At 43.0% G+C, this 60,948-nt stretch overlaps 1 protein-coding gene across 2 annotated transcripts; it reads left to right on the top strand.

Moving 5' to 3' along the window:
- The first annotated feature begins 1,718 nt into the window (after positions 1-1,718).
- Positions 1,719-17,682, top strand: C1d (C1D nuclear receptor corepressor). Of its 2 annotated transcripts, none has more exons than XM_045137502.1 (5): positions 1,719-1,773; positions 11,018-11,164; positions 13,131-13,197; positions 13,517-13,572; positions 16,456-17,682. In XM_045137502.1, the coding sequence occupies exons 2-5, from the start codon at positions 11,027-11,029 to the stop codon at positions 16,609-16,611; spliced, it is 417 nt and encodes a 138-aa protein (XP_044993437.1). In that variant the 5' UTR covers positions 1,719-1,773; positions 11,018-11,026; the 3' UTR covers positions 16,612-17,682. The 2 variants fall into 2 exon arrangements, with proteins under 2 accessions (XP_044993437.1, XP_044993438.1); XM_045137503.1 differs by lacking the exon at positions 1,719-1,773 and adding an exon at positions 1,796-1,826.
- Positions 17,683-60,948: the final 43,266 nt, after the last annotated feature.

Here is a 60,948-nt window from a genome sequence, read left to right as displayed (position 1 = left end):
AAAAAAAAGAAAGAAAGAAAGAAAGAAGAAAGAAAGAAAGAAAGAAAGAAAGAAAGAAAGAAAGAAGAAAGAAAGAAAGAAAGGAATAGGAACTCCAGGAAAGTCGTCAGCTCTAGAACCAAGTGCTTAGCCCCGTTGTTGTGGGCAGGTAGAGACTCGTCCCTGTTCTGATTTGCAGACGTGAGTCCTGTTAAATAAGCACAAATCTCTTCATAGACTGTATAAAGCCAAATGACCCAGGTTCAACTCCCCAGGACCCAGGTAAGCCAGATGCACAAGGATGTGCATGCATCTGGAGTTTGTTTGCAGTGGCTGGAGGCCTGGCACACCCAGTCTCTCTCCCTATCTCTCAAATAAATAAATAAAAATAAAATATTTATTAAAAAAAAAACAGCCTAAAAACAAAAACAAAGCAACAAAAATACTAGGAATTTTTCATTATCCGGTTAAAAGTCTGTCTTAAAATGAGTATTTTCATTCCTAAGAAAGTGGGAAGGGAGGGGACAGTGGATGTTTGCCGGTAGCCAGCACTGACACATGAGTATTTTCATTCCTAAGAAAGTGGGAAGGGAGGGGACAGTGGACGTTTGCGGGTAGCCAGCACTGACACAATGACCACATGGAGGCCTATGCCCCGACTTCATAAGCTGCGGGTTCTGATCCCACTTGAGGTCGCATAAACTGAATGTGGCGTCACAAATGATTGGCAGCGGTACAAGGCTTCTGAGTGTGCAATGACTAAGGATTACTTTAGAATGAAAGGGTAGTGAGTTTGAGGCGCTCCAGAGTTTCCCTGCGGCCTGTGACACACACAGCTCCTGGGCCACGTGCTGTGCATGCCGTTGCGGCCCTGGGGGCCTTTGAACACGGCCTGAAACACTTTAGTGTACATTCAAGACTACTGTTACGGTATGGATACCAGTGTTTTTACTGCACATGCATTTTTTTTGGAGCATAATAGTCTGATTGTGAAAAATAGTATTTTCATTCTTTTGGATTGTATTGATTTTGAATGTTTAATTTTAACTATCACTGTTTGAGTCGCCAGCTTGAGTTTCATTAAAAAACATTATTACATGAAATTTGGCTTGTAATTTTATTTATTTTTTTCTTTTTTTAGAAATTTTTATTAGCATTTTCCATGATTATAAAAAATATCCCATGGTAATTACCTCCCTCCCCCCCCACTTTCCCCTTTGAAATTCCATTCTCCATTATATTACCTCCCCATCACAATCATTGTACTTACATATATATAATATCAACCTATTAAGTACCCTCCTCCCTTCCTTTCTCTTCCCTTTATGTCTCCTTTTTAACTTACTGGCCTCTGCTATTAAATATTTTCATTCTGGCTGGTAATTTAAAAAAAAGTACAATTTCCAACAATTTCTGAAATGGCTCTCAACAAGTTTCTGCTATTTCATACCACATATTTATGTCAAGTGGCATTCTCCGTACTGTTTATAAAAGCCAAGCACTGAACGTATTCTGAGTCTTACAGTATCAAGCACTCAACCAAGACTTCACTTCGGGGGCGCTGGAGAAGCTGCTCCCCGCTTCGGGCACTTGTGCACGAAGAGCCTGAAGGCCCGGGTTCAATGCCACCGCGCGTGGGCGGGGCCGGGCGCGGGGGACTTCCGGCTCCCGGCAGCCGGCGGCGCCAGGCGGCGCCAAGCGTGGGAAAGGCGCCTGCGCGCGCGCCGGCCGGCGGCGGCCCGTGACGTCATCGCGGCGCGACGGCCCGCGGTGCTCGGCGCGGAAGGCGGTGAGGTACGTGCGCCGTGGAAAACGCGGAGAACGCGTGTTGCTGGTGATCCGTCAAGGCCCGTGTCTCCTTCCCTGGGGTTCCCGTGCCGTCCTCTGGCCAGGCCGGGCGGCTCGGGGGAAGGCGGGGGGCGCAGGGCCCGGGGAAGGCCGCTGTCGTGCGCGTCGCGGGTGGCAGGGCTGCGGGGCCTCTGCGGTTCGCCTTACTCTGGGGCTCCTCACCCCTCCTCCCCTCCTTCCCTTCTTTCTTCCCTTCCCTTCCAACCCCTTTTTATTGACAGCTTCCATGCTTACTGATAACGAACCATGTTAACTCCCTCCCTTACCCCACTTTCCCCTTTGACACTCCACTCTCCATCATATCCCCTCCCCCCTCAGTCTCTTTTGTTTTGATGTCGTGATCTTTTCCTCCTATTATGATGGTCTTGTGTAGGTAGTGTCGGGCACTGTGAGGTCATGGATATCCAGGCCATTTTGTGTCTGCAGGAGCACGCTGTAGAGAGCCCCTACCCTTCCTTTGGCTCTTAACATTCTTTCCACCGCCTCTTCCGCAATGGACCCTGAGCCTTGGAAGGTGTGATAGAGATATTGCAGTGCTGAGCACTCCTGTCACTTCTTTTCAGCACCATGATGCTTTCTGAGTCATCCCAAGGCCACTGCCATCTGAAAAGAGAAGTTTCTCTGACAGAAAGTGAGAGTAGCGTTAATATATGGGTATGGACATTAAGTGAAATGCTTACAAGGCAGTTTGGTGAGCATAATGTATGCATTTAGCCAGATAAAGGCAGGCATTACACTCTTAAGGCCCATAACCTCCCCCACCATAGACTTTGGTTAGGTTTTCAGTACCAGACATGTATTTCCTGGACTAGAGCTGGTCTTTTTTTCCCCTGCCCCTCCCGCTGTTAATTTTGCCTTGAAGGTGTATCTTGTTCCGATCTATCAGACTAATTGTAGACAACCAAGTCTCAGTGTGCACTTTTTATTTATCAATAACAGTAGGCCCTCTTGAAATTTAGAGAAGTGCTTGTGGTCGGGGGAGTTGCTGGCATGCATTGCTTTGTTGGAAGATAAAATGAGTTTGACAGTGGTTTTTCACAGTACTAAAAACAAAACTGTTAAATAACTATGTTCTTCATCACAATCAAAAGTGAGGTAATTTTCTCTTATTGGTTTTAACGTCAGAATTGTTCTCTATATATCCCAGTGGCTACTGTTTTCAGACACTTGATTCTTTAAGGTCCTACATTGGATTAGGTTTTTGGTCATTTCACTTTAGCAAAATAGCAACTACTAACCATAGCTAATGTTTTGAGTATTAGCTTAACAGAGCACTGCTCTAATCTTTATTTATTTTTGGTTTTCCAAGGTAGGGTCTCACTCTAGCTCAGGCTGACCTGGAATTCACTGTGGAGTCTCTGGGTGGCCTCTAACTCTCAGTAAGCCTCCTACCTCTGTCTCCCGAGTGCTGGGATTAAAGGTATCCACCACCACGCCTGGCTACTGCTCTAATATCTTTTTTTTTTTTTTTTCCTCCATGTAGGGTATCACTCTAGCTCAGGCTGATCTGGAACTCTGTATTCCCATGCTGCCCTTGGACTCTTATCTTCCTACCTCTGCTTTCTGAGTGCTGGGATTAAACGTTAAGAAAAGTGGTTACTAGGCGGTTTGGTGGGCATAATATATGCGTTACCCTCATAGGGCTTATAAGCTCCCCTGTCATAGACTCTTGACAAGGTTTTCAGAACTAGACATGTATTCTCCTCCCATGGAGCAGGCCTACAGTCCAATTTGAGAACAGTTACTGTTTCCCATAACAGACATGCCACTATTGCACCCATTGGCTCATTTGTCCTGGCTGGCCAGTCTTAAGACTTGCAATGTCCACTGCTATTTATGACCATTGATGACTTCTCTTTCCCAAGCACTGCATGCAGGTGGCCTTTTCAGCTTTCTGTCAGCCAGTCCATAGGGAGAAGGTTTTCAGCTCAGCTCCAACTTGATTTTTCAATGACCTGCTTCCTAAGCATGTGGAGTCTTCAGCAATAGGATTTTACCATTTAGTTTTGAGTGGGGGCACCTAAGAGCCTTGACAATGATCTATAATGGTTTGGGGGCATCAGTGACTTCCCTGGCCAACCAGTCACTGGAAGGCATCCCAAAAGGATGAGTTAAAAATATATATATTATGGGGCTGGAGAGGTTGCTTAGTGGTTAAAGCACTTGCCTGCCAAGCTGAAGGACCCAGGTTTGATAAGCCAGATGCACAAGTGGGTGCACACATCTGGAGTTTGCTTGCAGTGGCTGGAGGCCCTTGTGCACCCATTCTCTCTCTCTCTCTACCTGCCCATTTCTCTTTCTCAAATAAATAAAATTATAAAAAATGTTATTTTGTGTGTGTAGTGCATGCATGTGTGTGTTAGGACCTCTTGGCATGGCAAATGTCAGACACTAGAGTTAACTTTTTGTGTCTGGTTTATGTTGTGGGCTTGGGAATTGAACCCTGGCTGATAGGCTTTGCAGGTAGGTGCCTTTAACTGCTGAGCTATCTTCCCAGTCCCATGACTGATTTTTCTGGGAGAAACTATTACACAGAGAAAGCAAGGTTAGAGGAAAAGCTTATATTAATTGTATTGAGTTGTGAAAGAAGTACAAGTAGGTAGCTCTCTGTATTAGCAAAGAGGGGACCTTAACAGATTGTGGTGGGATAACTATTCACAAGAGTTCCATGAGGCTTTCTGGATAGGGAAATACGTTAATCTCTTAAATGATTCTACTGAGATATAGAGAAATGTAGCTGTGGCCCACTCAGCAATCTTCACACAGTACCCATGCCTCCTTTCCAACCAATGAACTGCCACATTCTTTTCCATTCTGGTGACTGGGCAGGGAGGCTGGCAGGCTTCAGGACACATCAAGCTTTGCAAGGGAGAGGAAGAACAAATCCGGAATAGAAACCAGGGAGCTCTTTAGGGGGGCCAGTGGGAGCCTGCAGAGACTGGCCTTGTTTGTTTTTTTTCAGAGTCCTTTCATTCATTTATTTGCTTATTAGAGAAGCAGATAGAATGGGCACGACAGGGCCTTTAGCTACTGCAAATGAACTCCAGACACATGTGTCATCTTGTACATCTGGCTTATGTGGGCCTGGGGAGTGGAATTTGCTTACTAAGACTTTGCAGACCAGCGCCTTAACTGCTAAGCCATCTCTTGAGCCCCAGAACCCTATCTGAATTGGTCAGCTTAGCTGTGTCATCCCCAGTTGTAAGCACTGTTAATCCTCAGTGTTCTTGACTTCACTGTTTGCTCTTCATTTTTACTGTTACATTCCCAAGGCAAGGACGAAAGTTGAAACTGCTGACAAGGAATAGATAGCTAAGCTTCAGTTATGGGCACAGAGCAAGATGTGTGACTTTCATGGCCCCTTCTCTAACCATTTAATGAGTTTGCTGTTCCTACTCTGTATCAGAATGGGCTGAAAATTTAATTAGAAAGCAGTGGGTTACCTTTATAACGGTCATGCCAGGATAGGACCAGTGGACACTCATGCTTTGGTTAGTTATGCAGCACATGGGATCCACTGTGGGGTCATCATCCTGTACAGCACCACTTATGACAGCCAGCCAGCAGGGAGGTAGGTCCAGCTCAGTCTCAGCATGATTCTTTGTCCCGTAACCAAGCAGTGGGGTCTTGTCACCTCGTTCTGGTGGGTCACCAAAAGCAGTGGCGATAACCTGTCTTGTTTTTGGTGTCTCTGGGCCTTCCTTAGCCATAACTCATAGGAAGGGATCCTGTGTGTTACTGGGATTTTCATTTAATAACTTGTGACTTTTGGTGGCAGCATTATCCATCACAAAAGTGTTCAAACTCTTTGTAAGTTATATATTTTTTAATTAGCTAACTAATAAGTTTCCATATATCTACATTTTTCTTATTTATTTGCAAGGGGAGAGAGGAAGAATATCTATTTTTTTTTTTTTCCAAGGTAGGGTTTCACTCTAGCCCAGGCTGACCTGGAATTTACTATGTAGTCTCAGGGTAGCCTCAAACTCAGGGCGATCCTCCTACCTCCACCTCCCGAGTGCTGGGATTAAAGGCATGCACCACCACGCCTGGCTAAGAGAGGAAGAAAATGGATGTGCCAGGGTCTCCAGCCACTGCAAGGAAGCTCTAGATGCATGTGCCACTTTATGCACCTGGCTGTACATGGGTTCTGGGGAATCGAACCTGGTTTGTTAGGCATTGCAGGCAAGTGCTTTATCTGCTGAGTCATCTCTCCAGCCCCCATATGGGTTTTTTTTTTTGTTGTTTGTTTGTTTGGAGGTAGGGTGTCACTCTAGCCCAGGCTGACCTGAAATTCACTATGTAGTCTCAGGGCGAACTCCTCCTACTTCTGCCTCCCGAGTGCTGGGATTAAAGGTATGTGCCACCACGCCTGGATCCCATATGGATTTTTCTATGCATCTTTAGTAAGTTTGGTTTGTCTTTCTGAGCCTGGTATAGTATAGTATGCTTAGTATAGTATTTTCCAGTTCCATCCATTTTCCTACAAAATTTTCATTTTTCTTTAGAGCCTAATAAAATTCCATTGTGTATATATACCTCATTTTCATCATCCAGTCATCAGTTGATGGTCATCTTACCTAATGTCATTTTGTAGGCATTGTGAATAGAACAGCAATGAAAATGTATCATGTGGTGGTGCAGATGTCTCTTCTAAAGTCATGTGTTCCGAATGATTTTTCACCAGCTGGTGGCAGCTGGGGAGGTGGAGCCTTGCTGAAGGAGGTGCGTTGGGGCAGGGTAGGGGTGTTATAACTAGCCCCTCATGGTCAGATTTTGGCTCATTCTGATGCTGCTATCCACCTGCTGTGGCAGAGTTGATGTCCAGACTGTGCCCATGCCATGCTTTCCCTTGACACAGTGAAGCTTCCTCGCGAGTTTGTAAGCCAGAGTGCTTTCCTCCCGTCAGCTGCCTGTGGCCAGGTGCTCTGTCCCAGTAGTAAGAAGAGGACTGCAGCAGACACTCGGGATCAGTGGAGTGGGGCTGTTGCTTCTTGAAACCTGACTGTGGCTTTGGCTGTTGTGGGAGGATTTGAAACCTTGGCCTAAGAGCTTCAGCACCTTGCAGTGCTGAAGGCAGAGTTTGATGGACTATTCAGGTCAGAGTTGAAAGACCTGAATGTAGTAAGAACTGCGGACTGGCTTATGAAAGGAAAAAGAGCTTTGTCTCAACTGGTCTTGAGGTGTTTGTATGAGGCTGGTTGAGCTCTTTCCATGTCCTGAGAATTCATGCAGGGTTGACTTTAGAACAAGTGGAATTACAGCACATAAATACGTGAAAGTTTGGGGCTGGAGATAACAGTTCAATTGCAATTGCTTGAGAGGTTAATTACCACCACTGAGATTGGACCAACCTCTTTCCATTGGGACAGCAGGAAGAATGCTGGCTCTTTTGAAAGTAGGGTACCTGAATGCTGAAGTAGTGTCCTGTTCTTCAAGGTTGGCTCTGTTTCCCCTGGACTAACAAATTTGATAGCCTACCTGCTACTGCGGGCACCTGGTACTACAGACCAATGCGGGACAGACAGGCTCATTGAATTCGCAGCATGGTTTGCGTGTTGGAGACGGCCAGTGGGAAGTGTGAAGCAGACTTGTTGAAGACCCTGATGGAGCCGAGGAAGAGCCATGGTTCCAGTGCAGACCCAGGGTGCTTGAGATGCTGGGACTGTGGCATGTCTGCCACGGCGAGCTGGTGGCTCAGGATGGAGTGTTTTCGGGCTGTGAGCAGTGCAGCTGGGGGGTGCAGTTGACTGTGGGTCCCAGATGGACGCGATACTGCGGGTTTTGATGTTGGCCCTGTTTCACATCTTGCATGCTCGGTCTCTCCTTGCTTGCTGTGTCCTGTGCTGTCTTTCAGCCCTGTGCAGCTCTGTATCCCATTGTTGACTGGGTTGTTTGGTTCTTAGTGTTCTTTTTTTTGGGGGGGGGGAGTTGCGATCTTAATCCTCTGTCAGATGTATACCTGGAAACCATTTTTTTTCCAATTCTTTAGGCTGCCTCCTCACTTGATGACAATTTCCTTTGCTGTACAAAACGTTTTTAATTTGTTGATTGTTGACCTTATTTTCTGAGTAACAAAGATTCCTGTTTAGAAAGTTTTATTTATTCCTACACCTGTTCTGTACTCCTTACTTTTTAAAATATTAAAAACTTTTTTTTTTAATTGGGGGAGGTGGTGGAGGGATGGCTTAGCAGTTAAGGCACTTGCCTGCAAAGCCAAAGGATCCAGATTTGCTTCTCAAGTGCCCATGTAAGCCAGATGCACAAGGTGGTGCACGCATTTGGAGTTTGTTGACAGTGGCTGAAGGCCCTGGCATGCCCATTCTCTCTCTCTTTCTCTCTGAAATAAATAAATAAAATATATTTAAAAAGAAAACTTATCTATTTGTGTGACTGTGTGTGTATGTGTGTGCCAAAGTATCTTGTTATTGCAAGAAAATCCATCTATACATAGGTGGCTAGGGAATTGAACCTGGGCCGGCCAGTTTTGCAGACAAGCACTTTAAACCCCTGAAACATATCCCCAATCTCCATTTTGACGTACTCTTTTCCTGTTTGTATTCCTTTATTTCTTCTCTTGTCTTAGTGCTCTAAGGCTTCAGGAACTCTTAAGACTTAAAAGCAGTAGGGGTGGGAGAGCCGACAGCCCTGTTTTAGTCCTCGTTTTCGTGGGGCTGCTTTGAGCCTTTCTCCACTTACTCTGCTGCTGCCTGTCAGTGTGCCAGCCACATGCGGTCTGTGTCATGAGCGTTGCCACATGCTTCCTCCATCAGTCTCCCCAGGGCTTTGTGCCACAAACACATGTTAGGTTCCTTTAATGTTATTTATTTGTTACAGATAGAGAGAGGAAGAGAGAGAACTTTACTGACTGAGCTCTCTCTCCAGCCCCTAATATCGTCTAAACAGTTAAGTGGTATAGGACTTATTCATACAGTTTTCTATTTTTTAAAATGTTTTTTGGTTTTTTGAGGTAGGGTCTCACTCTAGCTGAGGCTGACCTGGAATTCACTAGAGAGTCTCAGGGTGGCCTCGAACTCATGGCAGTCCTCCTACCTCTGCCTCCTGAGTGCTGGGATTAAAGGTGTGCATCACCACACCCGGCTCCATACAGTTTTCTAGATCTCAAGCCTTTTTGGATGGAAGTTGTTTGACCACTTTGTAGGTTTTCTCCTAGTGGTTAATGATCTGTGTACTTCTTTTGGTTTTGGAGTTGATATATTTTTTTTTTCCCCTCAGAACACCATCTTGTACACCTTTAAAATTTACTAGTTTGAAATTGTACATGAAGAGAGGATGAATTAAGTTTCTTTGTATTTGCACTAGATCCTTTACACTTTTATTTGGGCAACAAATCCTAGAGGCATCCTTTCACAGCTCTGGACATTGGCTTAGTTTTCAATCCTTTCAGAAGGATTTGGTAAGGGATTAGAAACAAATGCAGAGTTTCATTTAACTTTTTTTTTTTTTATTTAACTTTTTGAAATAGAAAGTCACAATTCTTTCCTGTATTCTCTTATATCATAGTCGTCTTCTTGTTCTTTTTTTTTTTTTTTTGAGGTAGGGTTTCACTGTAACTCAGGCTGACGTGGCATTCACTATATAGTCTCAGGGTGGTCTTGAACTCACAACAATCTTCCTACCTGTGCTTCCTGAGTGCTGGGATTAAAGGCATGTGCCACCATGCACAGCTTTGGTCATAGTCTTTTAGTTGTTGGGTGGAGAGCAGTTGGATAATATCTGTAGTTGTAAGTAGTAAGTCAGATGAAATTAAAAAAAAAAAGATGCCAGATGTGTCAGTGGGATCCACTCGCTGTGAGGCAATGTTGATGTATTGTGCCTGCATAGTCAAAGAGTACTCTCAAAGCCTAAAAGCTATAGAGTAACATCCAGAGCTGTGAGGGGCTTCATAGATCATGACGCCAGCTGCCTTATTTTATGGGTGAAGAATCTGAGGCCCAGAGAGACTTACTGATTTATCTGGGTGACAAAGTCTTTGATCAAGCAAGACTAAAAGCTCAACTGTCTTTTTTTACTCAGCTATGCTATTTGCTACTCACACATTATTGCTGTTTCTTTAACCATGTAATGAAGGAGGTATTTCTGCTAATAAAAAAATGTTTTTTAACCTAAAGATGTTACACATGACTTGGAATTGATTCTGAAATTTGGTTTCGGATGTTTTATGCAATATATTCTTTGGGTCTTGCTTTTCCTCACATAAAAATTATTGTAATATAAATGTGAATTTAAAATAATGGGCTGTTGGGTATGCTTTCCCATAAATGAAAGCCATATAGCTTATTTTCTCTACTTCTGTTTATAGACTTTGAGTTATAGATTCTGAATTTCTCATTAATCTTTTAAAGATGTGCTGGGCGTGGTGGCACATGCCTTTAACCTAGCACTTGAGGAACAGAGGTAGGAGGATCACTGAGTTTGAGGCCAGCCTGGAACTACAGAGTAAGTTCCAGGTAACCCTGGGCTATCGTGAGCTTCTGCTTTAAAATCCGCCCACCCCCCAAAAATAAATTTAAAGATGCTTAGGGAATATAAATATAAATGGGCTTGAAAATAATTTTAGTGATACATGCTAGATATTTTTCAGATCCAAGATTTCTAAGTTTTTTACTTTAATATAAACTAAGTCAATATCTAGATTTTAAAAGTTGTAAGCTTTTCAAAGAAAAGTACTTTGAAAAAAAAAAAGAAAAAGTGCTTTGCTGAGTTCTTCAGAGACAGAGGGACTGGACTCATCATACCTCACTGCTTGTTTTGATCTTTACCTTCAGCAGAAAGGTTGAAATGAGGGGCAGGGCAGGCTGGCCTCAAACTTGTAATAAAGTGAGGATGACCTTGAACTCCTGATCCTCCTGCCTGTACCTTTCAAATGCTGGGATTACAGCATGTACCACTGTGCCTAGTGAAAAGTCTAAGATGTTTGTCATTGATCCTTTATGTTGTTAGAGCTTTAAAAGCCTTGAGAATTTGACATGTCTGGTTTTAATAATCTTGGGTGAGTTCTTGTCTTTCCCCCCAAGAAGGAAGTACGAATGCATTTGCTCTGGAATTGTATCTAAGATTTGATTCACTGTTTTGACATTTTAACTCAGTGTTTTGGAAGTAAATGAAATTCTGAATTCTTTTGCAAAGTGCCATCTCCAACCTGAATTGTAAGAACTTATTTTTCCAGCTGGTCATAATGGCTGGTGAGGAGATCAATGGCGACTACCCAGTGGAAATCCATGAGTGCTTATCCACGTTTGAGAGCGCCGTCGGGGCGGTAGGCGACATGCTGAACACCACGATGTCTGCTTCTAGAAGTGAGCTGCTGCAGAAGGTATTTCAGAATGTCGTTTCTAAAAATGAATGTCATAAGACAGACTGCTCTTTGTGAAATATGGAAGAAACAACAGATTTGTAATATATGTATCTGTATTTCAATTTTATAACTGAAAATGCTCAGGCAAAACCAAAACAAAACAAAGCTCCAGCCTTAGGAAATACTTCCTAACCAGGTTGACTTTGGCTTGGTTTTGAAAAATAAGGAACACTTAGGGCATTCTTTTATCTCTTATCTTTGGCATGTGTGTATTATGATGACGTTAGTAGGGCTTCTGGAAATTCTATAGGACAAAACCAGTAAATTGACTTTGACAGTCTAAAACAAATCTCATTATGTTTCTTCTGTCTTTGGTATTGCCTGAGCATTTTATTCTCTCATTATATATCAATGTATCAGTGTTTACGTTGAATTACTTTTGACATAAAAACCAGATCATAACTCTTTTTTTTTTCAAGGTAGGGTTTCACTGTAGCCCAGGCTGACCTAGAATTCACTATGTAGTCTTAGAGTGGCCTTGAACTCATGTTGATCCTCCTACTTCTGCCTCCCAAGTGCTGGGATTAAAGGTGTGTGCCACCTTGCTCTGCTCAGATCATGACTTTTTTTTGTTGTTTGTTTTTTGAGGTAGGGTCTCACTCTAGTCCAGGCTGACCTGGAATTCAATATGTAGTCACAGGGTAGCCTTGAACTCACAGTGATCCTCCTACCTTTGCCTCTTGAGTGCTGGAATTAAAGGCATGTACCACCACTCCCAGCTTTTTTTTTAAAGATTTCTTTTTTAAAATTCTTATGTTTTGGATTTTTGAGGTAGGGTCTCACTCTAGCTCAGGCTAACCTGGAATTCACCATGTAATCTAGGGTGGCCTCGAACTCATGGAGATCCTCTTACCTCTGCCTCCTGAGTGCTGGGATTAAAGGTGTGTGCCACCACACCCTATTTATATGAGAGACAGGGAGAGGGAGGGGGAATGAATGGGCATGCCAGGGCCTCTAACCACTGCAGACTAACTCCAGACGCATGTGCCACCATCTGTCTTATGTGGGACCTGGAGAATCAAACCCTGGGTCCTTAGGCTTCGCAGACATGTACCTTAACTGCTAAGCCATCTCTCCAGACTTCAGATCATAACTCTTGAAATTAAAATAATTCAGAAGAATTTTGCTTAGATTGTATACATTCTTTGTCTAACTAAAGATAAAACCCTGAAGCAAAAAAATTTGTAGGACATTATTTCTAAATCACTTGACTTATTAAAGAAGATAAAAACCATTTCTTGAAGGTTTAAAGTGACGGGCTGTGGATATAGCTGTCAGTGAAGTCCTTGCTTGGTGAGCGTAAGGACCTGAGCTCTGACCCGCAGCTCTCATGTACGAGCCAGGTGTAGTGGTGCACACCTGTAATCCCCGTGCCAGGGAGAGGAGACAAGACCCTTGGGTCTTGCTGGCTAGGCAGCCTAGCTGAATTGGTGAGCACCAGGTTGAAGAGACCCTGTTGCAAAGAATAAGGCGGGGCTGGAGAGATGGCTTAGCAGTTAAGGCGCTTGCCTGCACAGCCTATGTACCCAACTTCAATTCCCCAGGACCCACGTACAGTTGGATGCATGAAGTGGCGCGCGCATCTGGAGTTTGTTTGCAGCAGCTAGAGGTTCTGGTGTGCCCATTCTCTCTCTCTCTGTGTCTCTCTCTCTCTCTGCTTGCAAATAAATTACAAAAATTAAAAAAGAACAAGGTGGAGAGTGACTGAGGAAACCACCATATGCCAATCTCTGATCTCATGCATGGACACACATGTACATGTTAACCTGCATATAGATGTGCCCAAAAATGTGAACATACATATACATGCCACATACACAGGTACATACATAATACACATACTGTATTCAAAACAAAGTTTTAAAATGTTATCAATTGATGTGCAAAATTTGTGAGTAATTTCTTTCTTTTTTTTTTTAACTAGTTGGATCCACTTGAACAAGCAAAGGTGGATTTGGTTTCTGCGTACACATTAAATTCAATGTTTTGGGGTATGTATGTTACATTGTAGTTAGTTCAGAAGCACATTTTTCATTGTCAAAAGTGATTTGCTTGTTAAGTGCTGGCAACTTACATACATTTATACTTTATGGAAATTTGAATAGTCATATTTAATTCTATTATATTTGAAGAGTAGATGACTATGAGCCACATAAATTTTGTAGTACATAGAGGTTGAATAATTTTAAATTGAATTAACCTATGCAACTTCCCTTTTCTGAGTAGTGTTTCTTTAGGTGTATAATACACATATTTGTATGTGAATATATATATTTAACCATTTTATGCTGTGCAATCTTTCTGTTGTAGTTTATTTGGCAACTCAAGGAGTGAATCCTAAGGAACATCCAGTGAAGCAGGAATTGGTAATTATCTTTATTTATATGTCTGTCTGTTATATAGGCTTCTTGAAATTTTAGTCATATTACCATTCTCACACTAATTATGGAGAACAGAATTGGAGGGGAAATGTTATAATTCTAGTAACTTTTATAGTATTTGGCCTATAAATTCTTAAAACCTATTCATCTTTTTTTTTTTTTTTAAGTCTTATGCAATTCTGAAAAGTATATTCAAGTTGATTTACTAGCAAAGACGGGAAAGTTTCTCTCTTACCTTTTCAATTCCTCCATTAACTCATTTTCTCAGCAGTAAAGACTCCAGTTCAGCAACAAAGCTAAAAGCTTTTTTGGCACCAGCTGCATGTGTATTGTCCAGTAGTTCTGCATTAGTGACATATTTACAACCTGTAATAAATCTTCTAGGTTTGTCTTTATATTCCATTTAGATGTTTAAGTACAACATATAAGATCTGATGTCTTGGAGTTTTTGCTGACTTCAAATATTAAATCATCCAATTTGAAGAGAAAAATTAGAAATGAAATGTGTGGGTTCTTCCTGACTTGGCTTTATGAATAAGAATTTTAATAAATTTATTCTTTGTGTTTATAAAATGTAGAGTAGATAGATAGGTGTGAAGTACAGTTGACATTGTATTCTTGTTCACAAGTTTTATAGTAGTTGATGTTGATGTTTACAACTTAGTAAAGCACATGGTCATTTATTTTCAAGTAAAATGAGTAAACTAGACTTATTGTCATTTTTTAAAAAATATGTGGGCCGAGGCCTTTTTAAAAAAAAGTTCTGGAAGAATAATTAATTTTTTATTTAAATACAATAGTTGTGAAAAGTATTCAAGGTAAAGGCATAAAGCAATATGATATGCAGATTGTTTGACAAATGATACTGGCTTTAAACCCTAAGAAACCTGGTGTGGTGGTACATTCCTCGAATTCCAGACCTCTGAAGGTTTAGGCAGGAGGATCAGAAGTTCAAGGTCATCCTTGGCTATATAGCAAATTCAGAGGCAGCCTGAGAGGGAGAAGATTGTATTGTCTATTTTAATATGGTTATCTGCTTGTAGCATTTCTCTTTTCCCTTCAATACTGCATTGTGAAAGGGTAAGACCGCTTGTCTTCTTTGTCCTGCAGAACATACCTTATGGAGAGTACATTAGTGTTCTGGGCAAAGACTGGCAAATAAAAACCATTCTAAAGCCTATTTGCCCTTTCTGATCTTGCAAGAGACATTGATCACAAATGGGGAAAGGGATTGGAAATAGTCACTTAATTCATTCTATGATATCTGAGTACCTACTGGGAATCCGGCTTTGTCTCCAAGGGAGATGGTTCCATGGGGAAAAGCTGAAGACTGGCAGACATCTTCTCAGAGGAGTGGAGGAAAACCATACACTTAGTATGATAAGCAGTAGACATGGATGATAAAAGCATGGGGAGAAAGAACAGGGTGAGGAGAATTGGAGCACTTGGGTAAGGTTGCAATTTTAAATGACATCAAGGCCTCTCTGACAAGGCTGGTAGTTGAGCAACTTGGGAGAGAGGGAGCATCCGCATGCGCGTTGACGACAGAGCCGTAACCTGGCACGGGCTGCGGGGCTGCGGGAGGGGCTGTGGGGCTGCGGGGCTGCGGGCGGGGCTGGCTGGGGTTCGCATGCTGCCCTGCTGCGTACTGGGAGGGCTGTGTTCCTGCGGCCTCAGAGCTACGGGGCATTGAAGATTCCAAGTGGCTACACAGCCTCTGGTCATGAAAAGTTCTAAGGTTTTGGGTTTTTCTTTGTATGCTTATGCAGCTGTCTTCATTATTTTAATGAAACTTGTTTATAAGTGGTGATCAATCATTTACTATATTTTATGATTTTCAAAATCAACTTCATTTTAGCATTTGAAGCATAGCTTAGCTATTGATTCTGATTAATAGTCTCAGAAGATTCACAGTGGCCCAGAACATGTTTCTTATATTGTAAAGTCTGATTAGCACTATATGTTTTATTAGAAAATTCATGTTCTTATCAATCAAAATTATGAAATTAAATAAAAGATCTCATTTTCATTCTGCCTGTTTTTAACTATGATGCGAGATAGTAACATAAGAAAGAGCTAACTCTTGAGAGATGGCTTAGTGGTTAAGCGCTTGCCTGTAAGCCTCAGGGCCCCGGTTCGAGCCTCGATTCCCTAGGACACACGTTAACCAGATGCTGGAGGCCCTGGCGTGCCCATTCTGTCTTCTCTATCTGTCGCTCTCAAATAAATAAACAAAAAAAAAAAAAAAAAAAAAAGAAAGAGCTAACATAGTGCTTTGTTTAATATCTGTTTAGAAGAATAACAGGAGAATTTAAGTTGTAGGTTGTCAATATATGAGAACTTATATTTTCGATTTTACATTTAAGACACGAAAAAGTTAATATGGAGATTTATCTTAATGCTAATTTAAAAAATATAACCACATATAAGTAATTTACTATTTATCTTAGGCTTAGTATGATTTGGTATGATTGTTTCTTTTTGAAAATACACAGAACCTTTATGATCTTGTTTTTTTTTTAAAGACAAGAGTCTCTTGTAACCCAGGCTGGCCTTAAAGTGGATATGTAGCTGGGCTGGCCTTGAACTTTTTTCTTTTGACCTGCTGCCTCCACTGCAAGTGTGGGGTTACAGGTGGGCACGAGCATGCCAGCCGAAGCCCTCGTCCGCTGGTCGTTCCTTGCCCCGTCAGCCGCAGGGTGGCGTGGAGCGCGTCTGTCCCGCTCACTTCCTTCTCTAGCACATCGCTCTGCCTGGCAGTGAGTCTTGGGCTGTTGACTCTCACTGCGGTTGAGGTAGGTGGTGAGACGTAGTGGGGTGAACAGTTCAGCAAACCCATTGCCTCCTTTTTGTTCCTTCTTCTGACAGGAAAGGATCAGAGTGTACATGAACAAAGTGAAAGAGATAACGGACAAAAGGAAGGCTGCCAAGCTGGACAGAGGCGCTGCTGCACGATTTGTGAAAAATGCTCTCTGGGAGCCCAAACCAAAAAATGCATCGAAAGTTGCTAAAAGAAAAAAATAAAAATTAACCTTTTGGTTTTGAGTTTATCATTTTTATCAGCTTCACCAAGTGGATGATCATGTATAAAATGTATTCCTTGTTGAAGTCACATATAAACTTACATTGTTTCAAATGCTGATTTTTTTTAAAAAAGAGATTTTTGGTTTTCTTAAAGTTTTTGATGTTGTAAGATACCTTATATTTGTAATTTACCATTTCTCTCTCTGTCTTTGTTTTTTCCGAGGTAGGGTTTCACTGTAGCCCCACTGACCTGGAACTCACTCTGTAGTCCCAGGCTGCTCTTGAACAATCCTTTTAGCTCTGTGACTAAAGGCGTGTGCCACCACGCCTGACTACCTGACTACCATCTCTTTTGATAAGACACTTAATATAGGTCAATCCTGAAAGTACCATTGTAAGCAATTGTGAAATTGAAATACTCTTTATACACATTTGTAGAATAATGATCATATGAAATATGCTGTGTATAGGCCAAAGTTATAAGTTCATTAATTTTAACCAATTTGTTTTAAGAATGTTTAAGAATGTTTTAAGAATACCTACTTCTCTCCTATGTAGTTAGTTCAACTTGTTTCCATGATTTTAGGAGTTAGTCAAAATGTGAAATTAAAATTTAAGATTATACTTAGTTCTTGGCATGTTGCTTCAATGTCCTGTTTAAAATTACATTCTCATTAACATTTGATGGGAAGTAAGGTTGTACGTTGATGGCAGAATTTTTGTCTGATACTCTTAATAAAGGTAACAGTGTGTAGCTGACTTATTTATTTACTCTTGTGACTAAATACACCTTCTGGATTAGGAAGGTGAGTTTCAGAAGTCCTACATGGTAGAGAAATTAATGAGTTTTGTTTGTTCTCTTGGTCTTCTTTTTTTTTGATTTTTTATTATATATTTTCTAGGCTGTATCATGTATTTATAAGTGTTTCAAACCAACTTTTGTTGTCACACTGTGTCCCTTAAGTACAAGAGAAATCCAAAAGAGATTACATTGTATATGTATTTGATTTATTTGTTTTTGGAATATTTGTCTCAGTAAATTCTGTATATTAAATCATTTTTAAAACTGTCTTAAGTCCATGAATTTTAATTATATACTGTAATGCTTTCAGTTTTAAATCAACATCATTGTGTGTAGGAATGCCAAGTTCAGGAAAGTACTTTAGGTTTTGAAAAAGGAGTTGTAAAATTTTTGTGATTAATTCTCCATGAGTAACCTTGACTAAATGGATTTGTTGATTTACGGTAGCAGATATTGGAAACAGTCTTAAAATGTAATGGATTTTTATAAAGCATGTTGAGTCTTTTCTATGATACATGATGAGGAAGTCACTGGTAGTTGTAGGAAGTCTTTTTGCTCTGATGTCAGGTAATTTTTGAAGTAAAAACACTTGAACATTTATAGTTCTCTCTTTTTCACAGTTTAATTTTCAGATTTCTAGCTACTTTTAAAAGTAATTCATTAGAGAAATAATAGCTTTATTAAGGTCAACTTCAGTGTGCATATCTTTATGCTGTTTTTTTGAAGAGAACCTTATGCCTTCTGTATATTTGTAAATTTTATAAAGAAAAAAAATTAGATGACAAATGTCACACTGTTGCAGAAAATCATTAGCTACAGTATTTGTTGTCCAACTACATCCTACTATGTTAGAAATTTAAATAATTCTTTCAGTGTTTATTTGTAGAAATAAATGATAACTTGAATCTGTATCATTTCAGCTGTTGAGGTCGGCTCTGGGTTGTTAGGTGACATCTATTGTGGTTGGCTCTGGGTTGTTAGGTGATGTCTGTTGTGGTCGGCTGTGGGTTGTTAGGTGATGTCTGTTGAGGTCGGCTGTGGGTTGTTAGGTGACATCTGTTGCTGTCGGCTGTGGGTTGTTAGGTGACATCTGTTGTGGTCAGCTGTGGGTTGTTAGGTGACACCTGTTGAGGTCAGCTCTGGGTTGTTAGGTGATGTCTGTTGAGGTTGGCTCTGGGTTATTAGGTGAACATCCAACCAGGCACAGCTTAGAGGAGGAAGGGGTCTATCTCAGGCTTACAGATCTAGGGAAGTTCCAACTGGGAGGAAGAGAAGCTGCTTCCACACATCCCAGCAGAGAAGCAGAACTACCACACAGCCAGCAAATACCAAAAGCAGCAAGCAGGAACCCCAGAGCTCACACCTCTCTGCACACCTTTGGGCTGGAACTCAGACCTGACCCCAGTGACACCTTAGGGCTGGACTCCAGGATCTGCACCCAGGTGGCTGGAGACCCAAGTTTCAAGTTTAATTTTAACACCTGAGTCAATGGGGGACATTCATTCAAACATGCACATCTCTAGCCTTTATGTTATTTTTATAATGTCTTGTGAAAAGTAGTCTTATTTGTGTTCAGTGTTTCTGAGTTACTGGGAAATTTGTTATCAACTGGGCACATTGGCCATAGTCAGAAGGGCATGGGTTGGTATATGTGTCTGTGGTGTGGATGTTAACATAATTTGTTCCAAATGACCGTGCTCAAAAGTTAGATGGCAATTACGTATTTTGTTAATCTGTTTATTAACAAGCTAGGAAGGTTGATGCCATAGATATTAACATTTTTTATTATTTATTTACAAGGAGAGAGAGAGAATGTGAATATGGGCATGCCAGGGTCTCCTGCCACTGCAAAAGAACTCCAGACACATGTCCCATTTTGTGCATCTGGCTTTATGTGGGTCGTGGGGAATCGAACCCAGGTCATTAGGCTTTACAGGCAAGTGCCTTTAATAGCTGGGCCATCTCTCCAACCCGCATTAGATATATATTTTTTTTTGGGTTTTTCAAGGTAGGATCTCACTCTGGCCCAGACTGACCTGGAATTCACTATGGAGTCTCAGGGTGGCCTCGAACTCATGGCGATCCTCCTACCTCTGCCTCCCGAGTGCTGGGATTAAAGGCGTGCGCCACCACGCCTGGCCGCATTAGATATTTTTAAGATTAAAATTGTAAAGTGTTACTCTAACACTAATTAATGAGATTACTATTTTAAGTCAGATGTTCTTGTTCATGGGTGCAGGGTAGGGGTTCATTTTAGCAAAGTAGAATATGTGGAAAGAAGACTTGAGGGTTGAATTTTGATTTATAGGCCTGGAATTTGGAGGAGGTTACGTCAAGTTGATGGATTTTTAAGAAACTGAAAATTAAAAAAATATTGTCTAAGTAGCTATTAAAACGGTCTGGTATTTCTAAATAAGGCTTTTAAAAATGACTAGAAATGTAGGAACTGTTTTATAATTGGGCAGTGTAGAAACTTAAGTAGATCGTTAAAGAAAAAGACACTTTGGAAATCACTCAGTTTATTATTCGGTTAAAGTTTAGCTTTATACAATAAATTAACAGAAATTCTAGCTTTATAAGTTGCCATTAGCTGAGAAATATTTGAATAGTCATTCTGAGCATCTGGTAATAGCTGAATTTGTTACATAACAGGAAGAAAATAAAGCACCAAGATCTCATTTCTGTCTTTCTAGCAGAGTCAGTAAGCTTGTTCAAATGTATTCAGTCAGTGGCCTTTTTTAAAATTTTTTTTTGTTTATTTATTTATTTGACAGTGACAGACAGAGACAGGAAGAGACAGACAGAGAGAGAGAGAGAGAGAATGGGCGCACCAGGGCCTCCAGCCACTGCAAACGAACTCCAGATGCGTGCGCCCCCTTGTGCATCTGGCTAACGTGGGTCTTGGAGACTCTAGCCTCGAACCGGGGTCCTTAGGCTTCACAGGCAAGCGCTTAACTGCTAAACCATCTCTCCAGCCCTCAGTGGCCTTTTTAACCCCAGTGATTGTGGCACTGCTTGTCTTGTGAGGATGTGATGTGAATGTACTAACATGAACATCTTCCTTTGCATTCTGGGCTAGAACTTTTCAGTTCTGGAACTACAAGCCATATACTATTTATTTTTATAAACATGTTATAACAAACATTGTTGTTAGCAATTTTGTCTGTATATATGGAATTAAAATAGAATTCTATACATTACTCTGCTTGATGAATTTGCTATTCTATTGCTTGCTTCTAGGATTTTCTTAAAATCCTTTGAACATTGTTTTGTTTTTGGATTTGTTTTTCTATCAAAGTGTACTGTCATAGATGACTTCTCTTAGAGCAGCTGTCCTCTTACTTGATCTGCCTTTAGATGTGTGTGTGTGTCTGTGTTAGCGCACATGTCCCATGTGCATACGTGTAGAGCATGGAGGAGGATGTTGGGTGTCCATTACTCTCCCTTATTTCCTCTGGGCAGGGTTTCTTGCTGAGCGCAGAGCTTGCTGTTTTTTAAATTAATTAATTTATTAGAGAGAGAGGGAAAGAGCCATTCCAAACAAACTCCAGATGCATGCACACTCTGGAGAGTTGAACCTAGGTCTTTAGGCTCCACAGGCAAGCACCTTAACTACTAAGCCATCTCTCCAGCCCTGTTTTTTGTTTAGATTAACAAGTGATCCTCCTGGTCTTCCCCCTGCCCCTCCCCCCTCCAGTACTGGGGCATGTGTGACTGCATTTGCCCTTCACAGCTTTACATGTGGGTCTTGGGGATCGAACTCAAGTTCTCGTTTGTGCAACAGGTTCCCCAGCCCCTTGGTCTGACTTTTTAGAGTGCTTATCAATTATGGCATCCTTTACAATTTTTAAAATTTTTGTTTGTTTTCGAGGTAGGGTCTCACTGTAGCCCAGGCTGACCTGGAATTCACTATGTAGTCTCAGGGTGACCTCAAACTCACAGCGATCCTCCCACCTCTGTCTCCCGAGTGCCAGGATTAAAGGTGTGCACCACCACGCCCAGCTCTTTACAAAACTTTTAAAAACTACATTTATGTTTTATTTATTTGAGAGAGAGAGAGAGAGACAGACAGACAGAATGGGTGTGCCAGTGCCTCCAGCCACTGCAAATGAGTTCCAGACACATGCACTACCTTGTGTATCTGGCTTGTGTGGGTCCTGGGCAATCGAACCTGGGTTCTTTGGCTTTGCAGGTGTGTGCTTTAACTGGTAAGCTATCTCTCCAGCCCTTATGGTATCTTTTGGGAGATGCTTGAGATTAAACCCTGGGCACTCTACAATTGAGCTACATTCTCAGTTATGCCATACCTTTTCAGTATAGGCAGAAAAGAGCAGTGACAGTAACTGAGGTTTACTTTTAAGTTCATCTTCCCTACAGGGCTAGGTGTTTGGCCTGTGAGCTTAGGGACCTGAGCTCAGCTCCCGAGCACCCACGTAAAATTCACCCAGAGGAAATGCTGAGTATTTAGACTATGTGTTTGGCCTGCGAGCTTAGGGATCCCAGGCGGGGTCCCAAGCACCCACTTTAAAGCTGGGTTTGGTGACACAAGCTTGTGATCCCAGCTCTGAGGAGGTGAAGATTCCCTAGGGCTTGCTGGCTAACTAGTCCAGCTGAATCTATGAGCTTCTGGTTATTTATTTATTTAAGAGTGACAGACAAAGAGGCAGATAGATAGAGAATGGTTGTGTTAGGGCCTACAGACGCTACAAACACACTCCAGACACATGTGCCACCTTATGCATCTGGCTTACGTGAGTCCTGGAGATTAGAACCTGGTCCTTTGGCTTTGTAGGCAAACGCCTTAACTGCTAAGCCATCTCTCCAGTCCAAAGGAGATAAATTAGTTAAGCATGTATATATGTGCACACATATGGTACGTTGTTTTGTGGGTTTTTATTTTTATTTATTTAAGATATTTGGTTTTTTTTTTTTTTATTTGAGAGTGACAGACACAGAGAGAAGGACAAATAGAGGGAGAGAGAGAATGGGCGCGCCAGTGCTTCCAGCCTCTGCAAACGAACTCCAGATGCGTGCGCCCCCTTGTGCATCTGGCTAACGTGGGACCTGGGGAACCGAGCCTCGAACCGGGGTCCTTAGGCTTCACAGGCAAGCGTTTAACCGCTAAGCCATCTCTCCAGCCCAGATATTTGGTTTTTTGAGGTAGGGTCTCACGTTAGCCCAGGCTGACTTAGAATTCATTGTGAGTCTCAGGGTGGCCTTGAACTCATGGCAATCCTACCTCTGCCTTCCAGTGCTGGGAGTAAAGGCACCACCTGGCTGGTTTTACTATTTTTGATTTTTTTTTTTTTTTTTCTGAGGTAGGGTTTCACTCTAGCCCAGGCTGACCTGGAATTCACTATGTAGGCTCACGTTGGTCTTGAACTCACAGTGATCCTCCTACCTTCTCTGAGTGCTGGGATTAAAGGTGTGCATCACCACACGTGGCTCAATATATATATTTTCTCTCTCTCTTTTTTTTTTTTTTTCAAGGTAGGGTTTCACTCTAGCCCAGGCTGACCTGGGATTCACTATGTAGTCTCAGGGTGGCCTTGAACTCATGGCGATCCTCTTACCTTTGCCTCCTGAGTGCTGGGATTAAAGGTGTGCACCACTACGCCTGGCTTCAATATTTTCGATTTTTTTTAAGGCATGTTCCAACACGCCAGGCTTTTTAAAAGTTTTTTTAAAAAATTTTATTTATTTGAGAGAGGGAAAGACGAAGAGGGAGGAAGGGAGAGATAGAGAGAGAGAGAGAGTGGGCGCACCAGGGCCTCCAGTCACTGCAAATGAACTCCAGATGCATGTGCCCCTTGTGCATCTGGCTTATGTGGGTCCTGGAGAATTGAACCAGGATCCTTTGGCTTTGCAGCGAAGCACCTTAACCACTAAGCCATCTCTCCAGCCCTCGATTTTTATTTTATTTATATTATTTTTTTATTTGAGTGAGAAAGAAAGATACAGAGAGAGAGAATGGGTGTGCCAGGGCTTCCAGCCACCTTGTGCATCTGGTTTACGTGGGTGCTATGGAATTGAACTGAGGTCCTTTAGCTTTGTAGGCAAGAACCTTAACACCTAAGCCATCTCTCCAGCCCAATATTTTTGATTTTAATTGTTAGGCTATTTGCAAAAATCCACAGAGTATGTAGTATTTAGTAATTTTGCCAGGGGAAAACTTCCATACAAGAAGGTATCATTCAATTAATGGTTTAAACTACTCAGCCTCCTTATATCTATGGTTTTTCTGCTCATTCAATCATTCAAATACTTAATTGAGCCCCTGTGCACCAGATTCTGTTTCAGGCACAGGAGATATACTTCTCAACATGATAGTAGTGATTGGAAAGTTGAAACTTCAAAACAAATTGCAGTGGCTTCAAACTAGAGCCCAACTCTGCTAGGCAAGCTCTTTAGTACTGAGCCATTCCTCAGACTGTCACCTTATTTATGAATGATGTCATTGCAGATACAACTAGTGTGTGTCCTGCTGGTATGTGACACATGTTCGTTTTCTTTCTTTGGTTTTTCGAGGTTGGGTCTCACTCTAGCCCAGGCTCACCTGGAATCACTCAGTAGTCTTGGGCTGGCCTCGAACTCAAAGCCTCAAACTCCCAGCTCTCGGCTCTGTCCACACTGTGATCTTGGACTTCCACTCTTCACATTTTTCTGTTGTAAAAGCTACCGTGTGTGTGATAGGCCTAGCAAACAAATTCAAAGACCATTAGATGAGAGAAACCATTAACAGCAATTATTTGAGTGTGAAAGTATGTGTGAGACAGGTTGACACACAGTGGAAAACACACTTCTGGAAAAATCCTGGAAGCTATGTAAACTTAGGAATATTTTTGAATTTGGGCAAAGATCTCCAGACTTATATCTTGAAATGTCAAGGGTCTGCTGTACTGATGAAACCATGACATTCAGAGCTTTCTCACAGATAATGTCAGTTATGATTGAATGTGCCATCTTTTAAACTTTGTTATCGTGGACTAAGGAACCTCATTTCTCTGAAGAAAATGAAACCCTGTTAGGTTTCCATGGAGAGGAAGTATTCACCAGCGTATTGTCCTGTACCGTGTAGTCTTTCCCTAATGGAATGCCGCAGTTAAGTCCAAATACTGAAAATATGTTTAAAACATCATTCATGCTTACGTAATTTGTACTTGTGGATGAACACATGCCACCTTAAAAATCCCACATGGAATTCATGTGGATAGGAATATTTTAAAACCGTGTCGCTCCCCCCCACCATTCTTAAACTGTGGTGTTCACTTTTTTTTTCTTTAAGCTTAGAAATCAGAATACAGGAGTGGGGTTTCACTCTTGTTTTGCTTTGTTTTTTGTTTTTCGAGGTAGGGTCTCACTCTGGTCCAGGCTGACCTGGAATTAACTATGTGGTCTCAGGGTGGCCTCGAACTCTCAGCAATCCTCCTACCTCTGCCTCCCAAGTGCTGGGATTGAAGGTGTGCGCCACCACGCCTGGCGGGGTTTCACTCTTAATAACTGGCTGTTTATGCTTTACTATTTTTTTTTTTGCTTAATCTTGATATCTATTGATCTTATGTACCATAGAAATATTTTTCTTTTCACAATTTTTATTAACATTTTCCATGATTATAAAACATATCCCATGGTAATACTCTCCCCCCCCCCCCCCCATTTTACTATTCTAAATGCTTTTACTGGTTTTCAGCTTTTAGAGTCAACCAGTAGGTAAAACGTGAATGAGAAGAGCATGAATGAAGTGGACCTGGGGAGTATTTAATAGACAGATATGACCTGGAAGTTGAGAGGAAAGAAGAAGGCATTTGCATGGTGAGAAATCCAGATGCTACATGAAATGGATGTACAGATGGGCTTCAGGATGTTTGAGGTTCAAGTTGCAAAGATGCTACAAGCATCTTTGGCTGTCAATAACATTCGTTCAAAGAAGCAGTCTGAGCATCAGACACAAATTAGTTTTCTGAAATTTTAGGCAATCAACCCTTAGTGATGGGGGGTAATATAAGTGCTAAAGTTTGGTAGTAAGATACTGTTTTGTATATAAGCACACATGCTTGTGCATGGCATGTGTGTATTTGCATACATGAAGTGTAGCCTGCAGTCGTTTCTCTAAATTCTGTCCTACTTTGGTTTTAATTTTAGACAAGTTGTGTCTTAAGTATAACTAGAAAATATCTCCTATTTGGAAATGGATTCCTTTCTAGTCTGCATTTCATGCCATGTAAAAATTTCTCAGGGGCTGGAGAGATGGCTTAGCGGTTAAGTGCTTGCCTGTGAAGCCTAAGGACCCTGGTTCAAGGCTCGATTCCCCAGGATCCACGTAAGCCAGATGCAAAAGGGGGTGCACGCGTCTGTAGTTCGTTTGTAGTGGCTAGAGGCCCCGGTGCGCCCATTCTCTGTCTCTCCTTTTCTCTGTCTATGTGTTGCTCTCAAATAAATAAATAAAAATAAACAAAAAAATTAAAAAAATTTCTCAATATTCACAATAAGTTTCAATACAAGAATAGGGATATCTTATGAAAGTGAATATGTGATGTTTGCTTTAATGCTAAAATGGAAGTGGGATTTAATTACACCTAATTTTCTTAAGGAGAGGCGAGTTCACAGGAAGTATGCCTGTGCTCTGTTGACTCACTGAGACCCGGATGGTTTGTAATAGGTCAGTTGTTTGCACTGTTATGTCACTTGGCATCAGGAGTCAGACATTTCAGAGATGAGGTGAAATACCAAATCTTAGACTCGTCCTAAGAAAAACACAACAAAATTAGGGCTTACCAAATTGGAATTGCTGGATTTTTATGCGTTGCCTTTGGAGACACGGATAGAGATGGACTGGACCTCACTTTCTTCGTTGTTGGCGTCACTAACATTTCATTTTAACACAAGTTGGCATTTTAACTTTTCCAGCTGCAGTTTTTCTACCTAAATAGGTAGCACTGGAAATATCTGGAATTCAATTCCATTCTTTCAGCGAGGCTTTTAAAGTAACTTGATTTAACTTTTGGAAAGAGTGTTAATTTGTGTTTAAATCCTCTTTCAGGAGTTCCCATGTGTAGCTTAATACAGATATCCTTATGCCTTGATGCACTGAGCTTAATTCTTATGTACTGCCTTGAGAGTAATCAGTTTAGGCTATACTTGTGTGAAATGTTTTTGCCACCCGTATTTTTCTTATGCAACTAAAAATGATTCATAAACTTTATGTTTTGAGGACAATGTTAGGTTCCCAGGAGGAAATAAGGTAGGAGCGCTCCTCCCTTCATGTGCACGAGCCTCTCTCACAAAGGACTAGGACGTCCTACCCCACAGTGGTTCAGCTGTCACAGAACGAGCCTGCGGTTGACACTGGGGCTCACTGTGTGTCCACTCTGGGTTTGGACAGATGTCATGCACCCAGCCCAACACTTGCCACCCTGGACAGCATCAGTGCCCTAAAGGCCTGTGGTGCTCGGCCGCTCTGGGCAGACTGCCTTGCTGACCTTGGCCAGTCCTGTTGACTCCGGGGTTTCATCTTTTCCAGAACACACCCCTGGAACCGTACCGCGTCTAGCCTTTCAGATTGTCTTTTACTTGGCAATGTACATTTTAGTTTCCTCAATGTCTTTCATGACTTAATCGTTCTTTAGTTCTTTTTATTTTGTTTTGTTTTTATTTTTTCAAGGTAGGCTCTCACTCCTCTAGCCCAGGCTGACCTGGAATTCACTATGTAGTCTCAGGGTGGCCTCAAATTCACTGTGATCCTCCTACCTCTGCCTCTCGAGTGCTGGGATTAAAGTTGTGTGCCACCATGCCCTGCTTAATAGTTCATTTAAAAAATATTGAATATTATTCCATTGTCTGACTGTATTAGTTTATCTGTCACCTACTGAAGGACATTTTTGGTGGCCTCCAAGTTTCAGCAGTGATGAATAAAGTTGTTATAAGCATCTCAGTATAGTTTTTTGTGGGACATTAATTTTCAGTGAATTTAGGTAAATACCAAGGAGCATAATTTCTGGATCATAAGTGAAAAGTATATTTAATAGCCTAAGAAGCTGCCAAGCTGTCTTTCAAAGTGGCTGTATCATCTTGCATTCCTACCAGCAACAAATGAGTTTCCATTGCTTTACATCCTTGCTGCCATTTGGTGATGATGTAGTTTATTTTTAAAGCTTTGTATGTGTGACTTTTGTCCTACATTTTTCTAGAGAGTCAAAGCAAAACAACACAACACAAACAGCCCTCTCTGAAGCAAAAGAAACTGAATCAGTGATCAAATGAGACACAGAAAACTTCAAATTTCTATTTTTTTTTTTTTTTTTGAGTAGGGTCTCACTCTGGTCCAGGCTGACCTGGAATTCACTATGTAGTCTCAGGGTGGCCTCGAACTCATGGTGATCCTCCTACCTCTGCCTCCCAAGTGCTGGGATTAAAGGCGTGTGCCACCATGCCTGGCTTCAGATTTCTTAATGATAAATTTTTAACTGAGGACTACACCTGCCTCCAATAAATAAATTTTGAATAAAATTAATTTTTTAGTGGAGCAAGGGTCTGTATACTGAGACGGTAGGACATGGAACGTCTCATGATTAAGACTTGGGGGCCAGGGGTACTTGTCTGCGGCAGGATCTTGCCTAGCCTGAGGAAGGCTCTGGATTTGATCCCATCTCAAGAAGAAAAGGGGGTGAGAATTCGACTTTAACTTTAAAATGCATCTTAAGATTCTTTAAATTCTCCAACTCACTAGAAGACATGTTGAATATTTTAAAGTTTCTTTAAGTCAGAGTACCAGAATCCTTTTCCACAAATGGTTATTTTTATCAGAGACAAATAAAAAAATGTAAGGCAGGAGCTGGGAGTGGTGGTGCATGCCTTTAATTCCAGCACTCAGGAGGCTGAGGTAGGAGGATCACTGGGAGTTTGAGGCCAGTGTGGGGCTACAGGGTGAGCTCCAGCTCATCTTGGGCTAGAATGAAACCCTAACTTGGAAAAAAATCCAACCACCACCGCAACCACCACAACAAAAAGATTCAGAAGAAATCAAAAGGAAAAGAAAAGAAAAGTAAGCCCAAAATACAACTGAATTTGCAGGGGCTTTGTCATGTATCCCAATCATTTTTCTTTTCAATATTTTTGCTCCATATGTAGTAAAATAAAGTAGATTAAGTGGTGTCTTAAAATTCTCATTGGATCCTCATTGCCGCAGCTGGAAGCCAGGCGCAGTGTTTATTTGTACCGGCATCTAGTTAAAATATAGGTCATTAAGAAATGACCTACAGCTGAGCAGAGTGTGCCTCTGACGCTTCCTCCCAACAGTGGCCGTTCTGCTCTGGCTGTGTTCCCTGGAGTCACAGTGCCGTGCCTTTTCGGATTGCCTTCTTTCATTTAGCAACGTGCGTTTGCGGCTCCTACCTGTCTCTTCACGGCTTGCAGATTTCATGGCTTAATGTCATCCAGGCGGTCATTTGGGATAGTGTATGCATTTATACTGGCCAACACCAAACCTCTGCCACCAGCCAGAATGGTGTTATCTGAGATGTTTGTGAGCGATCAAAGCCAGCTGAGGTGCGTACTTGCCAGTTTCTGCTCATGGGCAAATTAGTAGGCGCAGAGACATCTTGTGTAAAATTTACCCAGTGAGTGAGGTGGGACGTAAGCCCATCTGAAACTGTCTTAATCACTTTTGTTCTTGCCCCAAGAAACTACATGGGAAGGAAATTTGCAGGTGAGTGCTCAGGCCAACCAGACGCTATTTGTTGATCCATTCAACTTGCTCTCAACGTTTTCGTACACTAGCTGATAGCATTTTTGGTTTACATGGTGTCTGGGCTAAGTCCACACATGAACTTTCAAGTATAATTGGAATTATGTCACATTTCCTTGATTATAGTATTGGCAAGATGAAAATCATCTGGAATAACACTTTTTGATCCTGTTTGACTTTTATTTTTAAGATCAGAATGTCTTAAAACCATCAGGAACTATACTCTTGATATGTCTAGTTATGTCGTGCAGAAATAATTCTGCAGTGGAGTGCAGTACACACCTGTAATAATCCCAGAATTTGTTACCTGGGTTACATTAGACTCAATCTCAAAGGACCCCTCACAAGAAACTCTCATCAGCTTTCTGACTCTCACTCCTCTGACTATTTATAGAAAGTAAGGACGTTCCAATAGGTAATTGACTGGGATTCAACCTATTTTTTTCTTTTTTTTGTGTGTGCTTGTTTTCTAATTATTCTCAACTGCAAATAGTCTTGCACCATGCCTCCCCACGCTTTATTATAGTTAGCATTTGACAGAACAGTTAATAAAGATGTCGTTGTTTCACACAAGTGTTTACGGAGTGCTATTTGCTGATGTCCACCTTACCTCAGACTAGAAAGCAAAGTTGGGTGTCCTCTTGTTTGAACTTAAAATCTATGGAAGGTTTCCCTTCAGATTTTTTGGCAACTCAAGGGGGCATTTTTTTTTTATCGTCACTACTACTTCAAACATTTATTTATTTTTATTTTTTGGTTTTTTGAGGTAGAGTCTTGCTCTACCCCAGGCTGACCTGGAATTCACTATGCAGTCTCAGGATGGCCTTGACCTCACATCGATCCTCCTACCTCTGCCTCCCGAGTGCTGGGATTAAAGGGGTACGCTACCACACCTGGCTACTTCAAGCATTTTTACAAATTTAAACAATTTTAATTTTCATGCTTTGGGCTTTCTTAACGGCGTGTGTCTGTCATTTCCGTTGTAGCAAGGCTTTTCTATCCCGTTTTATATTTGCCATTTCTGCACTTCCTCATAGCAGCCACTAAGTGGTAGCAAAGGAACATGGATTGCTATTTTGCTTTGGTCTATACAGAAGTGCAGGGAAAGCAGTTCCTTGGATTTCATGAGTAATGAAGAGGGGAAAATATGATTAAAACCTGATGGGGATGTGGGTGCAGCTCAGGTGATGCAGGGTTTGCCCAACATGCAGCAGACCCCTGCTTTGATCTTTAAATAGGGCATGGTCATACATACCTGTAACCTCAGCACTTTGGAAGTAAAGATAGAAAGATCTAGAAGTTCAGTGTTGTCCTCAGCTACATAGCAAGTTTGAGGCCAGCCAAGGATTCATGAGACCGTGTGTACAAACTGAATAAAGACGTTCCACTGTAACAGAACGACCCGAACAAACACCGTGATTAAATATGTCACTCTAAGTGTAAAAGTCGCGTTTAGGCTGCCCTGTCTCCAAAGCCCGTTGCGTCTCCTTTTTCTGCTTCATTTGGCCACAGGAATAGTTTCAAGACTTCTATGCGATTACTTTCCTATTTATAAGATAAAACCCAAGCCAGATATTCAGAAAAATTTATTCAGGAAGATGGAAAGAATACCTTGCTCCCTCTCCCTCCCTCCTCCTCTCTCTGTCTCTCTCTCTCTCTCTCTCTTTTTTTTTTCTTGCTTTTGTGTATAGGTATGTAAGGGGTGTGTGTATATACGTGTATGTGCCCTTATGTGCCCACCTGTGGCGGGGCACTTGCCTGCAGTGGCCAGAGCAGAATAGTGGGTGTCCCTCTGCATCACTTCTACCCATCCTTATCTGAGTCAGACTCCTGCTGGCATGGGAGCTTGCTGTTTCATCATGAGCCCAGGTGACTCCCTGCTCTGTACGCGTTTTGCTGGACTGAGGTTACAGGCCTTGTTCAGCTATTTAAGTGGGATCTGGAGATTTGAACTCAGGTGTTTTCCAGTCTCCTCAGACCCTCATTCTTGTGCAGAAAGCTCCTTTAACCTCGGAGTCATCTCTCCAGCCCCACCTTTTCCCCTTCCTTCCTTCCTTCCTTTTCTTTCTTCCCTCCCTCCCTCCCTTCCTTCCTTCCTTCCTTCCTCCCTCCCTTCCTCCCTCTCTTCCTCCCTCCCTCCCTCCCTCCCTCCCTCCCTCCCTCCCTTTCTTCCTTTCTTCCTTCCTACCTTCCTTTTCTCTCTCTCTCTCTTTTTGGTTTTTCGAGGTAGGGTCTCTAGTGCAGGCTGACCTGGAACTCACTATGTAATCTCAGGGTGGCCTCAAACTCATTGCGATCCTCCTACCTCCGCCTCCTGAGTGCTGGGATTAAAGGTGTGCACCACCATGCCCAGCAAGGACCTGCTCTTTTTCTTTTTTTACTATGACATTGAGAAGGAAAAGGTGATTCCTTCCTGTCAGCCTACTCACTCTGCTACTAAAACAAACATAAAAATAAACAAATTCATATCAACCATCTCAGATAAGGCTGGAGTTGTATATATTGACATAAAATGATAAGGTGGTTTTCCCAACTTGAACATGAAACTGCTTGATAATTATAGGTCTTAAGAAATTAGTGGTTCCTTTATTCTGTCTGAAATTATGAAAAAGAAGGCTTATGCCTCAAAATATTTAAGTTATGTAAAGTAATTTGTATATGCACACACAAGCAAAACCACTGAAGAAGAACCAGTTGCAGCACCTGAGGGAAGACCGACCGAGGGGTGGAAACAGGCTCTGGGCTTGAGTTGACCCTGGCTAGCTGGCATGGTCTGGCTTTCCTTTAATTTCAGTTTCCTTACAGGAATGACTCACCGATGGCTGTGGCAGCCAGACACCTTACCTACTGCTTCTCAGGTCCTTATTCACTTCTCCAGTCAATCCTGATGCAGAAAGGGGAATTTAAACTAGCCGGAGACTTGCCTTAGGAATATCGTAATGACATCTCACAGTTTTTGCTGGGTGAGTGGAAAAGAATGGTGATGGCATTTACTGTCAACTATATTCGTTCTCTTTTCTGAGGGAATGAACGCGGACATTGGATGAAGTTCTAAGGCTGTCTTGGGAAGGGACATTACGCAGAGAACTGGGACATATTCTTTTCATTGATCATGCTACAGACATATTTAACATGGCGCATTAATCAGCGCAGCAAATGAGCAAGAAACTAATATGCTTTATAAGGAACCTAGGTATACATCGACGTTTGCCATGTCCTTGGTACTTGACAAGTGTGAGTGAGTTTGAAAGGTTAAAAAGTGATGTCAGGGGCTGGGCAGATGGCTCAGAGGCTAAGAGCGCTTCCTGAGCAAGCATCAGGGCCTGAGGAGGCCAGAGAGACCACTTGAGTTTGACCCCCAGGACCCACACTAAAACCAGCTGGGCACAGCCAGGTATGTCTGTAACCCCAGTCCCATAGGGGAGCAGAGACTTGAGAATTTCCAGAGTTCACTAAAAAGAACGGCAAGCCTTGGGATCAGCAAAATAATTCAGCTCAAATAAATGTGAGACAAAATCAATGGTGGGGGACATCAGACATTCATATACTGCCCACCCCCAAACACAAGCAAAAATGAAAAAGTAATTTCTTGGCCTGGATAGATGTCTCAGTGGGTAAAATACTTGCTCTGGAAGCCTGACACAGGAATTCGCATACCCAGAGTCTGTTTACAGCCTGGGAGCCATGGAGGGTTCTGCAACCCGATCTTGCTGGCTGAGATGGGAGAATTTTCCTGAAGCTCTCGGGCCAGCTAGCATGGTCATTGCACCACGGTGAACAAAGATGGGAATGACAGACCTTGTCTGTAGTGAGGTGGGAGTGACAGGGAGCCAGGTGGCTTTTTTTTGGCAGTTAGGGTGACTGGGCCCCTGAAAGTAAGAAGCAGGAATGTCTTTGGAGCTGTCCCTGCAATCTGCAAGTCTTGCTAGAGATCAAAGGATGACCTGGATCCTTATCTCTTCCCTAGATCTGGCTTTCCACACATTACCTGTACCCTCCTGGGAGGGAGGTCTTTCCTAGGATTTAAATCTAGTCCTAACATTATAGTCGGTCAAGTCCCCAGAACTTGGCGTCAACTAGCCTCTTCCTGAGACAGCCCCTAGCCCAAACCAGTTGTCCCTCAGCTCATCCAAGTGGGAAGGCGGGGCGCGGGGGGGGGGGGTGGTGGTGGCTGGAGGGATGGCTTAGCAGTTAAGGCACTTTCCTGCAAAGCCAAAGGACCCAGGTTCCATTCCCCAGGGCCCACGCAAGCCAGACGCACAAGGGAGCGCGGCTTCTGCAGCTCACATGCAGTGGGGCTGGAGGCTCTGGTGTGCCCATTCTCTCCCTTTATCTCAAATAAATAAATAAAAATAAAAGATAAGTATGTTTGTGAGGGGAGAACAAGGTATCTGAGCTGCCTGACCAACTGTGAACCTCCCGCCACTGGGGTCTCCCTGCGGCTTGGCCCAGCAGGGTGGGTCCTCGGGGACAGCCCCCAGCCCCTGCTTTCCACACGGGCTCTCAAGCCGCATGGGTGTCTTTCCTTGGTTCTGCACTTCCCTAAATAAATACAATAATTTAATAGTTATCCTTCCCAGTCTTATTTTGTTCAATTCTTTGATTAAAATTAGACACACACCTAGGGTATGGAGTTCAAGGACTTTCCTGAACGCTTTTGGTGCTCTATTCAGAAGGAGAGGACCAATCCCAGAAAGTTTTCCTTTGGCCTCCACATGTGCACAGTGGCATTTACACAGAGGAACACACATATACACATTGAAAATGAAAGCAGTTTCTCAGGATTTAGAACTGAACTCAGTGGTATGGCAAGTTCAAGGCCATTGTGTTTCCAGTGCTGAAAAGAAAAAGAAGTGATTTCTCATTCTCAAACACTAATTTGAAGAAGTTCTAAAGATCAAAGTTTTTGTCATAAAGTATATATTTTTAAATATAAATCGTGCTTCCCTTAAGTTATGAAAATTTTTAAGGTAAAATTTGAACACTTCATCATTGAGTAGGAATAGCAATTTATTTACTTGCAAGCAGAGAGAGAGAGGAAAGACAGAGAGAATGGGTGTGCCAGGGCTTCTAGCCATCGCAAATGAACTTACGGATGCATGTGGCCCTTTGTGCATCTGGCTTTGCATAGGAATTGAACTCAGATTGCAAGGCTTTGCAGGCAAGTGCCTTAACCACTGAGCCATGCCGCCAGCCCAGGAATAGCAAATCTTTATTAGCATGTACTTGTGTAATAATATCAAAGTTAAAAAATTATATTTGTGTGCACATGTGTGTGTGTGTGTGTGCATGCATGCACACGCACCAGGGTCTCTTGTCACCTGCATTTTATATGGGTGGCTGGGAAATTGAACCTGGGCCAGATGGCTTTGCAAGCAAGCACCTATAACCACTGAGCCATCTCCCGAGCCCCAATATCAAGGTTTTAAAAATTAACAGCAAGCTTTGAAATAACTTTAGTAAATCCATAACTTCAAAGAATAACTTTAAGATAAATGTTTTCCCCAGGATTATACATCAATATTTCTGGCTATGTTAATGTTGATAAAATATATGGTTATGAGACATTGTTTTGTTAAGATTTTGAAGAAGCAAAAGTTGTACCAGTATTCTCTGTCACCACCATTTGCTTAAGGGGTTATGTTTAGTGTTAAGATACTTTCTAAGAGGAATGGGTTTGGTCAAGTGAATATTTTGTCCCTTTAGATAAACTCTAACTAAGTAGTCATGTGAGAAACAATAAGAACGTTGGTATTTGTCCATCTCCTCTTGTTTAAGATCAAGAAGAAAGAAGGAAGTCATATTTAAATGTCCCCTGCCCTTAATAATGCCTTTGGTGGACAACGTGACTTTGATTCTCCGGCTGAGTACCATTTGAAGAGCTGGATAAAACAAGCCAATAGATGAAATCTGCCTGAACACCCTGGAAAGCTAACAGTCCAGGCCTGTAAAGAGTCACAGGAAGGAGGGATGGGCGAGGTTCGCAGAGCAGTTCCTGGGTTAGGGCAGCCCTACTTCTTTTGCCATTCTTGGAGGCAGAGTGGTCAAGTGGCCATGTTTTTGTTACTATTATCATTATTGCATTTTTCCCCCAGCTTGCTTTATGTAGTGCTTTGATTCAGGTGTCCCCCACAAACTTACGGGCTCTAAATGCTTGATCCCTAGCTGAATGCAATTTGGGAACTGGAAACTTGTTGGAGGTGTGTTGCTGTGGGCAGGCTGACCGGTTTTACACCCAGCTTCCCCCAGCCAGCACACGCGCTTGCTGCTGTTGTCCACATGGCACTGGACAGGAGGTGACGTCCAGCCTCTGCTCATGCCATGCTTTCCCCTGCTGTCCTGGAGCTCCCCCTTGAGTTGGCTTCGCTGGGTGCTTTGTGTCAGCAACGGGAAGGTGACCACAACAGTAAATTGGTACCAGTGGAGTGGGGTCATTGCTGGGAGAAGCCCACTGTGTAGCTTTGGGTCTTTTGGATTCTGGAATGTGGCAGGATTTGAAACCTTGGTTTAAGAGACAGCTTGTACGGCTGCAGGCAGAGTTTCATGGACAAGTCTGGCCAGACTTGAAAGACCTGAATGCAGTGAGAACCATTGACTGTGAGCTTTGGCTTCTGAGGGGAAGAAGGAGCTTTGTTGGGGCTGTTCTAGAAGTAATGTGTGTGAGAGGCTTGCTGTGTTCGGCTGCCTTTGTCCTAAGAACTTGTGCAGGGCTGCACTGAGCCCCAATGGACTGATGTGAGCGGATGGATACGGCACAGAACAAAATGAAATCTTTGGGCAGAAACTGCTTCCCACTCAGTGGCAATTGTTTGAGATATTCCAACCCTTGAGACTGGGCCAGCTGATCTGCATTGGGACAGGAGAAGAATACAGCTCTTCTGAAGGCAGTGGACCCGAATACGAATGAGTTTTCCTGCTCTTCAAAGTTGGCTTTCTTTCCCCCCCAGATTAACAAGTTGGAAGCCCATCTGGTGCTGTGGAGTATTACAAATGCAGGAGAGAGAGGGTGATCGAATTGCAGTCTGGTTTTGGTTTTTGGAAATGGCCATGGGCAATGTGAAGCAGGCTTGTTGGATTACCTGTGTGGCAGCCCAATGGAGCCATTAGGTTGAGCTGTGGGTTACAATAGAGTCCCTAGAGTGTTTTGAAAGACCAGGGCTGTGAGGCGGCCACCAGCTTGGGCAGCATTGTTCTTCAGTCTGCGAGGCCTGCGAGAGGGCGAACTTGAACTTCGCTGGTTAGAATTACCGGTCTTGAAGAGTTGTCACTGCTCAGCGTTGTCGTTAACAGAATTTGATGGTTACCCTATTTGTTTTAAATTTTGGACTGGTTCAATCTTTCTTTTCTATGGCCAATGCCATCTTTTGCGGTGTCAATGCTCATTCTGTGCCATTATATTTTTATTAAATTTATTTTTTATTGACAACTTCCATAATTATAGACTATAACCCATGGTGATTCCCTCCCTTCTCCCACTTTCCCCTTTGCAACTCCACTCTCCATCATATACCTTCCTCCTCTCAATCAGTCTCTTTTATTTTGATGTCATCTTTTTAAAAAGAATTTTTGGTATTATAGCTCAGTTAAGAGACCTTGGACTATAGGGATGTTTGAACATCGATGGGATTGGTAAAAATTATGGGGACTTTTAAAGCTGGACTGAGTGAATTGTGTTTTACATCATAAATACTTACCAGTTTATCGGGGCCGGGGTGAAATATGGTGGCTTGATCCAGGTCTTCCCCATAAACTTATGTCCTGAATGCTAGGTCTCCAGCTGATGACAAATTGGGAATCGGAACCTTGTTGGAAGTGTGTTGTTGGGGGTGGGCTTATGGGTGTTATAGCCAGCTCCCCAATGCCAGTGTTTGGCACACTCTTCTGCCGCTGTTGTCCACTTGATGATGGTCAGGAGGTGATGTCCAGCCTCTGCTCACACCATCCTTTCCCTGCCATCGTGGAGCTTCCCCTTGAGCCTGTAAGCCAGAATAAACCCCTTCCTCCCACAAGCTGCTTTTGGTCGGGTGCTGTGTGCTAGCACTGAGAAGCTGACTGCAAAACTATGTAGCCAAGGCAGACCCAGGACTCACGTTTGCCTTGTTTGCCACCATGCTCAGCCCAGGTACTGATTTCAAAATATATTTTATTTATGTATTTATTTATTTGAGAGAGAGAAAGAGGCAGAGAGAAACAGACAGAGGAACAGTGGGCACACCCGGGCTGCCAGCCACTGAAGATGAACTCCAGACTCGTGTGCCCCCTTGTGCATCTGGCTTATGTGGGTCCTGGAGAAGCGAACCAGGATCCTTTGGCTTTGGTAGGCAAATGCCTTAACCTCTAAGCCATCTCTCCAGCCCTGAGGTACTGATTTTTATGACATCTGAAGCTAGGGCAATAGGGGTAGATGTCCAGTTGTCACATGGGACTTGTTTTGGCCCTCTTTTACCTTCCTGGTCCTTTTTTTTTTTTTAAAAAGATTTTATTTATTTTTATTTACTTATTAGAGACAGAGAGAGGGAGGGAGAGAAAGAGAGAGAGAGAGAGAGTGAGAAGGGGCACGCCAGAGCCTCTAGCCACTACAAACGAACTCCAGACGCATACACCCCCTTGTGCATCTGGCTAACATGGGACCTGGAGAATTGAACCGGGGTCCTTAGGCTTTGCAGGCATGCACTGCTTTAACTGATAAGCCATCTCTCCAGCCCTCCTGGTCCTTTTGATCTCCATTGAAAGGATTCAAGTGTGGCACGGACAAGAAAATATAAAAGACAAGGAGAAGTTACTAAAGACTGAGTAAACTCATCTCGAAAAGCCAGTGTGGCTAATGGCCAAAGGAATCAGTGTGCATATTTTACACAAGCTGTGTACTATTTTGAAAGCTTTTAGAAGAGACAGCTTTTTCCTAAGGGCTGTTTTCTTGTCCAGGTGATTGACAGGCTTGTTTTGATTGACTCTTATGGGAGGGGACACTGGTATATCCTTACTGTTTATCAGGAACGCTTCCTCCATACAGCAATCAGACAGGCCAGGGACCCTGGAAACAGGTTTAAATATTATCAGTTAATGGCTTTCTGGAAAGTTCAGGATGTAATCTATCCTTCCAGGACTAGAGGTGGCTCAGGTCCCATCTTCCCTTACCCTTCCTTCTCCTCCTCCTTTCTTTCTGTTTGTGTTTGTGTGAAATGTGGTCCCTCTCTCTCTGTCTCTCCCTGGTGTATGCTCACTTACCGTGTGTCTGTGTGGTTCCCCGTGCCCTCACCTAAGGTAGAGTATCCTTGCTCGCGGCTACCGGGTGTCCCCCTCCATCACTCTTCTACCAGTTCTTTTTAAAAATATTTTATTCATTTATTTGAGAGAGAGAGAGATAGAGAGGCAGATAGAGAGAGAGAGAGAGAAGTAGCACTCCAGAGCCTCCAGCCACTGCACACAAACTCCAGACTCATGCACCACCTTGTGCATCTGGCTTATGTGGGTCCTGAGGAATCAAACCTTGGTCCTCAGGCTTCATAGGCAAGTGCCTTAACCACTAAGCCATCTCGCCAGCCCTTCTGTCAGTTTTTACTTGCGCTGGAGTCTGTTACTGCTCCCAGAGCTGGCTGTATTTTTAACTTTTCTTTCAAACTCTGAAGATTCTTGATTCTGTGCTTTCCTGAGGGACTGGGGTTACAGACACACATAGCCATGCCCTGCTGCTTCTGTGCATCCTGGGGGCCCACCGTGAGAGGCTTCTGGGGTCTCCTTAAGCCCTGATGATTGCATTATAAGTATTGCAAGCCTCTGTGTCATCTCTCTCTTCAGCCCAAGTCCCATTTTTCTGACCAGTAATCAGTGTCCTAAAATTTCTGCTTTCCATTTTACAAGCTGTTGGTTATGAGGGAGGGAGGGGATCCATCCGTAATATCTTCTAATCCTGCTAACTATCTAACTAGTTAGTTGCCTAACGTAGTATTCACAAGGTTGAAAATGAGCTCTGGTAGCTCTTCCTCCTATTCTGAATTAACTTGAATTGGTACCCTCTTTTTTTTTTCTGGTAAAATACTACTCTAGGAGAACAGAAAAGTAAATGGAAGGTGATTCTTGCAGGTGACCTAGATTGCTAGTAGTATATGCACCAATTAAAGAAATATAAATCCTCCCTGGGGAAATATAATGTTATTATTTAAGTCCTCACATCGCCTCTCTGAGGAAATTTGCAAATGTAATTCTTGGGGCGTAATGAAAGAAAATTTACTCAAGAGGCTTGAATAAAGCCTGACAGGAAGAAGACAATGCAAACCAGCAGATGAGGGTTCCAGGTGTTGGTGGTGTCAGCCACACAAAATTCACGTCAAGAATTTGTTGTCGAAGGTGGTGGAGAAAAAAAAATCTGGCAACTTTGGCAGATGGGGAAACATACAAAAACAGCAAACAGAAAATTTGAGACAAAAAGTTAGTGGCTGAGATGGGAAGTGCTTGACACCAATGATGGACTTAGTAAGTGGCCTGAACAGATCTGTCTGGCATGTGATCTGAGAAACGCAGGGATAGAAAATCAGAATGGGGGGAAAAAACAACACATAGGGATGAAATAAGAGCTCTGACTTGTGAGTGACCATATATATATATATATATATATATATATATATATATATATATATATGGAGAAAGAGATGGGGCAGGAACAACATTTGAATAAATTGGAAGTAAAAAATTTCCAGAAATAACAAAATTCATCAATTCACAAAGAAGTCATACAAATTCTAAACAAGAGCAATAGAGGAAAACCCCCACATATTGAGCTGTGTGCGATAGTGTTGCTGTCGTTTGGGAACAAAGCCAGTTAAAAAGAAAAGAATGCGTTGAAAGAATTAACTGACAATTGACAGAAATGATGAAAAGTAGAAGAAAAGGGAATTAGATTATTTTTGTGTGTGTGTGTGGTGATGGTGTGTGGCACATGCCGGGTGTGTGCGGGTGCCTGTGCCTGTGTGTGTGTGTGGTGATGGTGATGGTGTGTGGCACATGCCCAGGTGTGTGCAGGTGCATGTGCCTGTGTGTGTGTGGAGGCCGACAGGGATGTCAGGTGTCTTTTTTTTTATCACTCATCTGCACATTTCCTTGACACAGCCTCTTTTCTGAATATGGAACTGTGATTTTTTTTCTGATTTAGTTTTATTTATTTATGAGAAAGAGAGAGAGGGAGAGAGAGAGGAGAGAATGGGTGATCCAAGGCCTCTAACCACTGCAAATGAACTCCAGATGCATGCGCCATCTTGTGCATCTGGCTTATGTGGGATTTGGAGAATCGAACCTGGGTCTTTAGCCTCTGCAGATGTGCACCTTAATCATTAAAGCCATTTCTCCAGCCCTGGAACTGTGATTTTTATAAGGCACTGCAATTCTCTGGGCACTACTCCCCACAGGACTGGGCTTACAAATGTAAAGGGATAGCTATGCCTAACTGTTTATGGAGGTCCTAGGGACTCAGACTCAGGTAGTCTCGGGCCCTCTTAGGCTCTCATGCTTACATGTTAATCCATGTCTTCAGTCCTTGGAATTAGACCTTAAGTTCTAAAAATAACAATTGCAAACCTTAAATCCTAACCTTAGTGAAAATATTTGCTGAGAGAATTTATTAGCACTTATACAAATGGAAATATATGCTTTAGAATGAAAATGGTTCTATATAGATTTCCTTCTGCCTAAAGAATGTCCTGATGGAAGTCTTCAGCTGAAGGGGAGAGGCAGACAAAGGGGAAAACAGGAATTTGGGGGTAAATTTAAATGGTTATGAATTGAAAAATAATCTTATAAATTTTGTAGCCTCGAACTCACGGCGATTCTCCTCCCTCTGCCTCCGGAGTGCTGGGATTAGAGGCGTGCGCCACCACGCCTGGCAAATGTTTTTATGTGGCTGTTGCACTGATGGGGAGGGGCAATTTGCGCTTCCAGTTACAACATTCAGAAGCAAGCCGGGCATGGTGGCACATACACTCCTTTAATCTCAGCATTCAGAAGGCAGAGGTAGGGGGACTGCCGAGAGTTCAAGGCCACCCTGAGAGTCCAGAGTGAATTCCAGGTCAACCTGGGCTATGGCGAGACTCTACCTTGAAAAACAAAAGCCATTACAGAACCAGGTGTGTGCTCTGCAGTGCCCAGTGGCGTTTAAGCGCATTATCTTTGGGAGTGAGTGTCTAGCCCCCCCCCCCCCCGGTGCACTGAGTTGAGGGGTGGGCTCCCTCCTCGGCACCCTTTCAGCTAGGCTTGGTGCAGTAGGTGGGTAGGGGCCTGTGGGAGTCTTCAGCTGCCATCTCAGTGGTCCTCGGGCTGTGGAGTGGGCACGGAGGCCGGGAGGCCTGGCCTGGTGTTCCTTGTTTTCAAATTTTCATTAACAACTTCCATGATTGTAAACAATATCCCACGGTAATGCCCTCTCTCCTCCCAGTTCCCCCTTTGAAACTCCCTTCTCCATCAGATCCCTCCCCCTCTCAGTAAGTCTCTCTCTTATTTATTTATTTATTTTTTTTGGTTTTTCGGGGTAGGGTCTCACTCTGGCTCAGGCTGACCTGAAATTCACTCTGTAGTCTCAGGGTGGCCTTGAACTCACGGCGATCCTCCTACCTCTGCCTCCCGAGTGCTGGGATTAAAGGCGTGGGCCACCACGCCCGGCTTCTCTCTCTTATTTTGATGTCATGATCTTTTCCTCCTCTTATGATGGTCTTGTGCAGGTAGTGTCAGGCACTGTGAGGTCGTGGACATCCAGCTGGCCTGGTGTTTCTCACGTCCTGTGCTGCACCTTCTCGTCCTTCTAGGGGACCGGTGTGTCGGGGAGAAGCTCCTCCCGTGGTCTGCACGCTCTCTCCGGCAGGCTGCAGGTTTAAGAGCCGAGCTTCCCGGGCTCCGGCAGCCAGCACTGCCGGTTCCACCAAGCACCGAGCTCGCAGACCCGGGCCAGTTCGCATCTGCTCTCACCCATTTACTTACCCTGGGAGATCTTACTTGGCCATTTCATTTACAGATCTTGTCTCTTGCAGGAAAGCGCTTGGTGTGTCTCAACTGTTTTCTTTCCTTTGGTTTCATTGGAAGGGCTTCAAATTGGTTGGAAACCCCCAACTTTTTTTTTTTTTTCAATCAAAGCTAAAAAGCAGGGGAAAAGACAAGAAGTGATGAACAAGTTGATAAGTAAAATCACTAAGATAGGAGACAATTTTAAATAACCAGTCATTATATTAAACAAAGATGGACTAAGACTATGAAATATATGAAAATTTAAAGTAAAACAGTGTTTTTTTATTTGAGAAACATATCTAAAATATAAGGATATGGAAAAATTGAAAGCAAAAGGATGTTGAAGTACAGTGGCACCAGGTAGATGTAGCAATTATAATTTTATAAATAATAATATACTATCAACATAAAATGCCAACATTTGATAGAGACTAAAAATGAAATATAAATTGATGCATCTAGTGGAAGCTATCAGCATACTTCTCTCAATTCTGATAGAACAAGCAGAAAAGACATTGTAAAAGTGTTAAATTTTGAGCCAAGTAATAAAATTTTGAATCAAATAGCAAAGTGGTATAATTGATATATAGAATATTGCCCTGAACACCTGTGGAAAAATCACATGGTGTGTTAATATTAATATATTCTCTGATCACAACACTCACTTGAAAGATAATTAAATAGTTATAGCTAGAGGAATATTATTTGGAAATACCCTTATACTGGGAAACTCAAGATTAGTGTTTTAAAAGGAAAAAAAAATCACCATGAAAAATTTTTGGCTAGATGAAGATGTGACATGCCAAAACTCATGTCATGCAGTTGCTGTAATACTTAGAAGAACATTTGTGGCTTTCTGTGCTTTTATTAGAAAAAAAATCATTTGGACCAATAATCTAAGCTTATCTCACATGAACCTAGAAAAAAATAAGTTATAATCAGAGGAGGAGAAAAAAAAAAGTAGCAACAGACAAAAATCTACAAATAAACGTACGATAGAGAAAGCCAGTAGAGGCAGAAACTAACAAAATCAGTTAAACCTTTAACAATCCAGTCCAATAAATACCAGGCAGGCACAGATATGTGTGTTTGGGAATAAAAAGTGGACAGAACGTAGGCCATCTCAATAGATGCAGAATATACACTGGGTGGAAGTAAGCATCCGTTATAAAATCTCAGGGTAAGCTAGGAATGGGAGGATGTTTCTCAGTCTGGTAAAGGGCAGAAATAAACACCCACCTATACTATAGTTTTCTCCGAGTCAGGAGGCAAGGATACATGGACAATACCACCTTAACTTACAAATTTGTTGGAAGGTTCCGATTTAAAAAATAAGGACTAGGTTGGAGAAATGGCTTAGTAGTTAAGGCACTTGCCTACAAAGTCTGAGGACCCAGGTTCAATTCCCCAGTGCCCACATAAGCCAGTGGCATGTGGTGGCACGAGTCTGGAGTTTGTTTGCAGTGGCTTAGAGGCCCTGGTGCACCCATTCTCTCTTTCTAAATAACTAAATAAAAATAAAAAATATTTAAAAAAAATGATTGGGCTGGGCGGGCCTTTAATCCCAGCACTCGGGAGGCAGACATAGGAGGATTGCCGTGAGTTTGAGGCCACCCTGAGACTCCATAGTGAATTACAGGTCAGTCTGGGCAAGAGTGAGACCCTACCTCAAAAAACCAAAAAAAAAAAAAAAGATTGGTAATTATTAAAAAAAAATTTAGAAACATAGTTGAAACTGCATTATAATTATACTGAGATCAAAAACACTTACTTTCTTAGTACTTTTAAAAAGAACACTTTGAATCCCAGTTAGTTTTCAAGTGTCTCCCCTTGCTTTCTTTTGTAATGCAAACTGATGTGGAGTTTATGTTTTGTCCTTCAGGACATGGTTTTAAAGGTCCTCCATTTTCCCCTGTTACCTGTAGAATGGCAATAGACAGAGGAAGGTGGAGGCTTAGCTTTGACTTTCCTTTTCGATTTTCTTATGTTAGAGAGGGAGAGTCGGGGGGAGGGAGAGAGAACGCGCGCCAGGGCCTGGGCCACTGCCATCAAAGGCCAGGCGCCTGCGCCACCTAGCGGACATGTGCGGCCTTGCGCTTACCGCACTTTTGTGTGTCTGGCTTACATGGGATCTGGAGAGTTGTACATGGGTCCTTAGGCTTCGCAGGCAAGTGCCTTAACTGCTAAGCCATTTCTCCAGCCCACATTTCCCTTTTTTTTTTTTAAAGTTTATTTTTATTTATTTATTTGAGAGTGACAGAGAGAAGAGAGAGAGAATGGGCGTGCCAGGGCCTCCAGCCACTGCAAACGAACTCCAGATGCGTGCGCCCCCTTGTGCATCTGGCTAATGTGGGTCCTGGGGAATCAAACCGAGGTCCTTTGGCTTTGCTGGCAAACGCCTTAACCGCTAAGCCATCTCTCCAGCCAGGCTTTCTTTTTCTTTTTTCTTTTTTGTAATTACTTCCCATGGCATCTGAGAGAAGGCGCATGACATCTGTTGTGGTTTTCGTGGTGCCCAGCTTGCTCAGTGAGCTCCGTCTTCAGCTGCGGGTTTTGACGGGCTGACACTGTCCACCCCGGAGTAGCTTACCTTGGCCCATGGCAGTGCAACATGGAGTTAGCTAGGTCGATCGTATGGAGCTCTCAATACTGTGCAGCAGAGAAAAGAGGCTCTTGCAGCACCTTTGCCCAGGATTCCAGCCATTTCTGGTCTGGGTGCCCACCCCCTGGGCGAGGAGTCCTGGGAGAGGCAAGGGTGAACAGCAAGCAGGAGACAAGCTCCCATAAGGCCATCACCTGCAGTAGTGTGGGAATCCGTGGTGCTGCGGCCGTCTTAAAGCCACCCACACTTCTCTAAGTAACCCCTCACCCATGCTCCTAATGAGCTCATTGGTTCATCATATTGGACTTAGGTGGACTCCTTATTTTGTTTCTTTCTTTTTTTAAAAATTTTTTGTTCATTTTTATTTATTGAGAGTGACAGAGAGAGAGAGAGAGAGAGAGAGGGAGGGAGGGAGGGAGGGAGAGAGGGGGAGGGAATGGGAGATAGATAGAGAGAGAGAGAATGGGCACACCAGGGCTTCTAGCCACTGCAAACGAACTCCAGATGTGTGCGCCCCCTTGTGCATCTGGCTATCATGGGTCCTGGGGAATCGAGCCTTGAACCGGGGTCCTTAGGCTTCACAGACAAGCGATTAACCACTAAGCCATCTCTCCAGCCCTGGACTCGTTATTTTGGTTTGTCTTTGGTGCTCTATTTAGGTTGAATAGACTTTTGTTCATGTTTCCTGGAAAAAGTTAATGCAACAATAATAACTATCCCAATCTATTATTTCACTGGAGGTTGCAACATGATGTTATTCTAATATATATATCCTTTTCAAGGAAGGGTTTTGCTCTAGCCCAGGCTAATCAGGAATTTACTAGTTAATTTTAGAGTGGTCTCAAACTCATGGCAATTCTCCTACTTCTGCCTCCTTATTATTATTAATTATTATTATTTAAAACAAGGGGTTTCTCTCTGGACCAAGTTGGATTGGAACTCACCATGTAGCCCAGACTGACATTGAACTCATGACAATCTTCTGGCCCACACTTTCAAATGCTGGGATTACAAGTACAAGATACAATCACAATGTCTGGCTTAATTCTACCATTCTTACTTACTTTTACATGAAAGCTATCCTGACTGGGTGGTTTTAATTTGCATTTTCCTGATGGTTAGGGATGCCAAACATTTCAAAATTTGCATTTATTTTCTTTTATTTTGTTCTTTCTTCTTCTTCTTTTTTTTTTGTTTTCCATTGTAGGGTCTCACTCTAGCCCAGGCTGACCTGGAATTCACTATGGAGTCTCAGGGTGGCCTCGAACTCACAGCGATCCTCCTACCTCTGCCTCCCAAGTGCTGGGATTAAAGGCGTGTGCCACCACACCTGGCTCAGCATTTCTTTTCCTTTTTTTTTTTTTTTGTAAACTATCTGTTCATTTTGTTAGCCTATTTGGTGATTGGCAATTTAATTTAATTTATTTTTGCAGTTCTTTGTCAATTCTGGTTACTAGCCCCTTTTTTAAGTATCACTGGCAAAAACTTTCTCCCATTTCTCTATTTTGACAGGAAAAACAAATCTCTCTGATTCTCCCGCCTTTTGGTTAGAAAGAAAATGTGTCCACCAATTGGGGCCCTAGCAGATATGAACCATGCAGTTTTGAGGAAACTCGACCTAGCACCTTGAACATGGTATGGGTAGAAGGAACTTCTTTCAGGGCTGGAAAGAGTGCTCAACAGCTCAGATGCCTACTTGCAAAGTCTAAAGGCCCTAGTGCCCACCTAAAGCTAGATGCACAAAGGGGCGCATGCATCTGGAATTCATCTGTGGTGGCAGGCGTCCTTGCTGTGCCCCTTCCCTCTATCTCTTTCTCTCTCTCTGCTTGCAAATGAATAAAAAAAATATTAAAAAAGAAGTAGCATTTTCCCTCAGAACTTAGACCTGAAATTTCCTTAGTCTTTCTCTAATGTCTTTTTTTTTTTTTTTTCACTAGGTGGCTCTAATTACCCCTGTTGAGTTCATAATCTAACATTTCTCTATACACAGTGCCATAGTTTGAAACCCTAATAAGCTGAATGCTCACCTTCGAAACCATTATTTCAGTCATTAGAAAACAGTTTATCTCACGATTGGTCATTAACTTTTGAAAATATGTCAGGCAGAGTAAGAAATTCATCATGATCATGGGCCACCTGCTAACTGATTAAAATACACTGTTCTGATTTTCCTGGATTTTAACCATGAATCTAATATCTGCCATCAGTTTTCATTTCTGCTGTAGCTGAGTTTCTGGTGAAGGGTGAAGCACTCTGAATTTTAAATAAGAAGCTAGAATGAAATGGAGTAGGAGGATGGTGAGGAGCTCACTGAGAACAGTCACCTGAGCGCGGATGGAATCTGCGTTCTGAGTACTTAATGCCGTTTCTATCCTAGAGGGACCCGAAGCTGCTCATGTCCTCTGCATTTGGGAACCCGTCATTTTGGGCCACAATGAAACTGGTTGCTCTGCCAGAGTTCTTCAAGATTTCGATGAGATTGTATCTGCAGTTCAACTGAGACAGAGTAGAGGGAAGTTTTCACTGCCCAGCAAAAACGCCACGTCTCGTTATCAGTGCCATGGAAGCTGTTAATTGAAAACATTTAGCACACATGCAAAAATGTATATGGGAAAAGTAAAATATAAATCCCTAGGACACTGAAACACGGATATGGATATTATGTCAACTCAGAGATTTCCAGATAGGAGACCAGCAAAAGATGATGATGCCGTGAGAGTGACCCTAGCTCGTGACCTTTCCGCCTCCGGCGTGGCTGTGAAGTGGGGCGTGCTTTTGGTCAGGTCTTTCACAGCGTGCTGCCGGTGGATGCAATCCTCCCATGACCTAACGCTGCCTCACAAGCCACCCGACTGCTAATGGCTTAAGACAGAGTAGCAGCATTTACATCACCGTGCACTTTGCACTGGGCTCCGGGAAGACAGTGGGATGCAATTTGGGTCTCTTGAAGGCTGGGGTTAGAATAATCTTAAGGTCCATTCTCTCACAGATATTAGAATTAATGCTGGGAAGACAAATATCTAGAGCTAGGACATGTGGGTTCCTCTCGCTTTGTTTCTTTTTTATTTTTATTTATAAGGGTGTTTGTATGTGTGTGTGTGTGTGTGTGTGTGTGTGTGTGTGTGTAGAGGGAAAGAGAGAGACAGAGAGAGAGAGAGGGAGAGGGAGAAAATAGGTGTGCCAGGGACTCCAGCCACTGCAAACCAACTCCACACTACATTGGTCACTTTGTGCCTCTGGCTTCACGTAAGTTTTGGGGAATCAAACTCCTGCTGTTAGGCTAAGCCATCTCTCCAGCCCCTTTTGTTTCTTTTTAAACAATATTTTATTTGGGCTGAAAAGATGGTTTAGCGGTTAAGGCACTTGCTTGAGAAGCTTAAGGACTAAGGTCAGTTCCCCAGAACCCACGTAAGCTAGATGAGCATTTATTGCTATTGATCTGGTCTGGTCTTGTCATTCCCCACACAAGTGCCGTCTCATCTCCGCATTTGAACAAGAATAGATACTCTCCTCCTTGCCTTAGAGGTCTAATAGAGCTCATGAAAAAGTGTTGGATGAACTAGAATGGGGTTGAGGGCTGAAGGGATGGCTTAGCAGCTAAGGCGTTTGCCTGCAAAGCCAAAGGACCCAGGCTCAATTCTCCAGGACCCAGGTGCAATTCCCCAGGACCCACGTTAGCTAGAAACACAGGGGGGTGCACACATCTGGAGTTCATCTGCAGTGGCTGGAGGCCCTGGCATGCCCATTCTCTCTCTTTCCGTTTTTCTGTCAAGTAAATAAATAAAAAAAAACCCCACAATATTAGAATGGGGGTTGAGGAACAAAAATCACAACTTATTTCACCAGCATCTGACCTTCAGAGCATGAGATTCTAGCACTGGTCGGGCTGGGATGAGGGAAGAAGGAGGAAGAGGGAAGGGAGTTACTGAGGGTAAATGGAAGACGAGCTAAACACTAACCCTAGTGGCATGGATGGAAGACTGTTCCAGTAAACTAGCTGGGGCAGGCATGTTCTTTTCATTAAAGTCCCACCAAGAAGTCTGCAGGCTGTAAAGGTGTTCATGGGCAAGGAGGTGGCCAGTGGACATCACTGTGAATTAAACAGCACTGATCAAGGAAGGCCAGGCGAGAAGATTCTGTAGACAACTGTATGTATGGAGGACAAAGAAGACGACCCAGGCTACAGAGTAGAGGCTAGGACTGAGTGGGAGTTGTAAGCACACTCTTGAATGAGAGAGCTGAAGCCCTTTGCTGATCTTAGAGTAAAAGCTCTAGAAGGGGCTGGAGGGATGGCTTAGCGGTTAAGGTGTGCGCCTGCAAAGCCAAGGGACCCAGGTTCAACTCCCCAGGACCCACGTAAGACAGAAGCACGAGGGGGCGCATGCATTTAAAGTTCATTTGCAGTGACTGGAGGCCCTGGCATGCCCATCCTCTCTCTCTCTCTCTCTTTCCCTGCCTATTTCTGTATCTTTCTCTCTCTCAAATTAATAAATAAAAATAAAATATTTTTAAAAAGCTCTAGAGGGGCATGGTGAGAAGTGTTGAGTAGCAGATTCCTCTGAATTAAAATATTTTCTCCTGAAGAAAGCAAGGAGGCTCTGACTCAGGAAGTTAAGTCCAGGAGACCTGAAACTTAAAGGTCACGCAACCACTCCCAAAAGTGTGGCAGTACCCCAGCCTGAGTCTATGTAGAGGGAAAACAACTGCTGGAAGAGAGGGACTCTCCAGTTGACCTGCCTGAGAGTGGTGTGGTGCGCTGGAGACTCCAATGAGCTGAAAGTGGTGTGGTGCGCTGGAGACTCCATTGAGCTGAAAGTGGGTGGTGCGCTGGAGACTCCATTGAGCTGAAAGTGGTGTGGTGCGCTGGAGACTCCATTGAGCTGAAAGTGGTGTGGTGCGCTGGAGACTCCATGTAGCTGAAAGTGGTGTGGTGCGCTGGAGACTCCAATGAGCTGAAAGTGGTGTGGTGCGCTGGAGACTCCATGGAGCTGAAAGTGGTGTGGTGCGCTGGAGACTCCATGGAGCTGAAAGTGGTGTGGTGCGCTGGAGACTCCAATGAGCTGAAAGTGGCGTGGTGCGCTGGAGACTCCAATGAGCTGAAAGTGGCGTGGTGCGCTGGAGACTCCATGGAGCTGAAAGTGGTGTGGTGCGCTGGAGACTCCATTGAGCTGAAAGTGGTGTGGTGCGCTGGAGACTCCATGGAGCTGAAAGTGGTGTGGTGCGCTGGAGACTCCAATGAGCTGAAAGTGGCGTGGTGCGCTGGAGACTCCATGGAGCTGAAAGTGGCGTGGTGCGCTGGAGACTCCATGGAGCTGAAAGTGGTGTGGTGCGCTGGAGACTCCAATGAGCTGAAAGTGGCGTGGTGCGCTGGAGACTCCATTGAGCTGCTTTCAGGTCGTGCAGTGAGCTCTGGAGATGCCGCTTTCACGAGTTGTCACCTAGGCAGGGGCGGGCTTTCCGCTGATGCAGCTGCCTTTGAGTCATCCACTGCTGCAAGCTGCCCCTCAGCCTGGTCTAAGTAACCCCAGTGGTCTGTCCTGTGGTCTGTCACATGTGCCCTGTCTGGGAGAAGCTGTGTATTTGCATTATGCCAGGGAAAAGGTTTTCTTCCACAGAAAGGAAGGGAGAGAAGTAAGAAATGGGGTTTGGGTGTGTGGTCCTAAGCTACTGAGCGCAGTGACAAGGGTAATGATGTAGAAGAGAAATCATCCAGGGGTTGAGTTTAAAGGTACGATGTAAGTCCAGGGTATCTCACTCTGAAAGCCCTGTGCCTCCCTCCCTCCCTCCCTCCCTCCCTCCAGCATATTTCATTTATCTTTATTAGACAGAGAGAGAGAGAGAGAGAGAGAGAGAGAGAGAGAGAGAGAAAGAGAGAGACAGAGAGAGAGAGAGAGAGAGAGAGAGAGAGAGAGAGAGAGAGACAGAGAGTGGGAGAGAATGGGCACGCCAGGGCTTCCAGCTACCTCAATGAACTGCAGATGCGTGCACCCCCTTGTGCATCTGGCTTACGTGGTTCCTTTGGCTTTGCAGGCAAGCGCCTTAACCGCTAAGCCATCTCTCCAGCTCCTCCTTTTCTTTAACTAGGATTTCTCAACCTTAGCACTGTGTGCCTCTAGGATCGGAACAGTGTGTGTTGAAAGGGCCTGGCCTGTGCTTTTCAAGATGTTTAGTGGCATCCCACCCTTTACGGAGGATCCAGTGGCAAACCTTCTGAATTGAGACAAGCAAACATGTCTCCAGACCTTACTAAGTATCTCTTGGGAGAGGCATACTATTGTACCAGTTTTATGCTCTAAAACTCATAGCTGAACTAACTCAAAGTTGTGGTGCCTGAAACTTCATGCCCTGGCAGCTGAAAGATGTCAGTGCAAATGTCTTTACGTTTTCATGGGCATTGTTTTAGGAAACTGGCTGACACGGGTGAGTTCATGAAACAAGTGGGAGACAGACAGCAAGTGGTTCATCATATGAGGAAATCTTTATTGCTGTTGATTTACAGGGGTGAAGCTCCGTTTTGAATTCCTTTCCAGTAAAAAGGACTCAGAGTGGAAGCTTCTGATATGAAGTAGAGGGAAACGTGTTCCGTTCTGCCTGGTAGTTCTGGCGCAGTGAAAGTGGGGGGGGGGGGTTTCTGTCTGAGCAGCCCTCGGCCAAGCTGCCCTTCTCTGTGGAGGGCAGGCCAGCACTTCCTGGGTGAGCCGAGCTCCAGAAGTGCTTGGCACCGGCTCCCACTGCCTCTGTTCCTGCTGCCAGTTGGAGAGGATTTGTCGGGCTGTTTCTGCCAAGTACTGGGTGGGAAACAGGAAGTATGTTCCAACAAAAGAATGCTCCTGAAGTGTCTGAAAAGAGGGCTTTTCCAGCTTTCCTTCAGTGCTCTTGACTGCGCGGAAGGTACAAGCCTTTCAAAGGCAGCCACAACCACTTCGGAGAACGGCACAGCACACCAGACCCATGATATTATCGCATCCGTTTGTTGGACAAAAAAACCTCATTGTATGATGAAATAAAACATGTTTCTTCTTCCTTCCAGTTCCTGCTTTGTGACAGGTCTACAAAAATGGGCTTACAAAGGCGTATCATGGAAACTTGGCAAAAGTTGCTTATTTTTTTTTAAACATGTGCCTTCCAAAATATTTTGTTGAAAGGGTTTTTAGCTAGCTTTCCTGGCCAGCCTGCCGTGCAGTTTGCAAATAATCTCTCTCTCTCTCTTGCTCTGTTGTTATGTGAGCTGGATTGATTGATAAAAGCACCTGAATCTCATTTCTGACATTTATAGACAAAATTCTTTCAAGTTGATTAACTGTGGGTGTAGGTAGCAAGTGTGCATTCCTGTCAGATTATAGCGCTCACTTCTGGATCCCTGCGAGGGTCCAGGCCCTGCTGTGAGAATCCTCCCTCTCCTTCTTCCTCCCTTCTGGTACCATCAACCTTATGATTAAATCCTTTATCTTCGGAATTTCATTAGGCTCTCAGACTCCCTTAGGAATGAAACAGTCTACATGACCTGAAAATGAAATTCATTCTCCTCAGTAAAAACCTAGTTAAGAAATTCCTCCCACTCAAAAAATTTGGAGTATGGCTGCAGAGATTGCCCAAGTCATTAAGGATCTTGCCTGTAAAGTATAATGATGGGGTTCTGTGCTGTAGCACCCACATAAAGCCAGATGCACAAGGTGGCACATGCATCTGGAGTTTGTTTGCGGTGGCTAGAGGCCCTGGTTGGCACATATTCTCGCTGTCTCTGTTTCTGTATCTCTGCTTACAAATAAATAAATAACATACTTACTTAACAATAATTTAGAGTTAGTGGTGAGGGAGAGAGTGCTGAGTGAAATTAGAACTCCCGTGCTGCTGGGCGTGGTGGCACACGCCTTTAATCTCTGCACTCTGGAGATAGGTAGGAGGATCATTGTGTGTTCAAGGCCACCTGAGACTACATAGTGAATTCCAGGTCAGCCTGGGCTACAGCCAGATCTGACCTTAAAAAAAAGGGGGGCTGGGGAGATGGCTTAGCGGTTAAGCACTTGCCTGTGAAGCCTAAGGACCCTGGTTCAAAGCTCATTCCCCAGGACCCACATTAGCCAGATGCTCAAGGGGGCACATGCATCTGGAGTTTGATTGCAGTGGCTGAGGGCCCTGGTGCGCCCATTCTCTATCTGCCTCTTTCTCTCTCTGTGGTTCTCAGATAAATAAATAAATGAAAATAAAAAAGTTATTAAAAAAAAAAAGCCTTTGGCTGGAGAGATGGCTTAGCAGTTAAGGCACTTGCCTGCAAAGGCAAAGGGCCCAGGTTTGAGTCCCCAAGACCCACATAAGCCAGAAGCACGAGGTGGTGCACGCGTCTGGAGTTCGCTTGCAGCAGCTGGAGGCCTGGTGCGCCCATGCCCTATCTGCCTCTTTCTCTCTTGCACTCTCAAATAAGTAAATAAAATACATATTTTTTAAAAGCTTAAATTTCTCCACTTTCATAGCATTCTCTACATTTTAGCTCTCTGTCACGTAATAAGCTCAAAAGCATTTTTGAGCAAGCCGTATTTATAATAAGAAGATGGTCAATTAGGGCCAAATTATTAGTAGCCCCAATTAAAATAATCACATTGTCCAGAAACTATAGAAGCATGAAATAAATCTTTCTAAAATCTAAAATGACACTGCCATGCCATCATATTCATGTTAATAATTTTGCTGTCAATAGTTTAAGAGTTTTAGCGTACATGGAAATGCATTTTTTTCTATAAGATGAGATTATAGTCTTCAATATAGCTAACATTTATCATGTGCCTTTTTTTTTTTTTTGTGAGGTAGGGTTTCACACTAGTCCAGGCTGACCTGGAATTCACTATGTAGTCTCTGGTGGCTTTGAATCTATGGTGATCCTCCTACCTCTGCCTCCCAACTGCTGGGATTAAAGGTGTGTGCCATCATGCCCAGCTTTATCAGGTGCTTTTACATTTCAGGTGCTTTACTGAGATTTTTTAATCAATAATTTTATTTTCATATTACTTTATTAAGCCAGTTTTCTTAATCCTCCTAACCCCATTTTAAATTTGGAAATTTGTCGGGCGTGGTGGCGCACGCCTTTAATCCCAGCACTCGGAAGGCAGAAGTAGGAGGATCGCTGAGAGTTCGAGGCCACCTGAGACTACATAGTGAATTCCAGGTCAGCCTGAGCCATAGTGAGACCCTACCTCGAAAAACAAAACAAAACAAAACAAAACAACAAGAAAAAAAATTTGGAAATTTTCTCAGTCTCTCATGGATTGCTTACTGAAGTTAAGTACCTTGCCCACATCAATTTGACACTAAACTACCATACTGTACATACTATTTTAGAACTCAATTTGGAAAACAATTATATGGATTTTTTTCTTGTCAGTAAGTAAGCATCTGTATATAAGTGCTATTACTCCATAATTTTATTTCATATTTATAAGTACATATCTATATATCTCATTAAACAGTGCATATAAGCATAGATTACATCAAATATAAGAAGAACGTAGGTGGGGTGTGGTGGTACACGCCTTTAATCCCAGCACTTGGGAGGCAGAGGTAGGAGGATCTCTGTGGGTTCAAGGCTACCCTGAGAATACAGAGTGAATTCCAGATAAGCCTGTGCTAGAGTGAGACCCTACCTTGCAAAACCAAAAAAAGTCCCCCCCCCAATCCCATCTATTATATTCATATTAAGCCTACATAACACATCTTAAGTATATAATACATCATATATATGTGTGTATATACTTTATTTTGCCAGATAAAACCATAATAAATGATACTGTATTGAAAAATCAACAAATTGTATTGCGTATTTACTGTATGAATTAAGTCTTGTGGTAAAGACAATGTAGTCTCTTACATTCTAGGAAAGGCAGTAGTGTGGGACCTAGTAATTAGAAGTAGTGACACAGATGACTAATTACAAATGCACGAGGGAATGCATCCTGAGTGTGCTGGTCTGGCGGGCAGGTACAGGAAGCCCTTTCTGAGGAGCTGACATGCACAGAGAAGTTTTACTATTGCCAGCTGGACCTTTGTTAGGTTGTATGCCTCTCTGGCTCAGTCTGAATGGTGTAAAGTAGATTCTAATCCAAGAGGCTTTTGAGAACTATATTAACCCAACAGCAGCACTCTTAGTAAGAAGCCCCAGGATCAGGGTCTCTCTACTACGTCCAAATCATTTGAATGAATTGAACATGTTATTGAAAGGCTTAGCATGCGCTGCTTGAATGCTTTGCCATACCAGAAATGAAAGGAAATGAAATAATTTTCTCTTTCAAATAAATACTACATACTGAGGGTTTCACCAGCTCCACTAGCATGGTCTGATTACACAGCGTGATTCTATTATTTATAACACATGCAGATACTAAGTGGCCCCTTCAACATCAGGCAGATCAGCACTGTGGGATTTTCTCTTCTTAATCCGCTGCTCAGCATCATTTTTTTTCCTTCTTGTCTCCATGAAACCCATAGATACATACATATCTCCAGAACAGGCAGCCATTTCCAATAGCTGTCCCTTTGCTCAATATTTTGAGGAGTAAGTCAAAGTGTCATCATGAGATTGGTATGAGATTTTCCTGTTAGGTTCTGCTGGCCGGGCCATGATTTGTTCACTGGTACCTTCCTTGTGTAAACCTACTAGGGGGTGTTCAGGAAGTAAAATTCCTGTTAGATCGATCAGGTCCTGTAATAAGCTCAGTAAAGCTCCAAGGGCACTCCGGTTGAGAAAACCCTTATCAGTGTGGGAAGAAGGAAGGTCGTTACCATTCACTGAGCATTTGCAGTGTAGTGTAGGCTCAGCTACATCACTTCTCATCCAAGTTTGGGATGATGATGTTAAATAATTCACTCAGTACTACACTGTATAGGGGAGAGTCAGGACTGCATGCAGGTCTCTCTGGCATTTAAACAATGAGCTTTTCCGCCTGCTACTGACAGTTTTTCTTATTTATTTATTAATTTATTTTTAAGAAATGGCTTCCAATTCTTTGAATCTTTTCACATAGAAAGGTTTGGTCTATATCTGTTGCGCTTGTGATTGTTGTAACCAGTGGGTATAACAGAAGTGATGCCATATTATTTCTGAAGTGAGATCACCAAAGGTCACGAGTTCTGCTTGGTTTACTGAGCACTTGCTTTTGAAATCATGAACCACCAGGTGTGAAGGCCGAGTGTCTGGATGTCACCATATTCTGCAGAAGCTCAAGACACATGGAATGACCACATGTGCAAGAACTATTGCTGCAGGTGACAGTGCCAGCTACACACACACTTTGATTTTTAAATACATATGTGTGTGTGTGTGTGTGTGTGTGTGTGTGTGTGTATATATATATATATATATATATATATATATATATATATATATATTTTTTTTTTTTTTTTTTTGTTTTTGTTTTCTGAGGTAGGGTAGCCCAGGCTGACCTGGAATTCATGGTGTAGTCTCAGGGTGGCCTTGAACTCATGGCGATCCTCCTACTTCTGCCTCCCAAGTGCTGGGATTAAAAGGCGTGCCCCACCATGCCTGGTCTAAATACACACTTTGAAACATCCCAATTCAGGGGCCAGAACTTTTTCGCAGTTGATGATTCCAGCCTCCCACATTCTGCTTCCTCCAGACACGTGGCTCTTGCTACTTACAGCTCCCGACTGTGGGGAGCAATGGGAGACCACACCAGTGTATTATGCAACTTTCTGACCCTTGAATCATGCACGTCTCAAAGTCCTTATTTGTGTCACTAACTTTGCATGGACTTGTCATGCAACAGTGTTCTGTAAAGTTGGAAAGGATCTTATTGTCCTTCAATCTAGTTGGTGGAGACCCATCTGCCTCATCTCTTTCTGCTGAGGATTGAGCCTCGCACCTCACAAATGTCAGACAAGCATTCTACACCGAGCTATCCCCACAAGCCAGACTCTCAGGTATTTCTAATAGAGAGGTAACGTGCTAGGGATGAAGGCCAAAAATCTGGTATTTGGAAGGATTTTATTTGACTCCCATGATTTTGAGTCCAAACAATAATTAAACTTTGTGAAACTAGAATTTTCAGCTTCTTTGGGCAAACCATAAGACTTGAAAGCACTAAACCTGCCTCCTGGTACCAAGCATGTCCATGTTTCTGAGGAGCAACCCCGGCTTCATGGCGGCCTTTGCTTTCTCCATGAGTTCACTGCACACCGGGGGGCAGTACGGGCCCTCGTTGCTTGTCCACTCTGGGCATCTTGTAGGTCTGAGAGGACGATGTTCTCACATCCTGCTTTTGACTATTGCATTCTGAACTAAGAAGTCCTAGTTCTTCTCTTAGCTTCCATAATTCAAGTTCAGGCTTTAGCAGTGTGAGATATTTTGCATTTACATTAGTAATAACAATGACTTAGAATACTTTAAAAAACTTGTTAAAGTTTTATTTATTTATTTATGAGAGAAAGCGAGTGAGCGAGTGAGAGATAGAGATAGAGATAGAGATAGAGAGAGAGAGAGAGAGAGAGAGAGAGAGAGAGAGAGAGAAAGAGAGAATATGTGTGCCAGGGCCTCTAGACATTGCAAATGAACTCCAGACGCTTGCACCACCTTGTGCATCTGGCTTACGTGGATCCTGGGGAATCGGACCTGGGTTCTTCAGCTTTGCAGGCAAGTGCCTTAACTGCTAAGCCACCCCTCCAGCCCCCTGAACTACTTTTTAATCCTACATTTTAGTGCAGTTTAAGATGGGCATAAAAATCCTAAATCTCTAAACAATAACATTTATGTATAGTTCTATCTGGTGGTGTATACATGTGTGTGTGCAGTTGCATGTACCCCACGCACACATATGTGGAGGCCTGAGGAGAATGTCAGCTGTGCTCCCCTAATGCTCTAACCCTCTGCTTCTTGAAACGGAGTCTCTTGCTGAACCTGGAGCTGCTGTTTTGTGGTCGGACTGGCTGACCAGCAAGCCCTAGCAATTCTCCTCATTCTGTTTTCTCCAGCACTGAGGTTACAGGTGTGCATGGCCAAGTGTGCTTTGTATGGGTGCCAGGGATTAAATTTAGGCCCCGATGCTTGTCTGGAGTTCAGATTCCCAGGACCCACCTAAGTGCCCAGGAGGCAAAGACAGGGGATCCTTGGGGAAAGCTGCTAGACTAGCTGAATTGTGGGGGTCTAGGTTCAAGTGAGAGACCCTGCCCCAATAAATAAAGGGGCTTTCACCCAACATGCACACACACAAACACATACCTGCACACATGTTCACTCACATGATAGGAACATGCATACATATACACATGTTTAAAATATCCACATAAAAATGCATAAATAAAAATATTCAAAAACAAAACTGTTAATCCAGTCTTTTAATTCTGGTTATTAAATCTTATCATGGTGGATCCATGAATTGATTTATACATCTTTCTTTAGAAATGGGGAACTTCATTCTCCAGCTTATGAGAATGGCACTAGCAGAAAACTGTCAGACCAGCTGGATTTGTTAGGAGACTGTCTCACTAAAACCACCATCCTTCCAGGAGAGGCACATATCACAGTCAATTATGCTTCATTTCACTGACTAAAATGCCCTAGAGCCGGGCGTGGTGGCGCACACCTTTAATCCCAGCACTCGGGAGGCAGAGGTAGGAGGATGGCTGAGAGTTCAAGGCCACCCTGAGACTACATAGTGCATTCCAGGTCAGCCTGGGCTAGAGTGAGACCCTATCTCGAAAAACAAAAACAAACAAACAAACAAACAAAAATGCCCGAGAGAAGAGCTAAAAGGAGAGACGATTTGTTTTGGCTTATGGTCTCTGAGAGTTTGTATTGTGGCTTCACAGCCCCATGCATTTGAGCAGAGCATCATGGCAGTGGGAGTGGGTGGAGGAGGGGCAGGCTGTTCACCTCATGGCAGGGAAGAAGCAGAAGGGGGTGGGTAGGGTTGGCATAAGGTACTCCCCAGGAAACAGAGTGCCTACGGCATTCAGCTAAGTCCCACGGTCTAAAAATTCCAGAATCACCCCAGAACTGTATCACCCACCAGGAGATCAAATCCCTACACATGAGCCTTTGTGTGTGTGTGTGTGTGTGGGACTTTATATCTAAACTTTAACAATGAATTACCAAAAAAGGGATATGCAAAATTCTGCCAGAATTTTGTCCCCTCTGACACCTTAATGAAGGCCGATCATATCCTAGTGTGCATTTCTTATTCCAGCCACTGGTGTGATCACTTAGGCACAGGTTTGGATCATTGTCATGAGTGTGACCCTCAGCCCTGTGCTGTGATTCCAGTTCTGGGCGTTGCTCATTGCCGCAGCATGGGGTTCCCTCGGAAATTGCTAGTCCTTCAGGCACATGCAGACCATAGCTTCACAGCAGGTTTCAGTGTGTTGGCCAATTCTTGATTAATGAACAATAGCTGATGATTTATTTATTTTTTCCCTGCTAGAAAACACTGATACCTCATATGCCCAGTCTTATAGAAAGATCAACTCACTATTGCAGCCATCCTTACATTGGTTATTTTTCTTCACCATTTCTTCCTTCTTGCCCCTACTTCTATTTCCTGAGATCACACTACCAATTAAATAATTTGCACTAAAGACTTTTCCCTCAAGCTTTGCTTTTGAGGATGTGTGTGGTTTAAATAAGGCCCACGTCCTTGGTCTCTTATTCTCTTAAAAGGTGGAGCCCAGCAGGAGGTTTTTCAGTCACTGGAGACATGCGTGGAGCAGAGTTAAGGAGACCTCAGCCTGTTTCTTTTTGTATCTTTCTGGCAACAGGTAAACCAGTTCTGTTTGGCATTATGGTCACCACAGGTCCAAAGGTAATGGAATCAAATGATCATGGACTTAAACCTCCAAAAATATGAGACAAATAACTCTTGTCTTTATAAATTGTCATAAGGTCCTTTTCATGTAATGGAAAGCTGGCCAACACAGGGAATGAATGCAGATGACGCTTTGCCATGCCATGCTTTATATCATAGGCGCTCCAAGCAGAGGCTGCCAAGAACTACATTATCAGCGTCTGACCTGTGGGTGGATGTTCCGTACTGCTCTCCCTTGTTTTAGAAGCTAAAGGCAGTGTGATGAGGCAGGACCCCTTAAAGCAAGGAATACATTGAGTAGTAATATCAGTTACTACTTTTAATTGGTCTTTCTAGGCCAAGAGATTTGCTAAGTGATTTGTATACACTCCCTAATTTCTTCTCACCATAATTTCGCAAAGGATCCATCATCATTCTGCCTATTTATGTAGGGAAACTGAGGCCCAGAGAATTTTATTAACTTTTCTTTATGTGATCTGGCCGGTGAATTGCGAAGCAAGGAGGCCATCCAAACTCATGTCTAATTTCAGAGCAGAGTCTGTTAACACTTGAAATCCCAGGGTACAAAACAATATTAAACCCAAGAGGGTGATGAACGGTTTGATTGCTGATTTGTTTAAAGGGCAGCATTGGGATGGGATTGTACAGAGCTGGTTTTTCTCAGGCAGTCCATAAAGAATAGCCAGACCTTCCAACAGGAGTGGAAGTTCTTATTCTCCAGAGTGGTGTGAGGCAGCTTCTGTGTTAGTGCGATTGCTGAAAAGGCTGCACCATGACATCTCCTAATGGATATCTGCAATGTTTATGGTTATTTATGACACTTGCATATAGGTGGTTCCACCTGGTAATTTATAGTGATCTCCTGAGCTTTTAATCAGAGAGATGGCCTTAAAAATAATATTAGTTTATCTCTGGAGGATAAAGAGATGGGATTTACCACGTCAGGCTTCAAGTGGAAGCGGCTGGCAACACCTGGGTAACACAACAAATGGGAACAAATAATTTAAAACATGCTTCATTTTTTTCAGCACTCCTCCATACTTTCTTTGTTCTTCATTCTATACTGAAATGTGTTTGTTTTAATAAAAAGAAACAGGTCAGGACTCTAAGGGCAAACAAAATCATTTTATTTAAGCAATGCCCTAATTTTCTAGCCTGAGGTCAGACTGCAAGGATAAGAGGTGCCCTGGGAAGAGAACGTACACACACACACACACACACACACACACACACACACACACGTTTTGCATTAAACTACTGTGGAGAAAATGTTCCTTTTTTCCACACCAACTTCAACTTTCTAAGCAATTCATGAATGTCCCTCTGTGGAGTACACACAGAATTCAGGTAATCTTACACCCACACTTGCAAGGTCTTTTTAAGACAAAACGTTTTTTTA

This window comes from Jaculus jaculus, chromosome 18 (assembly GCF_020740685.1).
Source record: "Jaculus jaculus isolate mJacJac1 chromosome 18, mJacJac1.mat.Y.cur, whole genome shotgun sequence".
In the NCBI taxonomy this organism is placed as follows: domain Eukaryota; kingdom Metazoa; phylum Chordata; class Mammalia; order Rodentia; family Dipodidae; genus Jaculus; species Jaculus jaculus.
The sequence above is the reverse complement of the archived record's forward strand: the minus strand, read 5'-3'. Positions and strand labels throughout refer to the sequence as shown.

Excerpts from the sequence above, each read along its gene's own strand:
- C1d (XM_045137502.1), top strand. The coding sequence starts at position 11,027 with ATGGCTGGTGAGGAGATCAATGGCGACTACCCAGTGGAAATCCATGAG. Across the intron at positions 13,198-13,516 it reads ATTAAATTCAATGTTTTGGG|TTTATTTGGCAACTCAAGGA; the intron begins GTATGTATGTTA and ends TTTCTGTTGTAG. Across the intron at positions 13,573-16,455 it reads ATCCAGTGAAGCAGGAATTG|GAAAGGATCAGAGTGTACAT; the intron begins GTAATTATCTTT and ends TTCTTCTGACAG.